Source organism: Micrasema longulum, unplaced genomic scaffold, assembly GCF_059751315.1.
Source record: "Micrasema longulum isolate JH-2025_06_02 unplaced genomic scaffold, ASM5975131v1 h1tg001531l, whole genome shotgun sequence".
Taxonomy (NCBI): Eukaryota; Metazoa; Arthropoda; class Insecta; order Trichoptera; family Brachycentridae; genus Micrasema; species Micrasema longulum.
Genome location: NW_028278714.1, coordinates 430,893 through 499,033, shown reverse-complemented (window position 1 = coordinate 499,033; position 68,141 = coordinate 430,893). Strand labels below are relative to the sequence as shown.

Sequence of the window (68,141 nt, the reverse complement as noted above, 5' to 3'; positions counted from 1 at the left end):
TCTATATCCACAATAAATTAATGTGAAATCTGTAATTGGTCTTACTTTTTAAAATTGTTTTCTTGTACCTTGAGTTTGTTAAGGACTGTACGATTTCCATAATAAATAAATAAATAACAGTTTTAGGCAAAATAATTAAGTAATCAATAGGTATTATTTAAGAGAAGGGAAGTAAAATGCAAAAAGTCGGTGATTTTTACAGCATTTGAATACTTTTGGAGTGCCAACGAAGTTCCCTATGCAGCACTGGGCGCAAATATGAAAATTATAATGATAATCATAAAATCCTGTTTGGTAGTCTTTGAATGGAAAATAAATATCAACAGACGAACATTATATTATTATGATAATGACAGTTAAACTAATGTGTTGACATAAATTCTATAATTCGCCAAGCATTGCAAAAAGATCTTGCAATAAAGAGAATTTTAAATGAAGATGCATTATGTGCTCAATAATTCTGGGACAAAAAAGAACAAGAAAACCTTTGCAAATTTTTAAGAACTTAGTCATATCACTTAGATTTATATATTTTTTCATAATTTTAAAAAGGCATTAGGGTTTTATAAACAAACTAGATTTTACTCTCGGCATCGCTGACACGGTATTAGAAAGAAATTAGTTAGGTAATTAAAAAATAGAGATTAGTCAGGCGTCGTGGTGCAGTTGGTTAGACGGCCAACTGCAGAGTAGAACTGGGTTCGATTCTGCCAGTTGCATGAAAAAATCCAAGAAAGATTTATTTCTCAATTGGCCTGGGTGTTGTGGTGTATTTTTCATTACCTCCTTTCGTCCCTCTATCCCACCTGCTGACAAGCCTCGAATAGGGGCTGAGCGGGTTATTAGAATTATTAGGGCAATAAGAATTTTCCTGATGGAATGATATATTTTTTCGATTGCCGCTCTCCTCCATTTAAAAATCAGCCTATGGCGACATCGCATCGTTATTCTGTTCACAAATCGAAAATCCTACTGCAAAAAGTTCCACAAATTTCCAAAATTCCACACAGGTCACGGTCAAAATAGCTTTGTCTTCAGAGGTGTCAAAAATTACAATAATCTCCCTAAATAACTAAAAAGTATTAAAACTAATATATCAATAAATAAATTCAAAGTAAATTTAAGTATTTTTTTTAAATCCATGTAAAAAGAGTGTTCTATTTCAATTAGTATTACTGTATTATTAGTTTCTTTTTATATAAATTAATTTTTATATATTTTTATACCATATGGTATGTATTTTTTTTCTCGTGTACTCGTATATTTGAAATTATATAAATTCTAAAAAATAAATAACTATAACAGTGTCACTCCCGAAGTACAAGAGTTTAATAAAATAAAAAACAAAACAAAAAGCAAACTGAACTAACCATAGATCAAGCAAGTCAGTTTTAGAAATTTAGAGAATTAATTTCAAATTGATTCTTTTTGACATCCCATCTTACCGCCTACTCATCTTCAAATAATGTCTCTCCGGTATAATTTTTCAAATGATAAGGCAAGTCATGGTAGTGTTTAACTCTCCCCGTACACATTGCATCTATTATATTATTCTTTCAGTCAGAGGCCCCGATTTTGTCGAAATATTACAAAAATAAAGCAAAAGGTCCATGATTTGTATGATCTCCAGTATCTTCAAGCATTATTTTTCATTTTGCGATGCAGGCCCTTTTGCTGTCCCGGTAATTTTACCCGCGTACGCTTAAACTGCAGGAACGGATAGTAAAATAAACTTTTTAATCAGAAGGTCTAATACCTGAATTGAATAAGTCCTAACTAAAATCAACGTTTGGCTGTTCCGTTGCCCGCACCCCAAAACTGAACCATTAGCTCATTTTTTTTAAGAGTATAAGAATGAAATTTTCTGGGTCGGTAGCTTTTCCGTTTTTCAAAATTGTTATATTTGTATAACGTACGTCCGAAGACGGCAGATAAAACTGGACGCTTTTTTGGGGTTTCGGATGGTCCTAGCTCCCGTAAAAAAATTATCAGGAAAGCAAAGCGATACACACGCCGATGGTAAATATCTAGGGTGTTAAAAAATAATTACTTTAATGCCATAATCCAGGGAGAAAATACAGGAATATGTTTGTTTCGCAACATCAAAATAAAACTTCAAAAATTTGGATAAAACATTTTATTTCAAACCATGAGTTATAATTTCACAATTATCATCATTACACGAACATTTACTTAGTCCAAATTTTCTAGAAGGCAAATGGACCCTACGACATAATTTGCGAACATTTGTAATGGAAAATCATTGTGAAGTTTACAAAAAAAATAATCACAAAATAAAACATTATAATATTACCAACATTGTTACAAAATCCTACCTAAGCTTATTCATTAAGGAATTGTTTTTCGTCACTCGCACAAGTAAGATGTGATGACTCAAATTTAGGCTGAAATTGAGGAGCCGGGCATAAAAGAGACACGTCACTCTCTAGCGAATTTGAATATAGGAATAGTTCCGAGTGTGGAAAAGAACCAGAGCCCTGGACGAGCATTTCCGACTAGATAGCTACTCCCGGTTAAAATTACACCGCAATACGATGGCACTAGAACGCAAGTCCGATCACCGTACCTTTCTGCAACACGTGATCGAGATGCGTCGCGTGTGCTTTACCGATGTATCATCCGGTGCGGATTAAGATTCGATTATGATAACCACGTGCAGCCTGGCTATATTGCCATCAGCTGGAAGGGGAGTGGCGCGCCTGAACATTTAATGAAATGCAAGACCGGCCAACTGAGGGCGCTGTCAAAACATTATAAAACAAAAACACAAGAGAGATGGCTCCCGACTCTCAACTGTGAAAAATAAATCTCATGTAAGTAATCTTCATCGCATATCATTTAATAATCCTGACCTACAAAATTCTAAATAACTTTAATTAACTATAGTCCTTAAAATTTAGCTTGATTAAAATGACAGCTGCCAAACTAATGGCAATAGTGATGGGAAATTAATGAGCACTGATCATGCACCGATCAAATCGATTATATCAGTTTTTTTATGCAAACATGAAAGTCTGTTTCCGAAAATTTATATAAAAACGCAAAAACAAGCCTATTTTTGTGTGTTTGACACAATTATTCACCAAAAAGTAAGACATTTATACTTTTTTCATGAACAACATCAAATGAATTATTTTTTTATTCGATCGATTTACATTGATCAATTTGTTTCATCTGTAACATTTTTGGAAAATGATGTAGCCTTGTAAGAACGTCATTGATAATTAGTTTTAAAGCTGATTTTATATATTTGTGCGTCAAGCACTGTATTAAAAAAAAAATAACTCCTTCGACGTTAGTACAAAGTTATGTCGTCACTTTTTCTGACAAATGTCATTCTAATCAAGCTATATTTTAAGGACTATAATATCAGATCGGAATAACAATTTCTTGAGTTGTAAATAACTTGTGCTGCAAAAACGGACATTAAATTGTGAAGAGTGGGATTTGAACCTTGGACTTTTGACCCGTGAGTCCACAACACTACCATGGGATCACGGCTCAGTCGGAATTTGTTGATTATTTAATGATATTTAAATAAAGCTAAATATATTTGTTCCTAAGCTTTGACTACTCTTATTTACCCAGCTCCCCAATTTAACATAACCAAATATTTTGTAGAAATCACCAACGATTTTTGGTTCAAGGCAAATAAATGTAGATTTTTACGGCTTTCTTTATACTGGTAGTGATTTTCTGGGCTATGCTGTCCAGTGGCGTGAGCCAAGTGTTGTCTTTCCTCACTAAAAACTCATACTACAAAAAGCTTTAATATAAAAAATATATCAACGTAAAAACTTGTCTATTCCTTTATCCAAAATACAGTTTTTTGCAACACACGGGCGATGCACATCTTCAATCTATCAATTTAGTCGCAGTCCTTCGGACAACACGTGCTGCAAGCAAAAAAACATCTTTATTTTAATGTGCGTAAGGTTGAGTTTGGAGTACAATAATATCGGTTAGGCTATAAGTAAAAGAGCCTCAAACAACAACACAGTGTGACCTTGGGGAAATGTTTTGACCGTCATTCATTCAAGCAGTGAGTTCTTAGTGAGTCTGATTTTTTTTTTAATAAAGGAATATTCGTATTACTGTTTTTTTTTAAATTTAATACGCAATCAAAATTGATTGTCAAAGTAAAGCAGTATTTGAGTAAAAATATATCGAAGCCTCACTAGAAATTTAGTACCAAAACTGCCACTGATGCTGTCCGTTAGAAGTGTTTCGACACACGGCATAACAGCCCAGAAAACAATACCAGATTACCGAGCGAGTAATTTATAAAGTCTTTATAATATTCGAGAACTTGATTGGAATTCGTAAAGTATATTTTTACATGTGGAAGAAAAATACAACAGATAAACAGAATTGCTTACGATTAAATGAATTACATTTTGTACTTAAAAACCTAGGAATAAAAAGATACGTACAATTATAGACGTGTATCATACGAATAAATAAAAAAATAATATCGTCAATATTAGTTACTGTACTGGTAAAAATTTACGACAAATACGAGGACTTTAACACGCGAGTTTGTTTAACGTGATTTGTCGCGAGTAATCTTTTTAAGTAAAATAACATTTTTTCTCCAACAACCTTACATGAAGAATGCAGTTATGAGTGAGTGAAATAAAACCAGGGCCACGATTACGAACGCTATCTTCATCGGAACATATCGAGACGGTATAAACTAACATCGATATTTATCTACGATAGTGAGAACATATTCTGTTTTTCATACAGAAAACTCAATTCCATCTACATCAGTATAAATAACGATCAAACTCGCATTGTCTTAAAGAAAGAGTTCTGTGAAAAATTCCCCGTTAATCGCAAAATTCCGTTTATCGCGGCCATGTCCAGAACGCATCCCCCGCGATCAAGGGGGATTACCTGTATACACATGTGTCTCTGTAAATGCAATAAATTTTCACTCGCACAGTAACACAATTAATTTTTAATAAACTAAAAATTTAATTTATATAAAAAAAATGGATGGATAAATTCATAATATCAATTAAGTCATGCGAATATAATAAAAATATACAAAAAATCACAAAAATGTAAAAATATTTTAGTCTCGTGAGAAATATTTAAAAATAGATGTTTTTTATACATTATTGAAAACGTTTTATTCATTTCATAAATATATGAATGTCAAATGGTGAATATTGTAATACCAAATTACGAGATTTTTCAGTTGCTTATTTGATTAGTTTAATATTAGTCGTTTAATAAATTCAACAACCACAGTATTTGGAATGGGTATTATTTTACGATATAAAGATACAAAATTTACATCTAAATTGTCGCCACTTCCAAGACAACTGGGCAAAAAAAATTGCGCAGAAAACAGTCAAACATATTACGTTGCCGCGCCAACATTTATTTAAAGTGATATAAAAGCGATGCGGCGCAACTGCGGGCCGCTTTGTACGTGCTCGTTTTTACCCAAAATAAAAATGAGTCAAATTGATCCAATTTGATGAAATTAATTCATTCGAATGAATTTCTCAAATTTTTCACCTAATGAATACATTCCATGACCGTTTGATCATTGAAATCAATACATTTGATTAATTACATCTTTACATATATTTTAAACATTCAAATGTTACTAGATAGTGCCTACGGCTCGTGAAAAGTGCAGTTGGTAATACGAAATTGAGAACACGCTAAAAATTCATTCTTGTTTTTACTTATTAATGCGATGTGTTTTTTTTACTTGTACATTTACGGATACGCTCCGTTTGGTGAACGCAGTACTGCGGTTCCCCGTGCACAGAATCTGACCGAGTCAAAGTCTAACTACAGTCTGTTCATTATTACAAGAATTTCCAAGTAAACAAACCAGCCGCATGATACCCGACGGAGAATAGCCTATTTCAGACATATCATCTTAATCTAAACGGCACGGTCAAATTATAGTGGATTGACATTTATTAGATTAGTTTGTACCTATTTAAATTTGATAATATTCATATTTTTCTTTTTAATGATTTTAACCGTTTCCACGCGTTCAAAATTGAGGTATTTTAATTATTAGTTCAAAAACTTATTTGACATATTTTATAAATTTGTTTGAATACGTATTTTGATAGTTACTATGAATATATAGACTCTTGACTCGTTTAATACTTAAGCTACGAAATCTGTGGGTAATAAATTACTCACATATGCTTTGAGCGCCGCGTAGTAGTGCTGTCATAGGCGCTCACGGACGTATGTGAGCATCGCGGTGAATGAGTCAATAAAAATATCAACGAAAACGTCTCGGTTGGTATACATTTTCTAATAAAAAATATTAGTGTTTTTAAATTTAACCAATTATTTTAATTTTCGTGACCACTTTCGACGAGATGTAAATAACTCACTATTAGAAAATGGAAATCAAATTGGGAGAGTGGGGTCCGAACCTCGGATCTCTGATCCGTGAGCCCGCAAAACTACCCATTGAACCACAACCCGATTCAAATAATTTAGTAAAACTTAACAAAAGAGATTTCAATGATAATTTTATCAAAATCATTATTTAAATTTAGCGAGTACTCTCAGGTAAAAATCCTGCAAAGGGAAATTGACCGGAGATTAGTCGGTCTCATGGTGTAATGGTTATTGCGTTTGCGAGACGTTAAATAAATAAATAATTGTAAAACAATAAATATCGATCCACCATATTGTATTCTATCATGCCGTGTAGATTTTTGCCGTGGTGTGAAATGGGCCAATCATGCGACATCACGCAGTGGGTTCGTGGTTTGCACGTGCACAGCGGTCCAGTCTCCGCGAATGTACGGTAGGGTTCTGATCTTTATAAAACAGCGAGTCTTTGTAATCGGCACGTTCTCAATCGTTACAAAAGATTATAATCAGACGCTTAAAATTAATACATTTCTTAAACATATGACCGATATCACATACACATATTGAATTACATATGGCAGAAAACCTTTGTCAAATTCGAAAATACGAGGCGAGTTTTTTAAGTAAGTACACTGTTTTGAAATACCGCCACGGTCGGTGACAAGCCGCGGATGCCATTGCGGCATCATTCGATCGTGTTTACATTTGCTTTTGCGTATTTAAAATGCCTTCGCCGATAGAGTCCCGCCGACTGTGTAATACGCGCAGAAATACGTTTTCTTAGTGCTAAAGTCGTGAAAGCAATTGACATTCACCGTCAAATTTGTGAAGTGTACAGACATGACATTATGAGTGACGGAATGATGCGCAAATGGGTCAGAGCTTTCAAAGATGGCCGAACAAATGTTCATGATGAGGAACGGAGCGGCGAACCTCGGTGATCACCGACGATTGGGTGCAGGAGTCGACGAAAAAGTGAAAGAGATTAAATAAATAAAAATAATGATTAGAATAAAAAAATCCATGATAATTGCCCATCATGTGAAAAAGTAAATCAAACTGTGGCCTTTCATGTAAAAATAAAATTGTTACAAAGAGTTTACTGGTTTTTTTTTAAATATCAAAATGGTACTTACTTAAAAATTACGCTTAGTATGTCAATTAAATATTTCACGATGCAAGTGATTGTTTTATACTAATTAACCAATAAAAAAAAACTATACATTATTTTAAAGGAGTTATTTGTCTAGACACACTTGACTAGACAAATGCATATAAAAATTAAAATATGTAAAATGATGAAAGTAGAATTAACAGCAGAAACAATATTTTGAAAAGAAAAATTAAATCACGTAACAGCTTATTATATTCTCATATCTCATCATTCCCTTTCCGGATATAATGATGCATAGGGCACCGCATTGGTACGCCAATCGCGATGTATCATTCCAGTCCAGGGACTATGAAATATTCCAGTGTAAAAACACTTGTTTAAATAAATATTTCACGTCGGGAATCGAACCCGAGACCTCTTGCGCGGCAGGCAGACGAGCTGACCGCTACACCACGAGGCTGACTTATACTCGAGAGTAAATTCTCATATAATTTAAAAGAAATAATACTGATGTTTTTTGTTGATATTTCTTGATAAAACTCCATAGTTAATGATTATGATAAAATTATAAATAAACTTATCAATGAAACTGAAATGAAACATTTTTATTATTAGACTTGAACTTCAAGACTGAAGATGTCTACTTAGGCGAAAGCGCTCGTTGGTCAAAATAATTAAGAGTAAAACTAACCGACTAGTACTAGAAGAAGACCATTAAGGTCATCCCTTAAAAAAAGTTAAAGTCGGGTGATGTTCTGTGAACTAATTATATTCAAACGAATAAATGTCTTTTGCAATATTGTTTCGATTGTCAATTCAATGATTTAAAAAAAAAAGATATTCATATTTAAATAACGTAGCAGTTTTGAAATGCTTAGCATAATTTTCGTGTCGAGGTATAAAAATATTTGTCTACGAGTGTTTCTAATGGAAATGGTCAACATTCGAGGTGCGCTTATAATGCGGTGAAGATTCTGTGATAAAGGTGCGCTAGAGATGTGATTGCGGCTAACACGGTGATATGTACGCAGGTGGACGTAGAAGCCGAGCCGAAGTAAGAGTAGTAGACTTCCGGATCCCACCTCAGTCCGGGGAAGTTTATATCCGCCATCTCAATTTCTAGAACATGGAAAAAAAGACATAATTAATCAAACGAAAAAACAGAAAAAATAGCAGGTCAGTACTAAAAGTAAATTTAGATTTAAATGAACTTTTTTTTGTCTTCAGGTTGGTAGCTCTTTCTTTAAACACCAAGCCTGTTTAAAGCGCGATCTGTCACTCGGTGTGTTTACGGCAGCTGTTAGCAATAGTGTGCTCGGCGAATTTTACAAATAGTGGAAAAACCTCAGCGAAATAATGCGTAACCTAGAGAGAAGCCCTACCACTATGTTTCATAGAACGCAAGCGATGTTGATTTGTTGGTTAGCAACCAATTGGTGGCCATTTTGTTTTGTTTGACAACATAAACATAACGGTTCGATCGGATGCTTTTATCGCTGTCCTTGGCTTTTTTTGTAAATAACTTGGATATTTACGTTATAATAAATAAAAATCCACAATGGTGAATTGCAGTATGTTTGGTTGCAGCAGTAGGAGCGTCAAAGCTGTTAAAGGAGGCAGTTTTCACTGGTAATTGATCTCAAATATTTTCCCATGATTTACATTGATTTATGGCATTTATTGTCCCGACACGTGTATTATGTTGCTTGAAAACTTTCCTTATAACAAAATATTTACTTCAGATACTATTTTTTCTCAATTTAGGGGATAAATTTGTGAATTGAAGTATGTTTACTGTTGATTATGGGCAATATGTCGGGGCCGCACTAGGCATCCATATAAAGTTTGATTTTTATAGAGTAGAGATCGATTCAAATTTTACTCAAAAATAGCAACGTTAACCTTGAAATCGCATCTAAAATGAGGTGTTCAAATTTCAGGCCGCTACGACTCGCCGTTTCGGAGATGTGACGGACAAACAAACAAACTCAACACAGGACTTTGGTTCTACGGAGTTGGGATTTAAGTCTCAATAAATGTAACATAATTATATTGAGAATAAAATAAATAAAAAATAAACACACATGTATTTTCACAAATCGCACTCGATGGAGCCTACTTTGAAAGGGACAAAATAAATTTTAATGAATAAATAACAATTTATGTGTTATTTTACAATTTCCGGGTACTTTTTGTACATATCGGTTGCGCCACAATTACTATGTTATTAATTTATTATATAAATAAAACACGAGTGATACTTTAATACACAAATTTGGAATATCCAGTGACCGGTTTCATCGCTTTCGCGATTTCCTTTGAATTAAAAAATAATGTAAAAATAATTCATATTGCACCTAAAGGCCATAAACTTGAAAAATTAGAAATTCTCGAAATTAATAGATTAAAAAATAAACCCGACGTAGAATTACTTAATGAACAGATAACACACGTGCCGTGCATTCTCCATTACTTTACCCATTGTAATATAATTTTACTAATTACTTTTTACCCTTTGTTTTTCAGAAATCATTATTTACAAAACCACACTCACGAAGGATGGTACACTAAAAATAAAAAAAAATACTTAAACTCATTAAAATAGCATTATATCAACTCATTAGTTAACCCAAAGAAAATTTGTTGATAATGATCCTTAAGATAAAAATAACTTTATTTAATTTATTTACATATAACTTTGAATTATCTATCCTTACCTCTGTTTTGTATAAATACATTTAACTCTTTAATAAAGATACCAGTCTCGAAGATGTCGCGAAAGCGATGAAACCGGTCACTGGATATTCCAAATTTGTGGATTAAAGTATCACTCGTGTTTTATTTATATAATAAATTACTATGAACTTCCATCAAGAATTTTCACTTACAAACTTAAATGTTTTACTATGTTATTATTCTAATTTACCCCACTGAACTCAGAAAAAAATGTAGCAACATGGTGACGATGCCTTTTCTTCGAGTGCCTTGTTCAACCCAGCATCCCATTGAGCCTAAGAAGGTGGAGAACCCCAGTATACGGTGAGTGATTGCTGTTATTTCGTATTGGAGTTCAAAGCATTGTTAATAACTGGGGAACAACTTCCTTCCGGGAATAATTCCCGTTGAATCCAGTCCTTGTCTACAAAAATTCGGACAAACTAAAAATATTGTCGATGAATCCACCTGGTCCATGAAGAAGTATAAAAATTGAAAAATACAAATTTCAGGCATTGCCTAGTATGTAGGTGCAAATGAATCCCTATTTAAATTTGTTGCAACAGAGAGGGAAAACATTTTTGAGAATCCATTATGGGAGTCTAGGCATTTACAGGGCTTATGACCTGTTATTCGCTGGGTGAATCTCACCAGCATAAATAAAAGTTCCAGCTCTTTAACTTCAAAAACGTCAACAGATGAAAGAATCGAAGGAATATAGATGTTCAAATATGGGCAGAATGGTGAATGTTACAGTGTGTAATATGGCCACTTAAACCAGCCATTGACAGGTCACAAGCCCTGCAGATGAATGTAGTTGAATCCAGTCCTTGTCTACAAAAATTTGGACAAACTCAAAATATTGTCGACTAATTTGCAACATTGTAAACCCACAAACTGTCAATACGCCTATCAATCTTCCGGTAGGTGGCATGATTTAGTTATTAATCTCTTCACAACAGTAAAGGTTTCAGCTCTTTAACTGTACTAAAACCAACAAATGGAAGAATTTAAGAAATATGGATTTTCAAACATGGGCAGAATGGTGAATGTTACACAGTGCGTAAAATGGCCACATAAACCAGCCAATGACAGGTCATAATTCTGTAAATGCCTAGACTTCCATATTCCCTTCTCTAAAATGCTCCCCATCCCTGTTGTAATTTGTTAATCTTAATGACTCCAGTCTTTTGTCTACAAACATTTGGACAAACTCAAAATATTGTACATTTTTATAATTTTAGAGCACATACACAAATAATAACAATGGCAGCCAGTGTCAAGGCTATGGCAATAAGTTGCGCATAAATATGAACTAAGGAACTGCGTATATATTTATATCTCTTCCTCATATTAATAATTCAAATTTTCAGCAGTTGTAAATAACGGAGAATTTGCGGTAGAATGGGATTCGAACCTCGGACAACTGAACTGTGAATTGGTGACACTAGCCGCGAGACATCAGACCGGATTCAATAATTTGACCGTTCTAGGATTTTTTGTTTTCCATACATCTTAAAACTTACCTGATCTGTAAATTGTCAAAATAAAGTTAAAATACATGTATTTTTTCAAAACATAAATACAGGAATACATTATATTATAAAAATACATTTCTAGTATAAATTCTCAAAGCCATGCTTGTGACATTAGCGGCCAAAAAAAGCTATTTAAAATACTAAATAAAACTATTTAATATGCAAAAAAAAACAAAGATAATAGTGCAATAATATTTTTACTAAATAAGTATCTAATAACATAGTATATTTAATAAATAAATAAAATAATTTATAGGGTGCGAATATTATTTTTTTTATTGTGAATATATCAATATATTTTTTTTTATGTTGCAAAATATTGTGTTTCAAAACTTTTTTCTTAAATTATTTTAAAAACACTTCACACTGTCATGGAACACAATACAATAATTTTATATTTACAAAATTGTTAAAATCGTCCCAGCGATGAGAAAATTGCAAATCTGCCATTTTTTTTTAACTGCCCTACCCATTTTAACGTACGTGATACGTCCGCGATATTATCGCTCGAACGCAACAAGCCGTATCCCTTACGTCCAGGTACAAAAAAGTCCTACTCGCCCTACGCACTCGCATACGAATACATTATACGGCAAGTTTAGTATTTCGACTCATTTCGAGGTCAGTCGAAGTTGACAGATGTGTTCGTGTTTTGTTTGTATGAGGAAGGAATCTTGTCTTATAATTTTTAAAATTTAATTTTTTTGTGGTGAATTATAGCATAGAACACCCAGGCTTGAAAAAAAACACATTTAATTAAGTGTTTTCACCGGGAATCGAACCCGGAATCTTTCGTGTGTGAGTCAAGCATCTCCACCACTACACCACGGAGGCCGCTTTATGTTCTTAGGTTAAATCGAGTTGTGGTCTTGTGGCTAGTGTCTCGGACTCACGGACCAATGGTCCGTGGTTCGAATCCCACTCTACCCCAACTTGATTCCCATTTTCTAATAGTGAGTTATTTACAACTCGTTGAAAATGGCCCTAAAAATGAAATATTTGGGTAAATCATAAGAACGCAAATATTTCTTTTTAAAAAAAAAAAAAAATTAGTCAATGAAACAAACAGTCTACGTAAAGTAATTTGATATAATTTTAGTTCATTTCCAATAGGGACCTACGTAATATTATTTTTTTATTTATTATTATAACTAACGACTGTAGCCAATTTGTACAAAATTAAATTTGAATATAAAGTTAAAATTATATATTATAATTAATATATAGGTACATGTCTAAATATATGCCCCCAAAATGAAATTTAAATTTTAAATGAAAAAAGTGTTATAATGTAAAAGCCTATTATAGGAAAAAGTATAATTTTCAAATAAGCATTGTTTTTCTCCCAATAAAATAGACTTAACGAAGATTCGCAACTTTCTCATGAGCCTGACGATATTATATCTAACATGACATATTTCCAGTAAAATATTAAAATAAAAAATATTTTTACTTTATTGCAATATAGTAGATTGATTTGTGGCTTGTGACATATTTACAGAGATTTATTAAACATTAGAATGTGAATCTTCAATTTATGTCTTCTTTTCCACTCACCTTAAAGCGGGGCCGTAGAGACGGTACAACAGACCGAGAGAGATTACTCCCAGTACTATGGTAGTAGAATGTGGAATAACCGAAGCGCTCGCTCCGTACCTCGCCTGACCGCAAGCCGGGGGGCAAACCGGGATGATAGACTCTATTGGGGGGAATCGGGAGCATCGGAGGAGGGAGAAGTGAGACAGGAGTGAAAGGAAGTCAGATATGGAACAATAAATTGAAATAGAAGTGAGGTAGGAGCGAATGAAAGTTAGATGTTTAACAATATGTGTATAATTTTTAGTTGAGAGATGAGTGAGGTTGGTGTGAAAGGCAGTTAGATGTTTTACAGTGTAATATTAAGGAGTATTTGAAATCATGTAAGATATGTGTATTTATATAGTAAATGTAAGAATTGATGAAACATTAATGTGATTTTACGAATAAACAAAACACAATGATTTTGATTGGTCAATGTGTTTTATGTATATACACGTGTTTTTATTTTACAATTAATGTAAAATTATTTAAAAGTGTGTGCAAAATTATGTTCAAGTGTGTGTAATACATGTGAATTATATATTGGATGTAAGCAAGAGTTAAAGAGACAGTTGAATAGGACAGATTTGGGAGTAATCGGATAGAATTGGGAATAATTTAATAATGTTGGAAATACATGTATAATATTGGGAATTGAATGTATAAATTTCGGGATGATTATGATAGATTTGGGAATTAATAAAATAAATTATTTTTAGATTTAGAATTGATGGATAGATTTCGGAGTGAATCGGATAGATTTGGAAATAACGGGGTGGAAAAACATAAAAAAACAAATTAAACAATTACCAATGCAAAAGCACATACAATTCTTAGCACGGCAGTACAATACAAGATGAATGAAATGAGTTTTTGGCATGAAGTACAGTCAAAACTGAAGTAAAAATATTACTATTAAAATCGTCTTATTTCGTCGCGCATAATGGCTGCAGCGTTGCCTTAATTTAGGACCATTTTTTCAAAACACGATATTGGCTTGAAACACAATTTTTTAGGAGAGGGTTTTTTGTGATTCGTGTGAAGTTAATTAAAATTACACCTTACAACGAAACCTGAAGGTAATCCAATTGTGAGTATAGTTGTATTATATATCAATCCTTAATTACAATATAAATTATTGAAATTAGGGATACACGATAAAATATTGTTTTTTTCAGAACATGATATTTTATCATGTAAAACTTTGATATATTTTTATATCGGTTTTCAACATGTTTTGGTGAATTTTTTCAGGTACCGAATGTGTCTCAATACTGGCTTTAAATATTTAAAAAAACGCCTTGTGGGACAAATAAAATATATATTGACAATTCGGTAAATAAGTTAGACATTTGAGATGCTGTACCTTTTTAAACAAATATTTAATGTCAACATTGTCAGGAATCGTACCCGAGATCTCTTGTTAATATGTTAACCATTTGACCAGGAGGCAGAAATAAAAATTATGCACAGATATTCTTTTAAAAAACTGTTATTGTTATTTTCGCAGCTCAATGACAAGAAAGATATTACCTATTAATATAATTTTAATATTGGTAAAGAACATGCCTCAAATATCGACATTCGTATGTATCGCTTATTCTAATTCTGAAAAATGGTGATCAAAGCTAATATAAGCTTTTGACGTCACTGCGACCTGCGTAGATCTGCTGTGATGGGTCCCCGTAAATAAGTTCTCTATGTCCTCCGAGCCCAGATTCTTAAAGCATCGAGCTATTAAGTAAGGGGCGAGCACTCCAACATCCCCAGGTTTGACCAGTGGCCCCCCGAGGATGCAACTATTTTTGTGATATAAAGAATCACCACATAAATACAAAAGCGATTGAGAAAAGAGAAAATCCTTTTTTTGTCAAAACGTACAATGTCCATCTATTTTTTTTCTCTCATTTTAAAATTGTAATAAAATACTTTTTATTAATATTTATAATTCATTTGCAGTAAATTTATGAAGATGATTTCAATAATTATTAGTCTTTTCAGTTTTGAAAGTAGTACAGATGAAAATTTAAATTGTCATACGCTCTATCATAACATAATGAAACGTAAAGGGCTTCTAGCAAACATTTTTAAAAGCTACACTATATTAAAAAAAACATTCAGAAAAATAGATAATGCTAACTTTTTAAGTATATACGTATACAATAATTGTCATATGAAAACATGTACGAATTAAATTTGATAAATACCCGTGTATTCCCACAGAAACCTTCCATATATATTTATATTTATATATATATTTATATTGACCGTGTTCAGGACAAAGGCGGTTTCATTATGGGAAATGTGTTCAGGACAAAGGCGGTTTCATTATGGGAAATGTGTTTTAAACCAATTGCGTATGTCTTGTATATTATATTCTCACAAAAGGATTTGAACTGCAAATGTCTATTGACTTGAATCCCTTTGATAGAATGTGTATAATGTAGGAACTTCAGCCCTATGGGAAATCGTAAACAAAAGGTGATTTCTTGCGCGTGGTAAAAATTAGAGCATTCAATTGTAGGAAAAAGTTTCTTAAAAATGCACAAAAAAATTGAATATTTTAATAAAAACAAACTATTTTGAATGACGTCACTGGTTCATATGAATCGACCGATGATGAGAGAGCTGTGAAAGATATCTGGTTTGCTAACCATAAACGGACCAATCGGGAGAAATGACAGAGAAGAACCTCTGACGTCACACGCGGAGTTATTTCAGAAATACAAAACTTTAAAATGTCATAGTGCCGATAATACGATACATAAAAATTAAATTTTTTTTTTGGCTTAGTTTGATTGTCTATTAACATTTTCCTAACTAAGCATCCAAAAATTACACATGATCCGAACGGGGGGACCAAACGACCCCAGCGCCTACTCGTAGGGAATAAAACGTCGGAAGTGTTTATGATTGTGCAATAATTTATTCATGTTTTCGCTTAGACATATTTTACTCATTCGTGTATTTTATTTTATTAATTTTTGTTAGTTTGCCGAATGCTTATGTACAAAAAGTGAAATTGACCCTTGTATTATTTACGTCTTTTTTTGTTTTAATATTTAAAAAAAAAAAAAACAACTATTTCAAAATTTAAAAACAAAAACAGGAAGATGCTTCTTTCTATTAATTTCACGATTACAAAAAACATACAGCAAATAGCTTCAATAATACTCGAGTTATTGAATTAAGATCGATCTATGGGGGATTCGAATCCCCCCCTTCGGTCCGGCTAAGTTAACAAATAAAAAATTAAAATATTACCGAACTTCGTCATTGGTTAAAAACACATTTCATGTCCCGAGTGTCCTGAACACGTCTTGATTACTGACAATTTGAACTGACAAAAATAAACTTTTATCACATACATAATTTTGCACGCACAGCCACAATGTTAATTTTGCTGTGAAAAATTCAGTAAAATATTTAGGAATTGTGTTTTTGTCTGAGGTGTTACATTTTTTTTATTAAGAGACTGAAAAATGTATAAATCAACAAATGAATTACCACGAGTTGCAAATGTATACATACATTTTATTACCTAATAAATTAATTTCTATGAAAAACAAAAGATGCATCCATTTCACATTCTCAATACGAAAAAACATATCCAAACGTAGTATTGTTTGCATACAAAGTTTAAAAAGATCTAATTGAAAAATGAAATATCCTACGCCTATTTTTTCAAAATAAAACACCTTTCTTAAAAAAACATCAATGAAAAAGTTTAGCGTTTCCGAAAAACCACATTTTCTTCAAACAATATTGATCGTCCAGTTTACCATTTAAATACATCAGTGTCCATCGTCAGGGTTGATGTCGGACATCAAAACACGTGGACATTCAACCCAGGATAACAATAGATCATAAGGCGTGCCCCAAATTGAAATTCCCCTTTCAATAGAAGTTCCCTATCTCAGTACTGTAATAACATACTATAGTCCTTAAAATTTAGCTCGATTAAAATGACAGCTGCCAAACTAATGTCAATAGTGATGGGAAATTAATGAGCACTGATCATGTACCGATCAAATCGATTTTATCAGTTTTTTCACGCAAACACGAAACTGTTTAAAAATTGATATAAAAACGCAAAAACAAGCCTATTATAGTGTTCAAGATAATTATTCACCAAAAAATGAGACATTTATACTTTTTTCGTAAACAAAATCAAATAAATTATTTTTTTATTCGATCAATTTGTCCCATCTCGTTTTTTTCAAAATGATGTAACCTTGTAAGAATATCATTAATAATTAGGTTTGTTTTAGTTTTTTTTTAGTTTAAAAGCTGATTTTATATATTTATGTTGATTTATGTGTCAAGCATTGTATTAAAAAATAAATTAACATGTCTGATACTAATGATTTTTCGTGTGTCAATATTATTCTTAGACGTTACTACAAAGTTCTGTCGTCACTTTTGCTGACAAATGTCATTCTAATCAAGCTATATTTTATGGACTGTAAACTTGTTCATTGATGCCGATAAATAAGAACTTCTAAGCATGCCGATTGGCCATTCAGGGATCATTCAATGTAGCGATCGACCGGGGGCGTTCACTCCACTAAGCGGTGCCTACTGCGATCGTTCGAATACAATTCTCAGGGTGAAATAGAACCAGAACCTTGAAAGAGTATGAATATTAGAATATGTCTCCGTGATCTGGTCTCCCTTTTATGCAGGCGGGATAAATCGTATCGAGTGCAAAATCGTCTGCTAAAAAAAATTGGCACAGATGATCGGCATCGAGAGAGGAGACTACGCTTACGAAGAAATGGAATCAATATTCAAAATCTCAAGACTACAAAAACGTAGAAATAACATTGACTCCATATTTATCATCATCCGCTTTCCACACCTAATGGTGCATAGGGCACTGCATTGGTACACCAATCGCAGCATACCTTGATCGTTTTTGTTTGATGAAGGTAAGATGATCAGTCTTACGCTTCAGGTACCAGTCCAGGGACAATGAAATATTTTTAGTGCAAAAACACCCTTTTCAAGCAGAGCTCAAAAACAAGCAGACTTATCTCTACTCGATTTCCTTATTCAGGATTTTTACCCGAGAGCAGCCATCGAGACGAAAGCACTTGTTCTAAGTTCTGGTTCTATTTCACACGCACAACTGTATTCTGAAGACAGACAGATAAGGCTTTTTGAATACTGCGCAAATCTGTGACGGGGCCCGGGGTCCGCATGGAGTGTACGCCGGTCGGAAGGAAGAAAGGAGATGAGGAGCGAGGAGTTATACTGACCGAATAGTTCCACTTGCGCCTCGTTCTGACCGAGCTTATTGGCCGCCTTGCACGTGTAGAGACCAAACTGCCGCTTCTCGATGGTGATCACTCTGATGGTCGTGTCGGTGAATTCGTCAGCCGTGGCGAAGTGGGAGATTCTAAAAAAATTCAATTTAAGATAAATTAATTCACCATTTCTAAATGAAGTCCTGGAAACACGTTGCAAGCCCGAGGAATATTGATCTCATATACAGGACCTCATATAATGATCTCATATAATGTCGAAATTAGAGCAGAATGCAAGGCTGAGTTAAGCATTATCGACAAAATTAAGAAAGGTCTTTTGCGATGGTTCGGTCATGTGGAGCGAATGAATGATGAAAGAACGGCTAAAAAGATTTATGATGCGAATGTGTCTGGTTGTAGAAGTCGAGGAAGGTCGAGAAAGACATGGCATGATCAAGTACAACAAATTCTTGAAAGTGGTCATGTGAAAAGTCGGAATAATCGACGTGCGTGCATGAGAAGATGTATGAATGTGAAGGAAGCAAAGGAAGTGTGCCAGGACAGAGTGGTGTGGCGTTCTATCCTCTCTGCCTACCCCTCTGGGGAAATGGCGTGATGGTTAGTTAGTTAGTTATACAGGACCTACAAGACCTTTATTGGAGTATGGAATCCCTACTTCATTAAGGACATAGAGCTACTGGAAAAAGTCCAAAGATGTGCTACGAAAACCCACAAATTAGTCAAAAGGATTCCTTGCCACAGTGGATTAAACGCACTAGAACTTACATCCATAGAATTAAGAATAGTCCAGAAGGAGCGTAGAATCATATTAGAATACATCGGACTGTGTCCAAAAATGCCCCCACTACGCCCCACTTTCGCCGCGCGCATTTGTGATATCGTCGCGTAATGTTGAACAATGGGGAAAAATACAATAATAACACAAATGTAAGGTAAAAAAAAAGCAATCTGTTAATTTCTCTAAAATTTTATTGTGTACGCGGAAATATTGATTGACACAACGGAGTAGATAAGTAAAGGGTCATTTAATAAGAGTCATTGAATTAATGAACTCTAAACTTAAAATATAAAACAAATTTTATTTTACATAAATCGGATATTTTTATATCATGTTGAATAATATTTTATGTTTTGAAGATAATGTCGGTCAAATGTCCACCACAGTTGTTTAATCCGAGGTCAAATTTTCATTAGTTCTCTTATTAAATGAGCAAAGTAGGGTAAAAAAATTTACTACCCTGGCAACACTAACGAAATGTTCAATTTGTTTCTTCGACAATCTGACAGATGGAAAAATAATTCAATTTTTAAGTAATGCTTTTGCTACATACGCATTAATTTGCTAATTACACATGAAATGTGATTCCATCCCGTTTCTTTAAGATCCTAGCAGTATTTCTACACTTTAAAAGGACACAACACGGCATAGTTGAATTCAAATCGCGAGTTGCGTACTGAGCGACGTCTACAAAGAAACCAATGAAGGAATGCGAATGCTGATAGATGCGGAAAACGAGGAAGACCGAGAAAGATATGGCATGGAGAAGATGAATGAATGTAGAGGAAGCGAGGGTGGTTGGGCGCAGCGTACCTGTAGTGCTGGTTGTTGGCCAGCTGAACCTCGTCCTTCAGCCACGTGATGGCGGGAGGGGGGTAAGCCTCCACGTGGCACTCCAAGTCCATGTCGTACTGCAGAGCCTGTAACGCGTTCCATACGAGTTGCAGTTGACATTGTTAAACATTTGGGTTAAATACGGATCGTTCTGCGTGCAAAAATGCACACTCTGAATGAAATGTACAATACCGTGGAGAAATATATGTTTTTTTGTACTTGTAAAGAAGCGTAAAAAATATTTCTAAATTAATAATTCAAAATTCCCGCAAAAATGATCCATTCAACAATGTTTGAGTATGTCCAAATGCTTGCAGATCTGTTGCAATAAGTTTAAATATTATCCATTCAATGATGTAATAACTTATATTTACGTATATAGTAGGGCCAATTTAATAGGTCACATTTGACACTTCATCAAAATTCAACAACATAACCTTGTAGGCGGTAATAAAATATTATTTATTTTTTCGACCTTAGAACTGCACAATTGCTTAACTTTTTTCAATTGCGATTACATATTTATTGTAATAACGACAAAAGAAGGTAATTTTACGATTTACTTTCACTAATAAACCATTCTAAACATAATAAACTTTTTCTGTTCTAAACGTCGTTACAATGTTGCATCAGTGAATCCTTTTTCTTTTTAAACACTAGGGATGTTACTCAGAAAAATCGAATGTTGATAATTTTGTTAAATTATGTACTTATCTTATTTTGTTCCTTACGATAGAAAGTAATAATGGGACAGGGATTTGACTTATGGTTTTAAAAATAAAATTACAGTACCTATAAGTACATTTTCATAGTAACTGAATTCAATTCACATATATTATGTTTGAGGTCCGAATCGATTCGTTAACTTTAATCGATGTTTTTAAGCAGGTCACCTCACTATGAAGCTAAAACCGACAAATGTCAAATGTGACCTATTAAATTGGCCCTACTATAAGTTATTAATTAAAAAAAATACTTGGTACACTTCCACTTATTTATTTTGATCTTATGGATAATATTTAGTTTTATTTAAATTATCCTTACACTGTATAATATTCACCAGTCTGAAGATGCCCATTAGAGAGTGAAAGCGCTAATTGGTCAAAATAAATAAGTGGAAGTGTACCAAGTATTTTTAAATGAATAACTTTTATGTAAATATAAGTTATTATATCATTACAATGGAATTCCATCAAGAATTGTCAATAAATAATTTCAATGAAATAATGGTCCATTCATTTCAGTGCCAAAAAAATCAGCGTTTACTGTAAGTAAAGCATAGTATTTTTTTATTTTTTAAAAAATAAATATCTGAGTTCTTATGATTTACTCAAATATTTCATTTTGAGGGCCATTTTCAACGAGTTGTAAATAACCCACTATTAGAAAATGGAATCAAGTTGGGGTAGAGTGGGATTCGAACCACAGACCTTCGGTCCGTGAGCCTGAGACACTAGCCACAGGACCATAACCCGATTAGATTATATTATTGTGGTCTGTTTGCAAAACAGTGAAGAAGGTAAAAAATATACAAATAAGCTAAATTAAAATATAAGCAAACATATTAGGCACTGTCTATTCTCACTAGGTGTAGTAAATACCTGTCCATTGCATTGGCCACGCCACTAATATGTCACAATTCGGTTAAATTTTGAACTTTGTTTGTGACCGTTTAAATTCAAATAGAACGTCGTAACGAATCTTGACGCCACAATTGTCAAGGCCAAACATGTCGCGTTTTGATAGACATATTTTTTAACAATATAACGGGCCGTAGGTACATGCGTTGAGAATTGCAAGCGCAAACCGAAACCGGCCATTACAAGTTTGTTGTTTGAGTAAAAGCTAAACTAAAACTAAACCATAAATTTGGAATGATTTCGTTCGATGCAATAGTGCTTGAGGACTTCTCTAGAGAATTATTACTCTGAGGTCACAATTAACGAAAAATGAGAATGGATTGGTTTAGTCGAACTGTTTCCTTAGAGCTTCTGAACTCGGTAGTAAGCGCTCACCTCTCAAAGGAATAAACAAACTTACATAATTCCCTGTTCTAGAATTACACAGAGTGCAGTAATTTTTAGGTGTCACTATGACATAATCCTCTCTGTCAATGCAATTCGTGTCGTGATTAGATGACACTCGCCGGCGACGGTAAATCTTCAGTGCTATGATGAAATGACACTCATCGCCGGCAATGTTACGCTCGCGAGTCGACGTTTACAGGGGCCGTGCTTAATTTCCCGAGCAACGATTACCTGTCCCAAGCGAGGTCTCGGCACCCGGATGACGGGAGCGAACTCCACTTCCACGGCCACGTTCCTGCGCGCGCCCTTCCCGACTCCGTTCTCGGCCACGCAGTAGTAAGTGCCGCGGTCTTCTTTCTTCACCTTGTCCATCTTCAAGACGTTGCCCCTAGAGACAAAAGTAATAAATAATGATTTTTAAATACTCGTACATACGAGGGGGGACCTAAAAAAAAACGGAATTTTGTCATAACTTTTTTTTACACCAAATTGAGATCACGTTCAGAGTATTCTCCCCTGACCACAACGCACCTCTGCAAACGATCCTTCCATTGCTCAAAACATTTTTAAAATTCACTCATCAGGATGTTCTTTAGGCCTTCCGGCGATTTTTGTTTTACCTCCTCCACAGCGGCAAAATGCTTTCCTCTCATGTCCCTTTTGAGTCTGGGGAACAAAAGAAATCACAGGGGGCTAGATCTGGCGAGTAAGGGGGGGGGTGAACAATTGGTGGCATGCCGTTTTTGGTCAAAAACAGCTTTGCGGATCAGGGCAGATCTTTAGCGCACAAGTGACTGGTTCTTCCACCATGACAACGCGCAGGCCTACATCGCTCTCTTCGTTGCGCTGTGGTCAAGGGAGAATACTTTGAAGGTGATCAAAATTTGGTATAAAAATAAAAAAGTTATGACAAAATTCCCGTTTTTTTGGGTCCCCCTAGTGCAGTAAAACCATTTTACCGAGGAAATATGGAATGAAGTTAATTTTCAAGACTTTATTATAAATATAAATATAAAATAAATAGTAGTATTTCTAGATCACAAAACGTAAGTACGCGACCTAGAACAGGTGGTAATATCTTAATTCCTAAATTAAAAACAACTACTGCACAACATCATTATACTTACTGAGGAATATTTTTCTTTAATGAAATAAACAAAGATAATAAAAAGTACCGTCAGGAATACAATATATTTAAGAAAGAAGTTACATCTATAATTCTTCTTTATGTAACACTGATTGAAAACATCGTTTATATCTTTTTTGTAATGTATTTATGTTATCCTAAAACTATTATTAATTAAAAGAATCTATTGTAAGACGTCACTCCCCATTATGTACACAAGAATTGTTTATTTCTTTTACGTAATGGGAAACGTCAATGTAAATATATGTATTTGATAAATGTAAAAAATTGTATTAAGTTGTAATATTGTATTTTTATTTGTTATTAATAAATAAAAATAAAAAATTTTAAAAAATATTAGCGACGGACCGAAGCTACGGCTTCGGCCGTTGGCCGAAACCTTGGCTCAGCCGAAACCTGCAGTCAGATTACATTCGGCTGTACTCCGGTGCATCTTATGGCTTCTGACTCGGCCGCGCGATCTGTGACCATAACCCTTAAATTTCATTGCGTATTTTTATTGTTTTTTTATTTTAAAATAAATATTTGAGTTATTATGATTTACCCAAATGATTCATTTTGAGGGCCATTTTCAACGAGTTGTAAATAACTCCCTATTAGAAAATGGGAATCAAGTTGGGGTAGAGCGGGATTCGAACCACGGACCTTTGAGCCGCGAGTCCGAGACACTAGCCACGGGACCGCAACCAAATTAAACACTTTATATACATATGCAGTTAACATACTTGCCTTTAAAATTTATAAAGATATTTTTGAAGTCTATCATAAATATGTTCCTCCGAAGTTTCACAGTATGGCCCTGAAAACCGTGTAAATAAATATTTACTAACATTGAACAAAATGTTCGACCACGGAGTTGATGTTTTGAATATGAATAATATTTGACCGGACTTACTTGTGGACGGCGCCCCCGGTGGGCAGGATGGCGTTATTCTCCCTGCGCCAGGTGATACGGGGGTTGGGGAAGCCGCCGGCGTAGCACTCCATCTGAACGCCTGGTGAGACAATTAATATGAAAGCAATGTTTTGAGTATGTCCAAAAGTTTGCAGACATGTAGGGATAGCCCAGATAGATAGGAATAGCAGGCGCGACATTCAACAGTATGCAGGCTGTGTGGAGATCGGATATTTACTCAGTGAAAACCAAATGCCGCCTATATAACGCCTGCATAACACCTATTCTCATTTCACCGGAAATGCAGAACGCCCGATGAAGCAAGCCATCATTTAATATTGAAAAAAATACAACATATTCTGCGAGACTAACAGTATTGCACATAAAACATCCTTCTACATAAGAGCAACGTCCTTTGGTACATTAACTTCGTTCCTATCATGGAGACATGAAGAACAAAGGAATGTGGCCAATAAAGAGACCACGGGGCATAATAATGTCAGTCAGCCCAAGTAGGTCAGCCCTAAGTGTCAGCTCCATCAGCTGAACGCAGTCACTCAGTTACCTTGTGTAGTCCCAGTGCTATCATCACTATTAGTCTCGTGTTCCATAAAAGTTCCGTATATTTATTCGCCATGTAATGAATACACCTCGGAACACTAACATCGTGTCTTCTGTCAATCTCCAACTGGGCTAGGAGCTCCACCAGCCTCAACAACCTAAATCCTACAGACAGGCTAGATTTCCTCCCTAGAGAGTTATTACGATTGAAATTTATTGCAACAGAGAGTGTAACACATTTTTGAGAAGGAAATATGAAAGTCCAGACATTTACAGGGATTATGACTTGTCATTGTGGGTGGTTTAAGTAGCCGGAATTAGCTAGGAGTGGGGTTCAAACCTCAGACTTCTCATCTGTGACAAGATAATAGTAGTAAATTATAATAATGGCAGCCTCCCTGGTGTAGTGGTTAAGACACTTGACTCACGCACATTCCTGGTTTTATTCCCGGTTAAAATACAAAAAAAGTGTTTTTTCTTACGCCTGGGTATTCTGTATTGACTCTTCAAAAAAACTACCTAAAAATAAATTTTCAAATTAAACAAGGCATTACTCACTCTGTCCCTCGCTGACTACGAGCGAGCGCGTGGAGTTGTCGGAGATGATGGGGGGACGGCGGACCTGAAGTTCCACCTCGGCGGAGATCTTGTTGCTGAGGGAGATGAGCACCTGGCACATGTACCAGCCAGCGTCCGTCTCCTGGATGTCTTTAACCTGTAGTCAAAACACCGCGTGTACAACAAACTGGATCACCGTTACCCCACAGTGGCGGGACTTCAGAAAAAGTATATAAATTAGTATAAATGAAAGATATTAGGAGCCGAGAGTTACCTGAAGAGTGTATGTGGAGGACGCGACATCGTAACGGAGAGAGAAGCGAGAGTCTCTCACGATGAGCGTGGACCCAGTGGAGATGGGAAGCAACTCGGTAGACCTGGTCCTGTCTAGCTTCATCTGCAAATACATAAATCTATTTTAGACCTGATGTGGCTAATGGGCAATTATCATGGATTCTTTTATTAGCTAATAAATTAATCTAAAAATTCACAAGCCGATTGGTGCTATCCTTATTAAAATCTGTTAAGAAATAAGGGAGATATAAAGGATTCAATTCTAGTCATTTGAATGGTGTCAAAAACAAACAATTCTCGACGTCATCAAGTATGACGTCTTCGGATGTTTTGTGACGTCATCGGATTTTTTTTCATCAATGTCTATGGGTTTTATAGAGTATTGTACATAGCTTTCTTTATCTATGTGTCGTTTGTTTACATTTACGACGTCCCGTCACTTATCAAACGCTACGAGTTGTGATTTATAATTTTCATGATAAATTAATAATTCAATTTATCATTATCATAATAAATTAATATTTAGAAGAGGTTGAAAACCATAAAATAATAAAAGAAATTCGAGATGTAAGATGTACCCATTTTCACTTTCATCTGTCAGTGCCTGGAGCTGGAGTGTGGAGTGGGTAAGGGGGGGGGGGCTTAAGATAATATGCATAGACAACTCTCCTTATATTAAAATGAATGCATTACCCGTGAACTTCTGTGACAAAATTTATTACCAACTTACGAAACGATCGTTTTCGAAAGACCTTATTTTCGAAACGAAAATAATGAATGAAAATATTCATTATAATGGCTTATATAAACACTAGGAGAATCTTTAAAAAATCTTTTATTTGTAGAGTAGGTTAAATCCGATATTTCGCCTGAGTGATAATACCCGATTGTAATTTATTGCTGCGAGATGGCAACACTTAACAATACGTCATTGACTGCGAGTGTCAATATTATCATCGTTATATTTTTTAGTTAGTATGTAAATTACGACGGGTCAAGAACCCCTCGATACGTTTATCTACGCATTAAAAGTGTAAAAAAAAATTTTTCACAGAGCAATTTTTCCTTTAATCATGATTTGTTAAATTATTTAATCGTTTTGAGGTGAGCACTTTTTTTCTTAAAAGCCTATTAAAAATATGAGAGAGAAATAAGTACATTTTGAAGTCGAATTAAATTCCGACATAACTGTCACTTTAATAAAACTGCTAGGTTCTGTCCTATTAACAAATAAGAGCATCTAGTCGTTAAAAGTTACCACTCTAAAAAAAATATTTAGTTATTATATTTTTTCCATCTGTTTTACTACCTTTCCGAGTGTATGTATCGAGACGTTAAAGGTTTGTGTTTGCCATTTTTTAAATGGACTAAATCCGTCAATAAATGAATAAACAACATGTCACTGACCACAAATATCATTTCATGGTAACGATAAACAATATGTCACTGACTGCGAATGTCATTTCATGGTAACGATAAACAAGAAATCAAATTTATATAAAATAGCAAATGGCGTATTGGACGTCCCGGAATTAACTAGTGTTATCAGCTTAAAAGTACCTGTTCGAAATACTCGGCAGCTAACTTTATTTTTTGAATCTCCTGGCAGTCACAATAATTACAATTCACCAATACCTAGACTACACCGGCCAGCGTCCAGCGGCTAGGTAACGAGTATGGTGAAGTTGATATATTTCGTCTGTCTTTATATAAATATAGATTAAGTATTCAAAAGGTTATAAATTAATTTGTTTAAAATTTCTTAATATTGTTCTTTATTTACTAATTTTTTTTCTCATGTATCTCCATAATAATGTATAAACTTATATGAATGTGTGTATGTTTTTATGTGTAAATTTATTAAATATTTTTCTATGTACCCCATACCTATGTTGGTACATTTCCTGATTTTTACTTATTATTGTATCTTTTAGCTTTTCCTATGTTATCTTTAATTTTAACTAAATTTACATACTCATGTTTCACTGCTGCACTTAAATGTAATTTCTAATACATGTAAAAGCCCGTAGGCGTGTAAATTAATAAATGAATATGCCATTAACTGCCGTGAAATTATTGTTTTAAGTTTTTCAATCTGGCACTAAAACATGGTGAATATATTAGTTACAAATATTTATTTGAGCTTAATGTACATATTTATGTCCACACCAGACAAAAACCATGCTAAATTAAGTTTGTATACGTTAAAAATCGGTTAGTAAAATTCATATTCTAGTCATCAATAAAATACATACTTGCTACATAAAAGTCAAACTGGCACAAATCTTTTTTCAATATATTTTTGCTACAACATTAAAATAACAATTATGAGGTCAAGCAATAAGGTAAGAACATAAATAAAAAACACGAGATGTTTCAAATTGAATGCATTATATTAAATGGGTCATTGTCAAAGCGATAAACAGCTAATGAAAAAATAACCAACATTTATTTTTATGATAAAGAATTGTATTTAAAAATACAAATGTAAAGATCCAAGTAATCAATCAATCGGTCAGTCACTCTAGTCACAAATAACAACAACAACAAACCATCACGCCGTTTCCCCGTAAGGATGGCAGAGAGGATAGAACGCCACATCACTCTATCTTTATTTATTTATTATGGATAACTTATATAGCGCCATTTTCGTAATGAAATACCTCAAGGGCGCTTAACATGGTGATTTTATTGTTAAGTTAATTTAATTGAAGCTTTTAAATTTGTAATTTAATTAAAATAATTTATTTTGTTGTCACGTGCTACGGATTTATTCAAATGATTTAGAGAACAAGTGGGTTTTAAGTTTTTTCCGAAACATCACTTCACTTTCACAGCCTCGCACCTCTGCTGGGAGAGCATTCCATGCCATAGGGCCTGCGACCGCAAATGCGCGTTCACCAAATTTAGTACGCTGTTTGCGTAGAGGTATAATAACTTTTCCTCTCGCCGTAGACGTAGCTGATCTAAGCGTGAGACGCCTGTCAGCTAGTTCATCTGGAATGCATAGTTCCCTTAGATATTCCGGAGCCGAGTTGTGCAGTGACTTGTACATAAGCCAACAGAGTTTGTATTCGACCCTCTGTGGAAAACGTAGCCAGTGTAGTTCCCGAAGTAGTGGAGTGATATGACTGAACTTAGAGATTCATACAGATCTCGCCTCCTCTACATTCATACATCTTCTCACGCACGCGCGCCGATAATTCCGACTTTTGACATGTCCATCTTCAAGCATTTGTTGGATTTGGTCATGCCATATCTTTCTCGGTCTTCCTCTATTTCTGCATCCATCGACATTCGCATTGTAAATATTTTTAGCCGTTCTTTCGCTGTCCATTTGTTCTACATGTCCAAACCAGCGCAGAGCTCGTCTCTTGATTTTGTCGATAATTATTATTTTTTATTATTTATTTTTGCACCACAACAGGCCGTTGGGCCTTATTACAGTGATGAATTACATCACAGAAAACCCAGGCTTGAGAAAAATCACATTTTTTATTTTTTGTGTTCTCACCGGGAATCGAACCCGGAACCTTCCGCATGTGAGTCAAGCGTGTTGACCACTACACCACGGAGGCCGCTCGTCAATGCTCGTCTCAGCCTTACATAATGTACGGATCTCGACATTTGCGCATCTATCGTGCATAGTTTAGCCTGAGAGATGGCATTTCGACAGCATTCAGTCTACTTTCATCCCTGTTTTTCCAAGTCCATACTTCGCTCCCATACATCAGGGTCGGGACCAGGACTCTAGAGAAATAATAAAATAGAATAGATGAAATGTTACAAAGACGACACCCAAAACTCTAATCCTAAAAAGTTTCTTATTATTAATGAAGTTTAAGGGTTAAGATCTAATGATGGGACAGCATAATAATATATATTTTTATTTTATAATAATATTACTTTTACATGGCAAACACAACACAAACACACCTTGCACATGCTACATTAGGTATATAAATAAATTTGTATAATTTAATAATCTAAGAAATCAATCATACGAGGACCGCTTAAGGGAGCTCGGGTCAAGTTCACTGGAAGAGCGGAGGCAGCGTGGTGACTCCATCTTGACGCTGCATGTACTCGCGACCACGTCTACGTCCACGCTAACAACGTCGATGTCTTTAACGTGAGTCTTGTAAATTTTAAATATGTTCCATTTCAAATAGAACTTAATATTCTGTTCATATTGTATTTTATAATATTACGTACCTAGCTGCTTTAAACCTTTAACTGCATTTCTTTGGCTTATTTAAAAAATAAAATTAAACAAATATTATTATTATTTTTAGTTTTTTAAAACCAACTAAACTTCTAAACACAGTTCTATATTTTATTACTTAATATTGTATTTTTTTTTTATTTATGTTGTTAATATACTCATCTTTTTATTTTTATACCAACTATACTTCTTAACACTGTTCCTATATCTTTTGTCTTTATAATGTTTTTTTTTTTTTTAATTTATGTTGTTTATATACTCATCTTTTTTTTATACCAACTTTACTTCTCAACACTGTTCTATATTTTGTTGCTTTATATTGTATTTTTATGCTGTTTAAATACTCATATTTTATATAACTTGGCATGTTTTTATACTTGTTATACTTTTAAACTACTTTTAATTACTTATATTATATATGTTAATAAAATCAATATATTGCTGCTCTTACTATAATGTGTCATTAATTTTGAAGATGTTTTTTAAATTGACCTAAATTTAAATTTACTGTCTTATATTTCACTTAAAGATTCTTCTCATCGTTTCTTTGAATCCCTTAAAATAAATATGTGTTTATGTTTTTCCTTTTTAAAAAAAAAAAAAATGTTATTACTATTTTATTTTATTTTTACATCTGAGTATGTTTTTCATTCTTTATTTCCATTCTTAATTCTTAATTACTCTTACAAGTTTTCTTCATTTTAATATTATTTCCATTTGTAAATACTCACTACAAACTACAAACCTTAGAATATATTTTTTTTCACTTAAATTTAAATTTTTAAACAACTTTCATTTATGTTTTCTTTTTCCTTCTCTTTTTTATACTTTCATAATTAACATTAGATTTAATTGCTTTTTAATATGGAAACTTCACTGGTCCATTAGAATTAAGTCCAATTGTGTAAAATATTAAACTTTGTAACTGTACTGTATGTTTCCTGAATAAAAGAAAATAAAAATAAATAAAAATAAAAATAACTTTCATGTATGTAAAAAAAGCCTTGTGGGTGTAAAAAATTAATAAAATAAACAATAAATAAAATAATGTACCCAAGTTGAAATCAATGTTCACTAAGAATGAAAACCGCCACCTCAGAGGTTGAAACTAAACACTGCCTCCTTCTCAACCGAGTTGTGGAGAAATGGAATGGCCTTCCGGAGAGAGTGATCGGCGCTAGTTCAGTCAATGTCAACTAGATGCACACAGCAATGTATAATGTAACCATGTACAATTGATATACGCGCATCAGCTCAATAGCTGCTAGCGTATCATTAATAATAATATATTAAAACAAAAAATAATAAAAAAGCCAAATCGCTTGCGACTCTCACACACAAAAATGAGAAAGATCAGTGCCTAGGAAAAAAATTGGATATAATATTTTTTTCTTACACGCGGTAAAAATTTAAACATAATTGTACGGCCACGTTTTTTCAAAACGCATTGATAAATATATTATGACAATGCTGGCTTAGTTTGATAGTCTATTGACAAATCATTGTTATTTAATTTTTTTATTAAATTAAATTATAAAAAAGATTTTGTAGCTCTCCGGTAGGCTGTTGCATTCGCTGGACGCTTGAACAGTAGGAACATCAAACCACACCTTGCTGTCCAGATTTCAGTTACATGCAATTTGTGATCGGACGCGTGTTGTACTGATGGACATCAGTAATTTATTTCAAAATAATGCATTCAAAGTGTAACAACCTGTATAAAGATGAGATGAAACTTACCTCTTGCCTCACCAGCTAAGTAAGCATTGAAAAATAATATGTTTAGGAAAATACTCATTCGACAATAACTAAGGACCTCTGTAAAGAAGCAAATTTTATGAATTATTTTTAAACAATATTTTGAGTTTGTCTAAATGCTTGTAGACAACGGCTGTATTCCACTCTGTAGAGAATTATAATAATTTGGGCTGCTTTCGGCAAACTAAAATATATTTTTGAAAATAAAACAAAACAACACCAAACCATCACGCCGTTTCACTGTAGGGGTAGGCAGAGAGGATAGAACGCCATATTATTATATCTTTGCATACAGACCTCGCTTCCTCTACATTCATACATCTTCTCATGCACGCACGCCGATTATGCCTACTTTTGACATGTCCAACTTCAAGTATTTGATGGACTTGATCGTGCCATGTCTTTCTCGGTCTTCCTCGTTTTCTGCATCCATCAACATTCGCATCGTAGATCCTTTTAGCCGTTCTTTCGCTGTCCATTCGCTCTACATGTCCAAACCAACGCAGCACTCGAATCTGTCGGTAATGCATGTCTCAGCCTTACACAGTTCACGGATCTTGACATTTGTGCACCTATCATACATCGTTTTACCACATATTCGCCTGAGGGATCGCATTTCGACAGCATTTAATCGACTTTCATCATCATTTTCCAATTCCATACTTCGCTCCCATACATTAGAGTTGGCTAGTGCTAGTGACGATGAAAGAGGGTGATAGAAAGGAATGAAGGCGTTTGGAAGAGGTGTTTATCCAGCAGTGGAGAGAATAAGGCTGCAGAAGAAGAAGAAGGGAATTATCAAGATTATCTTATGTTAAAGAGATGAAGATAATATGGAAGTCTGGGCATTTACAGAGCTTACGATACAGTTCTGTGGGTGAAATAGAACCCCGGACGAGTGTTTTCGAATCCATTGGCTACTCTCGGGTAAAATTCCTGAACAAGAAAATCGAGTGGAGAAGTCCACCTCGTCGTGCAATGGTTGGCGTGTTCGCCTACCATTCTTGATAGGACTGACACCTTGCCTTCATGTAACCGGTGATCAAAATACGCTGTATTTGGTTTATTTGGGTGCGAAAAGGGGAATGGGTTATCATTGAAAGAAAGAATCAGAAAGAAGAAATTTTTATAAAGGATTAACCCGTCAAGTATGATAGTTTTTAAATAAAATAATGAAAACACAAATGGCACGTGTGGAAACTTACCCAAAGGACGGGGTACTCTTGCGCATATTGTACAGAACAGTCTAATTCCACTGTGCCGCCGATGTCCTTAATTTGTTCTTGCGTTATATGGGAGATGGTCGGCGTCCTCTGACATAGTGCTGTAAAAACATTTAAGTTTATTAATTTTAGTTGTTATTTTTCAATAATACGCAAACACCCAAATGACAAAAACTGAGACGACGGGCTGAAATTAAACTCAACATGGTTTCCGGCACTAGAAAAATGACACATAATGTGCCTGTTACCAACTGCAACACGGTTTACCCTGAAGATGGCTCCTGCAGTGGTAGCCGAAACATCGGAACGAATCCAACTTACACCCAAATCACCCAAAAAAGATACATTATACGGGTTTTCAAATTGCCATTTCTCAAAAGGATGTTTTTTTGGGTTAGTGACTTTTGTCTGATGATGACTATATACACAACCATGTTGTGAGAAACCGTGTTGCAGAAGGGTTTACGCAAAATGTTGAGTGAAATATGGAACTGGCAGAGGAAGGATGAAAGCCGGGTGAACGCGGTTGAAATGCAATCTCTTAAACGAATGTGTGGGAAATCAATGTATTGACAGGGTTACGAATGTATTGAATGTCAGTTAATATTATTTTAGTATTACCAAAAATCCAGTAAAAATTGATAAATGGGAAGAAATTGTAAGAAACCTAAGGAAAGAATCTGATTGGGGTCCATAAAAAGCTAATGCTGTTTGTAAACATTCAAAAACAAACTGTTTTTAAACACAAAAAAACAACATCTTTCCATTTTTTCCATTCTCGTCAAATGCTACCCTGGTAGGTCGATGAAATAGATTTATGCTTCTAACTTAGTTTTACAGATTCAATTGAAATTTTTAATATCTACGAACACGCGCAGCGCAAAGATCTACATGTCACTGAAAACCGAACGTAAATCGGTTAAGCCATTTAGGAGTTCAGTGACATCACACGTACAGAAGAATTATATGATTTTTGATCCCTTTTTCTCTTACATCACTTCACATTACATACATTAATATTGTTCATTTTAATCTAATTTTTCTACTGAAATTTGTATAACTGCTAAAATCGCTTTAACGAAATTTTATCAACTACCTTTGGTTTAAAATCTCCTTATTTTGCTTTTTAAAATTTTAAATATTACTTGACTGAGTTAAGCATTATCGACAAAATTAAGAAAGGTCTTTTGCGATGGTTCGGTCATGTGGAGCGAATGAATGATGAAAGAACGGCTAAAAAGATTTATGATGCGAATGTGACTGGTTGTAGGTGGAATGTGCTGGTTGAGGAAGGCCGAGAAAGACATGGCATGATCAAGTACAACAAATTCTTGAAAGTGGTCATGTGAAAAGTCGGAATAATCGACGTGCGTGCATGAGAAGATGTATGAATGTGAAGGAAGCAAAGGAAGTGTGCCAGGACAGAGTGGTGTGGCGTTCTATCCTCTCTGCCTACCCCTCCGGGGAAATGGCGTGATGGTTAGTTAGTTAGTTAGTAAATATTACTTGCTATACTTGTTATTCTTTCTGTTTTCTCTGCTGCATTAACATGTTTTTATACTTTTAAACTACTTTTAATTACTTATATTGGATATGTATATAAAATCTATATATTGCTGCTCTTACTATAATGTGTCATTCATTTTGAAGATGTTTTTAAATTGACTTAATTGTATTGTCTTATTTAAAGATTCTTCTCGTCACTTCTTTGAATCCCTTAAAATATGTATGAGTATATTTATGTTTTTCCTTTTTAAAAATATTATAATTATTTTATTTTATTTTTACATCTGAGCACGTTTTTCATTCTTTATTTTAATTCTTAACTTTTTTTACTTTAATTTTAATTTTTAAACCACTTTTATTTGTTTTATTTTCCTACTCTTTTTTGTACTTTAATTATTGACCTTAAATATAACTACTTTATATTATGTAAACTTCACTGGTCCATTAGAGTTAAGTTTAACTGTGTAAAATATAAACTATGTACCTGTACTGTATGTTTCCTAAATAAAAGAAAAGAAAATAAAAAAAATAAAAAATATATTACCATAACAACAATTAAACTTCTTAGATTTTCACGGCCGTTAAGATGCACAATAAGTTTTTCTGGGTTATTATGCCGTGTGTCGTTCGTACTCTCTACCGACGTTTCGGATCGCGTTACAGCGTCCATCATCAGGGTTGATGTAGGTCAACATCAACCCTGATGATGGACGCTGTAACGCGATCCGAAACGTCGGCAGAGAGTACGAACGACACACGGCATAATAACCCAGAAAAACTTATTGTGCATAACAACAATATTTTGAGTTTGTCCAAATTTTTGTATACAAGGACTGGATTCAACTCCATAGGGAGCTGTTTATATACACATATTACAACAGAGATGAAGAACATTTAAGAGAAGGTAATATAGAAGTCTAGGCATCTACACGGCTTATGACCTGTCAATGGCTGGTTTAAGTGGCCACTTTACAACTTCACAAACATCAATAGATAAAAGAATTGAAGGAATATAGATGTTCAAATGTGGGCAGAATGGTGAATGTTAGTGTGTAAAGTAGCCACTTAAACCAGCCATTGACAGGTCATAAGCCCTGTAGATGCCTAGACTTCTATATTACCTTCTCTCAAACGGTCTTCATCTCTGTTGTAAACAAACAAACAAACCATCACGCCGTTTCCCCGTAAGGGTAGGCAGAGAGGATAGAACGCCACAACACTCTATCTTTGCATACAGATCTCGCTTCCTCTACATTCATACATCTTCTCATGCACGCGCGCCGATTATTCCGACTTTTGACATGTCCATCTTTAAGTATTTGTTGAATTTGGTCATGCCATGTCTTTCTCGGTCTTCCTCTATTTCTGCATCCATCAACATTCGCATTGTAAATATTCTTAGCCGTTCTCTCGCTGTCCATTCGTTCTACATGTCCAAACCAGCGCAGAGCTCCTTTCTTGATTTTGTCGATAATGCTTGTCTCAGCCTTACATAATGTACGGATCTCAACATTTGTGCATCTATCGTACATAGTTTTACCACACATTCGCCTGAGAGATCGCATTTCGACAGCATTCAGCTTACTTTCATCCCTGTTTTTCCAAGTCCATACTTCGCTCCCATACATCAGGGATCTCTGTTGTAATATGTTAATATTAAGATAAGAAAAAATGTGACATTGTAAGCAATTTTGTAAAAAAATAAAATTTCAATTTCAATTTATTTATTTTATAAACGTTTATGTACATTACAAAAAAGTTCAACGCAAACATAAAACGAAAAATTAATACTAAAATTTAAATATACAAAAATGGTAAAATAAAAATACCCAGCAATTATAGAGAAAGGATGCTATCCTCTTTGAACTTTTTTTCACTAATATGAAAGATGTCGATATCCGAAGAGATACGGTTGAGTTTAGACATCGCTTTTCCTACTGGCATTACCATCGGCGGTTGGTTCTGCAAGCAGGAAGATAAAACAGCTGAAGCTGCCCATGTCTAAGGTAGTCATTAGGAACATAAAGAAAAATACTCTCCATGACTCTAAATGACCCTCTACACGACTCAATTCTACAAACTGTTCCCACAAAACTCTAATGCTGTGGCCAATTAAAACGTTAGAATATATTAATTAAAATCATGAGACAAACATCTTATGATATTATAATCATAGGCTATCTTAGTCATAGAGATAACTTGTCTGTGTTAGCTAACAAAGGGGGTCAAATACTTTAGTGAGAGAAGTCAACTATTGGGTAAACAGAATTTTTAAATTTTTTTAGAACAGCAATATAATCATTTCTTTATTTTTATTTATATTATAATAGAGACTTCAATAAGTTTTCGCTGTTTCTTAGCTTTTTTACATCGGAAAATACTACAACCAACTTCATCGAGAAGCTCATCTTTATGTTTGAAATGACAGTATTCGTGGTTAGTCCGAAAAGTAATGTCAGTGATTTTGCTGTGAAGCGAATACACATCGCAGCGCGCTTAAACCGGTTGAGATCGTGGAGGGGGGAGTCTGCTTATGCACGCGCGGTTGCTTAGTCGTCTCCGACCATCCGGAGAGTAAGGACAGGCATTTTTGTGAAATTCATTTTCGTCTCCCGTGCAAGCCCCGATGCAGCGCTTTGGAGCAAAGAATTGCCATATTTTTTTTTGTGAAACTCGGCAACTCCGCGGTGGAAACTTATCCCACAAAGTCAGCGATGAAGCCAGCGATGGAGAACATCAACGACCAGCGCCGACGAAAACGTGACGCGTGTGACTGAACTCGTGAACTCAGGCCGTCGTTTGAGTTCTCGTTTAATGGTACAGACATTAAACATTACAAAAAGTATCGTTCACAAGCTCATGAAGATTGTAAACTTCAGCATGACGCATGATGAAGTTGCCAACAGCCATTTGCCTCATCTTCAGTTAAAGTAGAATGAATGCATCCAACACTAATTCTCACTTCCTGATCGTTATTGTCTGACATCGTCAGTTTTGGATGTTGAGGGCCTACCAGATCGTGCTTTACTCTCCACTGATAGGTGGCCATCTTTGAAGACGACGAAAAAATGGTAAAACAAGTATATATGGCGAAAATGACGGTAATGTGAGACGAGGACGACCGAGGATAACGTGGCATGATCAGATAAACCAAAATCTTAAGTCTGGTCATGTCAAAAGTAGACTGAACAGAAGGGCATGTATGACAAGATGTATGAATGTGGAAGAGGCTAGAATTGTATGCCAGGATAGACATGTGTGGCAGTCCATTCTCTCTGCCTACCCCTACGGGGAAATGGCGTGATGGTAGTAGTAGTAGCTATCGCCGACTATTAAATGATAGTAAATTCGGCACTTTGGGCCTCATTTAATCAGCCTGCGGGCCTTAGTGAATCTGTCCTAATGGCCTTATTAAATCGGCCTCTGATCCAAAGAGTAATATAATAGGTACTGGAATGAAATCAAAATTGAATTTTAGATAATCAACACCAGTCTGTGGGGGCAAACAAACGTTCGGTGAATCATCCCCCCGATAACAAGTTCATTGTCAGCATCAATCAAATATTCATTGAATTTACTCACATGACTGGCCCATCAATGTGGACTTAAACATATCATTGTTCAATAGTTTATTCACATTCTCATACAATGAGGAACTTCAGCCCTACGGGAAATTGGCTACAATTTTTTTTTCTTAACCGCGGTAAAAATTAGAGCATTTTATACGACTTTAAAATGAACAAAAAATATATTTTAATTTTAAAAAATGCTTTGAACGACATCACTATAGCCCTTAAAATATAGCTTGATATGACAGTTGTCAGCAAAAGTGACGACATGACTTTGTAGTAACGTCTAAGGTGTGATTTATATTGACACATGAAAAATCATTAGAATCTGGCATGTTAATTATTTTTTTTAATACAATGCTTGACATATAAATCAACATAAATATATAAAATCAGCTTTAAAACTAAAATAAACCTAATAACCTAAAGGAATTGAATTGAATAACATCAAATTAATTATTTTTTATTAAATCAATTTACATTGACCAATTTGTCCCATCTCTAACGTTTTTGTAAAATGATGTAACCTTGTAAGAATGTCGTTAATAATTATGTTTATTTTATTTTTTTTAGTTTTAAAGCTGATTTTATATATTTATGTTGATTTATGTCAAACAAAACAAACAAACCATCACGCCGTTTCCCCGTAAGGGTAGGCAGAGAGGATAGAACGCCACAACACTCTATCTTTGCATACAGATCTCGCTTCCTCTACATTCATACATCTTCTCATGCACGCGCGCCGATTATTCCAACTTTTGACATGTCCATCTTTAAGTATTTGTTGGATTTGGTCATGCCATGTCTTTCTCGGTCTTCCTCTATTTCTGCATCCATCGACATTCGCATTGTAAATATTCTTAGCCGTTCTCTCGCTGTCCATTCGTTCTACATGTCCAAACCAGAGCAGAGCTCCTTTCTTGATTTTGTCGATAATGCTTGTCTCAGCCTTACATAATGTACGGATCTCAACATTTGTGCATCTATCGTACATAGTTTTACCACACATTCGCCTGAGAGATCGCATTTCGACAGCATTCAGCCTACTTTGATCCCTGTTTTTCCAAGCCCATACTTCGCTACCACAGGTGACAAAATAATAAATTAAATATAAATGAACTTCATACAGGTGCGAAAGGGACGGAATTGAATTTGGCGAGAGATAAGGAGACAGATATAGGAATTTATTTACGCTGTGATGCATTATTAAAACGGCCTAACCATTACCACCAAAGGTAAAACAAAATGGTAAAGGTTAGGTTAAGTTAGTCATTCACAGAATTTCCCATACATCAGGGACGGTACCAGGACTCCATTGTGAACTGCCAATTTTGCCTCTTGAGACAAGCATTTATTTACCAAAGTCGATTTAAGTGCACCGTTCACTCTGTTCCCGGCACTCACCCTCCTTTTAAGATCTTTCTCAGTCATTCCATCCCTAGTGAACATACTTCCCAGATACACAAATTCCTCTACTTGTTTTAGTATAACTCCATTCACAGTGATTTCACATTTAGTCATACTTTTATTTCTTTCAAAAACCATCACATTCGATTTACAGACATTCATCAGCATCAAGCATTGTATTAAACAAATTAATTGACATGACAGATACTAATGATTTTTCGTGTGTCAATATAAATCACTCCTTAGATGTTACTATAAAGTTATGTCGTCACTTTTTCTGATAACTGTCATTCTAATCAAGCTATATTTTAAGGACTATAAGACATGGTTTCTAGTCCGTATGTCGTCACCGGCAATATACACGATTCATAGACATGTCTTTTTATTTATTTAACACTTTATTTATAAACATATAAGGGCGGGCATATTTATTTATTTAACTTTTTGTACATAACGTTATTTGTACATATTGCCTTAAGGCAATTTCTTCCTACCTACCCAAACCGTTCAGTTTGAGAAAATTACAATTACATGGACATTACGATTACATACAAAATAAAAAACAAAAAGAGAGAAGAGGGGATGGGAGGGAAAGAAGAAAGATAAAGGAACAACTTAAATATTACAACTTATAGATAGTGACATTTTAATCTCGACTTAAATGTAAATAAAGAACAGGCGTCTCTAACATTAGTGGGTAGATTATTCCACAATTGAGCGGCTACTACTGTTAAAGAGGAGGCAAGAAAATTAGAGCGATGAAAGGGTATTAAAAGGGTTCTCTCGATACTAGAACGAAGAGATAGTCCGTGTTGTGATAGAGGTTGGAAGAGCTCTCTCAGATAAATAGGCGAAATGGGATTATTTAAAATATTGTGAAGAAGTGATAAAATGTGAATGTTTCTTCTTTGTCTGATACTGAGCCAGTGTAGCAAGAATACGAATGTTTTTTTATCTGCAATTGAAATTTAGAAAGTGGTATATTTGTAAGCATTTATTATAATTTTCAATGGTGACGATTAGATTTAAAAAAACTTCCTCTGGTATAGCGTGTAATGCTTATAACGAGCAAATTCAGTCAGTCCTGTCTTCCTCGTAATAACCAAGTTCGACTGTATGCTATTTTTTTTATTTTAAAGAAAAGGGAAATAAATAAGAATAGAAATCAAAAAGAGGAGAATTGAGGGGATGGCCATGGCCAGGATGTGATTAATTAATGACTCAAAGGGGTTTTATAATGGTCACGAACCATGTCAAACAATTATATTTACGCAACCAGGTGTGTAATAATGACACTGAGCAAATGAAACAACGCTTTGATCATCAAAAATGTAATTAATTTAAATGCGTCAGTAAATTATTAAAGTAAGTCATCCCTTAAAAAATGCAACGATTTTGAAAAAAAAAGACAAAACAATCAACCGGACAGGTGTAGCGGCGAAAAAGTCGATAATGCATCCATTAAAATTGTATTACTGTACTTAATTTACACAATAAATTGACAATTATAAAAAGGGTTATAATTAATGCAATGTTTTTAAACAAATGATTCGCGGAAAATCCTAAGATGTGTAATAATAAATGGGTGTGACACCTATGTAGGTGATTTCATACAATCAGCATGTAAACAAAATTGTCCTACCAACATCGAGGCGTCTGTTGGATAGAAAACTACAAGACAATAGGACGTGTGAAATTCACTTGCGGCTCATTGTGCTTTAATTTATAAACACTATTTTTAAATATATTTTTTGTACAACTCACCAGAATTAAGAAAAATGCTAAATATCACAGCACTTAAAAGTAACACACGCGCCATTTTTGCGTAAAGAATTGAGACTGTTTTTAATTTTACTAGTTTGTTGGTTCGTTCAGAAAGCGATGCCAGTATTGCCAACTTTAACATTAAAAAGTGGCGAGATATCAAAAGTAGCGAGAATATTACAATGGAATTTTTAAAAAGAGTAAACGCGGTCTGATTTTTCTTCATAGTAATTTATTCCCGAATTTCCTCTCTAGATTATGGAATTAGAGGAATGTTTTTTTATACATTATATATATTTACCATTGGCGTGTCTCCATCGTTTTGCTTTTTTGATAAATTGTTTCATGTAGGAGCTAGGACCATCATTTTTTTTTTAAATAACCCAATTTTATTTGCCATCTTTGCCAGCCGTATCGCCTCCATTTGGTGACAGTGTTTGGTGCATCCGGAGTCTTTTACGTCCGTTCCAAAATACAGTTGCCTTTATTATGAGGCAATATTATTATTAACTCACCGACTAAAATACTACCAAAGTTGTTTTTACTTCACACAACCAGTTTAAGGTAAAATAAAATATCTCATCCATTGAAATAATATAAAGTTAGCAACCATTTTGTCGTCTAATTTACAATCTTTTTCTAATCAAATGTATGTTAAAGTTTATTAAATAATTCTGATTAATGGTCCGGGTGGATAAAGAATCCGGTTCTGAATGTGAAATGGAACCAGTAGAACTCTGAATTAGTGTTTTTGACTCGACGGCTCTTAACAGGTAAAAAAATCCTGAAAAAGTTATCAAGCAAACGCTTCATAGTAAAGTGGTTGTCTCATTCGTCTATAATACTTGAGGTCCAAGGTTTGATACCTGGCATGGTCAATGTGAAATATTTGTTTTTAAAATGTGATTTTACACTACAATATTTCATTGTCATTAGATGCGGATAGGGGTATGATGATTATAATTGATCGCATATACTTAGTTCAGTAAAAAGTAGATTTCGGTTCTAATCAGGTTGGCCACCTCTTTTTTAAGGCGATGAACAATTGAATTAGGTATACTTTGTACCTACTGCACAAATATAAATATTCGGTATTTAAAGATAACATTTTTTAAAATATTGTATTTTGTCAAAAAAACTCCGCGGGAATTAGTTCGTCTCTGATAGCTAAAATTAAAATACTAGTAACATTTTTTTATTTTAACCACTTATTTATTATTTTCGTCGTTGTGGTAGCATGTATTTTATTTTATTTTGACAGCGTTCATTCAGAGAATTTGATTTAAAAAATCACTTTCATAAAAAAAATGCTATTGTTTTCTAGATGATTTTTTTTATGATGATCTTGTTACATGAGTGTTAGTACGAATTAATTTATTGATATGCTTTAATAATAATAACAATAAACACGGTACAGAATGATATCAAATTAAACATGATATATGAACAAAAATTTTAATTGATTAGCTGTAAAAATGTCAAAAATGTAAGTATTTTTAAAAATACAAATTCACGTGAATAGCATGTAAAATGTTTTGTTACTTCAAGAATATTTTATCAAATGTTTGTAGACAAAAACTAAATTTTACCTGTTAGGAAGTTATCAAGTTAAGCCCATCACAAAACAAATATTAAGAACATTTAAGATAATCTTCATCATCGTTCCCTTTCCACACCTAATGGTGTATAGGGCACTGCATTGGTACACCAATAGCAGCGTATATTGATCATTTTTGCTACATGAAGGTAAGATGATCAGTCTTACGCTTCAGGTACCAGTCCAGGGACTGTATTATATTCTCGTGTGAAAACACCCTTTAAATAAATATTTCATATCAACCATGACAGGAATCAAACCCGAGACCTCTTTCGTAGCAGGTTAACGCGCTGACCATTAAACCACGAGGCTGACTAAGATAATATTTTTTTGATATCTGAATATATATAAATATGCTTGCTAGAGACTGCTTTTCTTAATTTATTTATAAATGTTTTAATGATTTTACGATAAAAAACGAACAATAGGTAAAACGAATTGGATGAATTGAAGCTTAAGTGCTTGGAGTTTCATGAACTCAAACAAATATTTAGCTAGATTTTTGTAATCTGTTTAAAATCTGAAATATTTATGTACTGAACTTTTTGTTCATAATTTAAATTGTATATTGGTGGAATCCGACCACTACATTCAATAGTAAAATAACCGGAGATAAAATTTATTATTTGCGACATATTACGAACATAAAAAATATAATACAAATATTAATCTCCAAAACATCAATGAATAATATTCATTTTTGACATGCCATGATTCCGTACTCCGAAATAACATATAATATTTATGAACGCTACTCAGGACGTTCCTAATCACTGACTTTTGAAATGTCAAAATTTGAATCTTTTCTAACCTAAGAATTTTTCATGCTGTATTATTAATTATTATTATTTGCGTAAAAATATCTTTATGATACAACCAATCATGTTTGTGTCGGTAGATTTTTTTCCAACACCTAACAATATTTTGGGCGATTTCACTAACACTTCGTCACTATAATATTGAATCAAGCATAACCTACCTCTCCACAAGTTATTATTGTTTTTTCGCTTGAAAAACAACGTCAAAAAGTTATGTAATGTTTACGCATATCTTTAAGATCCTTTTTGAATATGGGCCAGCAACAAACTTATGTTATTTGATCGTGTGTGTCTTAATATTTACTTTTCATTGTTTTTTTATAGATGTGGCCGTTCATAATGCAGATTCTAAGGTCCAGAGCACCTTTTTTAACTCTTCCCTTTGCCGCGATAGTGGGAATTATCGGATATAATATAGAAAATTTAATATCTGATAAATATACTCCATACAAAGGTATCGATCATCGCTTTTGTCATCTTTCTAACGAATGTTCGTTTTGTTAAGTTTTTTACTATATGTTTTTTGTGCCAATGTATAGGTACAATTGTCAAAATTATTACTTTGCTCGATGTATATAATTTTTAATTTTTGGTAAATTAAAATCATTTTTGCTTGCTAGAATTTCATCCATCCATGCGTTTTGTAGCTGCAAGACGTACGATAATATTGTCTTTAATGTTATGTAAATGAGGAAGTTCATTGGTTATAAAAAAAATAATGTTTTTTTACTATCAGACTAGCCAAATTTTTTTCAATAATATTTTTATGTATTGTATTATCAGCGCTATGATTTTTTAAAGTTTCGTAATTCTGAAATTACTCCGCCTGTGAGATCACGAGTTCTCTTGGTGAGTTCTGCTCATTGGTGAATTTTGAATTATTTTTTATTTTCATATTTTTTTTATTCGCATTTTACAATAGTTATACATAAGTTACAAATACAATAGAAACTATTACGTTCCCACAAAGGCATCCCCTGTGTGTGGGTATACATTTTATTTTCAATTGAAATAAAGTCTACTGGAAGCCATAACTGGTTGATTCGGAAGAATTAGTGACGTCGTTCAAAGTAGTTAGTTTTTATTAAAATCTTTTTTTTTTCATATTTTTTTAACAATCTTCGTCGTACAATTTTATGCTCTAATTTTTACCGCACGTAAGAAAACATTTTTATATCTAATTTCCCATATCACTGAACTTCCTCATTAACTAACTAAATATATTCTAACACAAACTTCAACTACAAATAGGCTCTAGATTTCAAACTGTCTAGAATCTATCACTTTATTTGTAAAATGTAAATGGGGGCTAGATTTCTAACCGTCCGCGTCCGTGCGCTCTCTAGCTGCAAGACGTGTTGGGATGTTTATTGTTCAGTGCCCTTGAGGTACAAAAATGGCGCTGTAGAGGTTATCCAGAATGATAATATAGCTTTTTAAATACGTTATGTATTTTTGTCTACAAAACAACATTTTGAGTATATCAATGAAAAATTTAATTCAAGAAGCATTGAAAAATATCGGCAATATGTAGAATGACCCACACTGTACGATGCAAGGAATATCGCTTTACAGATTCAAAATATTTACAATTCCTTTATTTATTTTGCAGAAGCTGTACAGGAACAAAGGTTAGAACGCTTAACAGATAGCCATTTACTTGAGGATCCAACGAACGTCAAGAAACTAAAATACCAAGAGAACGTTTTAGGAAAAAATCTGTCGCCATCGTTGAAATAAATGCCTCCATCACATTCTTCATAACAGTCTTGTTAATTTTTGCACATCAATTCTGCCTGCGAGCGTGTTCTCACAGTGCCCCTATAAAATATTCAGTGCCGGAACACACTATTTCTCTTTCTTACTGTAGTCAAATATTGAATTTTCGCTGGCCAGCCTAGGACTGTAAATAAGGTAGTTATGTCGCTTTCATCTTTTAAAAGTAACATTGTAAATAATGGCTGGGCCCCGATTACAATGGGAAGTTGACGTTCATCTTCAATTTTATCTACAAAGTAAAATTAAGTTTTCTGTATGAAAAGCAGAATATGCTTACAATTTTTTCTTCTAAACATGCTCAATTATAGGTTACCGACAAAGAAACTTTAAATGTTCATGCAAATATACTCATTTTCGTACACAAATATCGGTTTTTCTTTATAGACAGTCGAAGATCGTCGAAGACAGTCGCGGGATCTCAGGGTTCTACTTGACAATAAGTTATCATTTGAAGCACATGTCAACTCAATTGTAAAAAAATCATATTAAATGTTAGGTTTCCTCTTCCGTATAGGGAGATAATTCAATCATGCACTCTTAGAATTCTTTACTTTACATATATTCCAAGTCATAAAGAATTCACATCTCCCGCTTGGAGCCCTCAATACAAAAAATACATTGACCGAATTGAATCTATACAATCAAAATTTATATCTTATTGCAATTTTAGACGGTTAACGCTGAATACAGGTCCAGATGAATCTACAAACTTACCTAAACTCCAAACTCTCCAAACTCGTAGGAACATGGCTGACGGCATTTCTATGTATAAAACTTTAAATGACATGATAGATTGCCCTAAGATGCTATCACTTATTAATTTTAGAGTCCCAGTAACGCAGACCAAAAACCAATCTCTATCCGAAATTTGTAATATGTGTAATCAGAAGTTGTATTGATATTGATAACATATCTTTAACTTCCTTTAAAAATGAAATTTCCAAAAAAAAATCAAGTTATGATGTTGCGCCTTGAATCCGCAGCCTATATTATGCAGGTTATGTGCAGTTCTGTATGTAGGCACATTATAAATGTACACTGTATGGTCAACTATAGTTGTATTATTTATTATAATGTGCAACTGTGTGACCAATATTCAAAAGTAGATATATTTTTAATTATTTTTATTAATAATACACTAGCAGCTATTAAGCTGATGCGTGTATATCAAGTGTACATGGCTATTAAACATTATACATTGCTGTGTGCATCTAGTTAACATTCACTGAACTAGCACCGATCACTTTTTCGGGAAGGCCATTCCATTTCTCCACGACTCGGTTTGTCAGGAAGTTCTTCCCGGGGTTGGATGAGAAGGAGGTAGTGTTGAGTTTCAATGAATGACCTCTGAGATGGCGGTTTTCATTCATAGTGAACATTGATTTCAACTTAGGTACATTGTATTGCTCAGTTAAGATTTTGAACTTTTCAATCGAGTCACCACGCTGCCTCCGCTCTTCCAGTGAACTTAACCCGAGCTCCCTTAAGCGGTCCTTTAATAATTTGTATTACATTTACCTTTTAGTTGGTTGCGCGAGTGGTTGGTGGGATTGAGTGGTTTGTGGCTGGATGGACCGCCAGTGGATGAAGGTCCACCTATCCTACCCAACCTGTGATCTCCCAACTTTTTTTCTGCTTAAAAAGCTAAAGATATATAAAAATACAAATAAACGTAATTGTTTAAATAACCTTAAATCAATACTATTACTCAATGGGAAAAAGGAAAAAAGAGGAAAGAGGAAAGGAGGAGAGATTAAGGAAGAGAAAGGAGATGTTTCTTCAGACGTGATACAGTAGTAACATCTTTGATGGTGGATGGGAGACAATTCCACAGTCGAGCCGCATAGACACTATATGAGTTAGAGAAGAAAGAGGAATTGTAGATGGGTATTAAGAGAGTGCTTTGATAATTAGAACGAAGAGATAAACCATGAACTGATAAGCGTTGACGATGGTATCTAGGAGCGTTAGGACTACGAAGTACATTGAACAGAAGTGAGAGAGAGTGATAGTCTCTCCGCTGTCTAATTTTGAGCCATTTCAGTTGCCTACGATAATCAGATCATTTAAGGTCAGAGTGAAGAATTCGTCACACAGAGGGATCGGAAACCCCCAAAGCAGCTGCATGTTTGTGCGCCGAATGCCTGGGAGAACGCAAAAATGACTGCCTCACTGCATCAACATTTTCGGGTGTTCTGGCAGTTTGCCGACGTGCTTGTGGGCTCGGTAGCACATTGAAACTCTTCCTAAATCTGTCCTCCCATGAAACAATTGACTGCCGACCGAGAACCCGACCTCCAGGTCGAATATTGAACTGAGTGCGGAATGCACGTTTAGTGGCGATAACGGAGCGGCCGCGGCCGTCTGAAAAGAACACATTGACGGCAAACGCATGCCGCTCACCGGTCCACTACACGGCGGTTACTGGTGAGTCACATTTCAGTTGCCTATGATAATCAGAAATGTGGTCATATTTCCTAATTCTATTCCGGGACGGTTGACAATGCTAATGAAATGGATGAGATTTAGAGGAAGACCAAAGAACTCCTGAATAGCTCGATGCTCCATCCTGCAGAGAATCGGCCTAGATGAAAGTGACACCCTGAACCGAAGAACATACAGTCTCAGGACTCAGAACGGCAAGAGCCGACCCTGACAGCCCCCCTAGGCATGAGTTGGGACAGTGCCGGAAGGAAGAAGATTCTGAATTTACCATTCTCATTTTTTAAACGAATAAGACATTGATGTAAAATTACACATCTCGTAAACAATTCCCGATTGAGGTGTGTCTACACAAATAAAGCTGACTTATTTATATTACATGGTAGTATTTTTTGCATTAAAACATTGTAAGTCACAAAAACATTTATTCCTTCTTGTCATTCTGAACTAAAAAACACATTCTGATTCAAATTTATAAGCATTTTAGTACTGCATGGAACAAAAATCACAGCATTATAATATTTTCATTTAACTTACTCAGATACCAAAAAAATTAAATATATCTAAATTATTACTCTAGAAATCGTGTTGTGGTCCCGTGGCTAGTGTCTCGGACTCACAGACCAAAGTTCCGTGGTTCGAATACCACTCTACCCAACTTGATTCCATTTTCTAATAGTGAGTAAAGCTAGGGTTTCCTAGGACAGCGGTGCCCGTATTTTAACGGCCGTAGTGAACGGTGATGCGGTGGATAACCGTCGTAACGGTGACTAGAGTGTGGTTTCCTAGGAAAACGGTGTTATCAACATTATTTAACACCGTTTTTCTAGGAAACCACTCTCTAGTCGACGTTACGACGGCTGTCTACCGCATCACCGTTCACTACGGCCGTTAAAATACGGGCACCGCTGTCCTAGGAAACCCTAGCTTTATTTACAACTCTTTGAAAATGGCTCTCAAAATTAAATATTTGGGTAAATCATAAGAACGCAAATATTTCTTTTTACAAAAAAAAATTATTGATTGCGTCTGTCCTCTCTCTGTACGGGCTCGCTGGACGTCCGGTCAACGTGGGCAAACAGCCGCAGACCCCCGACCATCCACCACCTCACCCGACCTCCGAGTAACTGGATTACATAAGACGCCACGCTTTCAGTCGACGAGGATGACAAAAATATTGTATGCATGAAACGCCTAGCGATTGAATCCCACACACGTGTATTTAAAAAAAAAAAAATGTTTCAAATGGCAGATAAAATATTTATATAAATTCTGGTAAAGCAATTAATTTTTTTTCATTTCTTTTTTTAAATAAATATTTGTGTTTTTATGATTTACCCAACTATTTATTTATTAGAAAATGAGTGAGCGAAATGGTAGAGCGTAGTGCAATGCTTGGACTATTATATTTAGATTGCTTGTAACAGCAAAAAATAAGTTGTGAGGCTCAAAAGGGTGAAATTTCACAGGGCCCGAGATTCTAGTAATTCAAATGAGGCCCGAAGGGCCGAATTCCCTAGCATGTAACAGTCGGCGATAGCCGTAAGTAAGTCATATCTAGATTCCACAAAAGTCATACTTAAAAGTATATTGTAATGGAAAAAAAACATGTGTCATTTATGTGATGATAAATCAATAACTTTATACATTCATTTCGATAGTCGGATGGCAGAAGGCACCATCTGTAATTCTCAAAAATATTCAGGAGAGCTGAAATAAGACTTAAATCTTCAGACTAAAACACTTGAGTGTTTTGTCCAGTTTTCAATTAAATTAATTACCTTTTTAAATATTGGTTTCGTTTTCTATTGGCAATGTATCCAAAATAAAACACGTTTATTGGATTTTAATTCTACTTTATTTTTGAAAATATACTATTGTGACGCGTTTAGTCTTGTATAGTTTAATTCTACTTTATTAAAAAAATATATACTATTGTGACGCGTTTAGTCTTGTATATTTTTAAAAATATACTATTGTGACGCGTTAAGTCTTGTATAGTTTAAAAAATAAATTAGAATTAAAATCCAATAAACGTATTTTATTTTGGATACATTACCAAATGCAATATGGAATTCCACCAATTGTCTGCATACACAATAAAAAATGTTGCTTTCTATGTTTATTTACTGAAATATTTACTAAAACTGTTGAAAACTAGAAAACTAAAAAAAAAACTACTAGGTATATAAAAAAATAAACATTTAGTATTATATTTATTGCATAATCGTCATCATAAAACCTTTATTTATTTATTTTACATGAACGGCATAAATTGCCTTTAACATACACACATTGAGCTTAAATATAAAGACAAAAATAATGTTCATATATATAAATACATCATAAAAATGGTAGCAAGTAGATGCACACAAGTAACCAAAAATATTTTCTCATAACAACAAAAACAGAGACGCTGTTCTGTGGCCGATGTTTGTGTGATACTAATTCAGTCGGTTTGTCGGTTATTGACCGTTACCGGGACGCACGCATGTGAGATAACCGGCGTATTTATGATTTTTAATTTATTTTGCTGCAGCAGGGCTAAATTATGTGTTTGTGTTTATAAATTATGGAAAAGGAATTATTAAGCAGTATGCCTCTGGTGAATCGTATTAAATTATTTTTTCCAAACTGATAATGTGAGCTAGTGTATTATGCAACCAACAATTTACTGAAGATGTTCTCGGACCAGAGAAAATCTACATGTAATAATACTGACTAACCTGGTTTTGAGTCGTCTTCCTTGTCGGCGATCAGCTCACGCTATCAGAGAAATTGGTGATCAGGTACACTGCAGGTACACAATTTCGTCTGGAGGTGGCGGATGATGATGAACGGCGATGGATGATAAAATGTTTGCGGCGTTGTGCGAATTGATGCGAAGCTATAATAACATTCACGGGAAAAATAGCGAAATACTTTTGTCGATTTAAAAAAGCGTGCGTAACATTTTCAGTCGAAAAAGCGAAGAGAGAGCGCGCGGGAAAAACAGTGTAGCCAAACCAAAAATGTCCCGTCAGACGTGGCGACCTTACGAAACCAAAATTAGCCAGTATATACTTACATATGATTTTTCTGGCTAAAATACATCGAAACAAATTATCGTCTCAACCAGCCTCCGTGTTTTTTTTTGTTTTCAAATGTCTGAACTGTAGAATATTTTGTCTTGCTTGTGGTAATACGATGTTAGATGTTACACCACCGCGCGCAAAGGAGTTATTTACCACAGTCTTTTAAGACTTAAAAACGTTGAAATTTCAAAACGTATTTTAAAATTTGTTGATAATATAAAATAATTTTAGATAAAGTCTGTCATGTTTTGCAACATCCAGTATTTTAGTATAATGAAGAAAAAGAAATACAAGGTTTGAGGTCCTCGCTAAACGCTTAATAAAGCTTTATCAAAGGGAACACAGATGTCAGCAGCTGTCAGGCGCACCAAGCCGGGCGGGTTGATTTATCTCCGCATACAGCTCGTAGCACGGTCTGATGGAAATATTTCACGAAAGAAATTGCTACCGATCTTAGAAAGAATTTCGCATTCGAGTTAGCTTGTGGATCGCCGTATGACTGCGAGCAGATATTTTACTGTACGAGACGTCTTGAGTTTTCGAGAATAATTATTTACGAGCCGAAACTAGCGCGAACTTCGTTTAAAATACAAATAAATGGCATGCGCCGAAGATCAAAATGATGAATGCATATTTGAACATAGTTTTTTTGCGACTCTCTCGCAGAGTCTGCGGCAGACGCATCCCCGATACTGTGCGAAAAAGACATCAGCAATATTTGCACTTCGAACCGATTATGCCTAGCCTACGTTTCAATCAAGTCACCTCGCTGCCTCTGCTCTTCCAGTGAACTCAACCCAAGCTCCCTTAAGCGGTCCTTTCATAATATGTATTACATTTACATTTTTAGTTGGTTGCGCGAGTGGTTGGTGGGATTGAGTGGTTTGTGGCTGGATGGACCGCCAGTGGATGAAGGTCCACCAATCCTACCCGTCCTGTGATCTCCCAACTTTCAATGTTTGTTTATTCTCCTCGTCTCTATGGCCGTGGGTAGCTACGGTTGCTATGATAACAATTTCCCAACCAGCCGATGTACTTACATCGAAACTTGATGTTGGGGGTTCGGTAGTGTATCTTCGTAATCGGTTAGGAGAATTTTATTTTATTATGGAGCTAGGTAGAAGTAAAATGGATTGTCTCATTCGCCCATACCAATATTGCATCAACTGCTCCACAAGTGTATAGCTTATGTTAGGTTTTTGTTATTTTCATTGTGTGTTTTATAATATAAATAATATAGATGTACCTATATAAATACCTTGTTTTTAAAACTGTCTGAATATTTGTTAATTATCCTCGTTTTTTTTTAAGTAAGTCTTCTTTGTTTATTCTCAAATGTAATTTAAAAAAAGGGTATTGTTAAGTGTCCTCGGCACGGAAAACCCCAGTGAGGTCACATTATTTTTACTATAGTTTGTAAGCAAAAAATTTGAATGAATAAATATTATATCGCTGTGTCATTTTAGTTCGTAGATATGTGTACCGTGACGTACGCTTCACATTGTTTCGTATCGATGTACCTACTCAAAACTTGAAGGCTGGGGGTCGGTAGTGTAACTTCGTAATCGCCAGACAGAATTTATCTTCAACTATACCGTCAAGGTGAAGGTATGACGTCTCTATCTTCCCATCACAATCGAGGCCCAGTTAGTGTGATCGACGATGTTCTGAAAATGGACGCGCGCTGTGTGGTCGTTCGCCTTTTATTCGACTGGCATTGCATGATTTTTAGCATCACAAATTACAGCAAACATCCGTCATTGTCTCGAGGATTAAAACGCATTATATTTTTAAGGCGGCTCATTCCTCTCTCCAGCGTGTGCTTCGCGGAGACAGGCGCGCCGGGCGGAAATCATCTCACGCATATTTCAACGTCACATTTACTAATCCACACTCAATGGTCCACAGGGCATTGCAATGTCACTTCAATTGCAGAATATCAGCTATCATTTAAACTGTTATATTTCATTGCTGGAGCAACTTTGAACACGATGCGTGCTGTCCAGAACTGGTAGTCTAAAGGTTTTGTGAGTCAGTACTTGAGGACAATATTAGGCGTAGTTCGATTTTATAACTAGCATTGAAGTCCTAGAACAGACGCAGCAGCCTCCTATAACGCTACCCAATAGATCGTGGATACGATGACCGAAATATGCCTTTAGGGTGGCACGATCAGGTTGACGAAGTTAGTCGTAAACTTTATAGCAGTTTGCACTCATTTAAAGGATTACAGAATTTCTGGCTAATTAATGTTAAGCAAACATTAGTCCAGAGCTTACTTCTTCCACTCCTTGACTATGCAGTTGTATGTTATCCAGATGCTAACTTTGAATTACTTGATAAGGTAGAACGATTGCAGAATGTTTGTATTCGTTTTATCTTTAATCTTCGCAAATTTGACCACATAACCGAGTATCGCACGCAACTACACTGGCTCAGTATCCGGCATAGAAGAAACATTCACATTCTATCACTTCTTCACAATATTTTAAATAATTCCACTTCGCCTGTTTATCTGAGAGAGCTCTTCCAACCTCTTGACAACACGGACTATCTCTTTGTTCTAGTAACGAGAGAACCCTTTTAATACCCTGTCATCGCTCTAATTTTCTTGCCTTATCTTTCACTGTAGTAGCCGCTCGATTGTGGAATAATCTACCCACTAATGTTAGAGACGCCCCTTCTTTATTTTCATTTAAGTCGACATTAAAATGTCACTATCTAAATATTTAAGTTGTTCCTTTATCTTTCTTCTTTCCTTCCCACCCCCTCTCCTCTCATCATAGTATAGTGTTAATTATTTTTTTTAAATATATTAATTTTTGTTAATCTTTGCTTTTAATTTTTGTATAAAATTGTAAGATTCAATATGTCGATGTATTTATAATTTTCTCAAACTGAACGGTTTGGGTAGGTAGGAATAAATTGCTTTAAGGCAATTTCTTCAGAAAAAATCACAGGCCTCTTTTCTTAAAATAAAAAAAAATGAGAAAATTCGTGGTGCAGCTAATTGAAAATATCATTAGTCTTCATGAAGGATAAAATGTGCTGAAGACGATGTATTTTGAGCTTTCATCAGCTCAAATCGATCTTTGTCCTATAGAACAGAATATAGAATCTATTTTTGCCATCGTAATGTCACATACCTTGGCACATTCTCAATTCCTTTCTCCTGTCCGAGCATGATCGTGCTCCTAACAGCACCAGATGGCGCATAGGGCACTACTTTGAAACACCAAAATCAAAAAGTAAATAGTTACCCGAAAACAAGAATCCAGGCAACTTAAAGTCTATTCATTGTAACAAGAATTTCCAAATAAACAAACCAGCCGCGTCATATCTGACGGAGAAATAGCCTATTTCGCAAACATCATCTTACTCTAATCATCATCATCATTCCACGTCCGCTCCCCAGTTGGAGCATATGGTATCCACAAAGAGCCTCCACGCATCTTTATCAGCTGTCAACTCCTTTGCGTCCTCCCAAGTCATGGTCTCGTCCCGAAGTTCTGACATAAACTGCCGACGAACAGTCAGCAGTGAACGTACCAGTCTCTTCGTCAGGTCACTAATGAAACCAAAACGTACAACCCACTATACACTTCCACTGTAGCTGTTGCACAAAAATATAATTATGTTTTATTCATAATTACATTATATTATACTTTTGTGCAACAACTATAGAGACGGTGTATAGTGTGTTTTGCATGTTGGTTTTATTGGAGTCTTGACAAAGAGGTGGGAACGTCTCGAAACCGGTAGACATAGAAAAGTTGGTGTAAAGAAATATTTATTGATTAAATTATTTAGTTATACTACTCAGTTTAATAACAATACATGTGCCAGCCAGGATTTGTAGACGGTACCATCTGTTTCATGTACCAATAAGTAAAACATCGAATGTTCAAAATGCTTTTTTTCGTAGGAATTTTTCAGTGTACAATACAAAATTTAAAGATATAGATTACACAAACATCACTCTGTCAGATTTAAAATTTACACTAAAAATGCATTATGAAACTTAGCAGACATTATAATAATAAATATGTACATCTCCTTCCCTTCCTTATTCTCTCTTCAAGCATCCTTGTCCTAATCCCGCCCAATTTACAATAACTTACTGTTCTTAAAAATAAAATAAAATCTTTGATTATTTAAAAATATTTACGAGTACATGAAAATAACATTTTTAAATGCATAAACTTATATGTATTTTTATAATATGTAATACATTTTCTTTACTAATAATAATAAAAATATTTGGCTGATTTATATAGCGCCATTTTTGTCAAAAATCACCCCAAGGGCGCTTTACAATTGTATACCTACACTTACATTCTAAAAAAACTAAAGTGAAATATTATAATAAAATAAATAGAACAACTTTGTTTTTAACCACTAATTTTACTAACCACAAATATAAACTTATATTTATATGATATATTATATTTCCAGATTTAAAATTGAGGGTACGATAGTCTAAAGAAGTGGGATTTTAGTTGGGATCTGAACTGACTGGGACTGTCGATGATTCGTAAGTTTGAAGGCAATCGGTTCCAGGCAGAGCGGCCGGCGGCGGCAAAAGCACGATCTCCAAATCTAGTGTTTGGGGAGCGCCGGATTTCGACAAATTTTCCTCTTCCTGAATCAAATGCTGGCCTAAGAGTAGATTTTCTTTGACATGTATTTTCCCTAATACAAAGGTCCGATAAGTATTTTGGAGCCATTTCATGAAGGGATTTAAAAACTGTCCAGCAAAGCTTGTATTTTATTATCTCTGGGCTTTTTAACCAGTGTATATAGTATACTTTGTGGAAATCTGTTATTCTTGCCGGGCACTCGCAAGTTAATTAGTTTTAACAGTTCGGAACAGTCAAATATTGAATTTAATATTTCAAATAAAAATAACAAATCATTTAATTTTCTTCTAGTTTCTAATGTGTGTAAATTTAAATATTTATGTGCCAATAAAGGATAATTTTTGATAAAAAACGATACCCAGGTCGCTCACCTCAGAAGTTGAGCCTAATTGCATATTACCCATCAAATAATCAAATAAAATTGGGTATTTATTCTAAAAAATCTCATTATATGCAAAATTTAGCAATAAGCTTCGCCCCTGTATGTATTGAATAACGTTTGTAAATAAGTACGCAATAAAAAAACAAGTAAGCAAAGGCGAAAGTCACTTTGCTAGAATTTATCGATCCTTTTAACAGATTTGAAAGTTAACCATCAAACTTCATTTTATATCTGTGCTTAAGTTAAATTAGACCGTGGTCGAATGAGCAAGGTACGACGCTGCGTAATTTACGGGTTTAGAAGAGGTAGCTGAGTTTTTCTTTTTGGTAAAAAAAAACAGTCACTCCCTCGCAGATGTCTTCCCGAAAACGGTGCAAAATAGACAACTGCTCGTCGGACTGATTATGCCTAGCTAAAATCGACGAAATCTAGGTAGGTATTGTATTCCCGTTTTCCGCATCTCGTATTAAAAAAAGAGAGCATATTACAACAGAAATCAAAAACATTTTAGAGAAGGTAATATATATATATATATAGTTGGATAATTTATATAGCGCCATTTTTGTGAAAATCACCTCAAGGGCGCTGTACAATTAATAAATATCCCAGTACGTCTTGCAGCTACAGAGCGCATGGACGGTTGGGATTCTAGTTCCTCGTTTTCAATTAAGATCAATAAAAAATTATAACAGATAGCAGCTAGATGACAGAACGTCTTGCAGCTACAGAGCGCATAGACAGTTAGAAATTTAGCTCCCATTTACACATTTTAAAAATTGACAAATAAATTTAGTGTATTAATGATACTAAAAAAAATAAAAAATAATATGAATAATAAAAAGGAGTAAGATTACAACACGTCTTGCAGCTACTAAGCGCATAGACGATTGGAATTCTAGACCCCATTTATAAAATTTAGGTATTTTTAAGTTGGTATATGAAAGCTAGATAACCAATCATCGTGCAGCTACAAAGTGCATGGACGAGTGGAATTCTAGCAAAGTTAGAATGATATCAATAAATTTATACAAAATAGAGCATAGTTGTAAGTTTGTCAAGTGTTCATGCCAAGAACTAAGCAATAAAAAACTAAATAAATAAAGCACTGTATCAACTCCATGGTTAACAAAGGGAGATAGATGTCCGAAGAGAATCTTTTGTAGACAGTAGGTAGATATCGTCACCATGTGGTCCACTAGGCTGCTGGAGAATTTCTGGAAACACACGTGTGTAGACTGGGGGATTATGCCTATTGTTCCAACGGTTCCAACTTGGTGTCCATTTTGGTAATGTAGATTGAAAGCGATTTGCTTATGAATGTTGATAAATCGAAAGTGATTTTTCATTCAATTTTATTTATTCATAAATATGTACATTAAAAAATGGAATATCTTAATGCATACATTTATAAATAATTAAAATAATAAGGTAAATCAGGTATATATAAAAAAAAACACAAGTATACATAATATCCAGAGAATAATGTTTTTAAAAAGTAATAGAATCTTGTAACGAAAGACGTGAAAAATGTCAATGTCCAAAGTAATATTGTTCAACATAGAGATAGCCCTTCCAACGGGCATAACCGTTGGCAGGTTGGTCCTGAATATTGGAATGTGAAACAGTCTATGCTGACGCTGTCTAAGGTAATTATCCGGAACATAAAAGCTAATGCTCCGCATAATTACAATTTTTTTTTTTTTTTAAATTTCGAAAGTGATGGGTTTGGAAAGGGTTGAAAATATAACTTAATGTGTGATTAGTGTGAACGGAGATATTCTGAATCAGGTAGAAGAATTTGTGTATCTGGGAAGTATGTTTACGAGGGATGGAAAGGAGGGTGAGTGCCGGGAACAGGCTGAACAGTGCACTGAAATCTACTCTGGCAAACAAATGTTTATCCCAGGAGGCTAAACTAGCAGTTCACAATGGAGTTCTAGTGCCAATTCTAATGTATGGGAGCGAAGTGTGGAATTGGAAAAATGATGATGAAAGTAGGTTAAATGCTGTCGAAATGCGATCCCTCGGGCGAATGTAGTAAAACGATGCGTGATAGACACATGTCGTGATCCGTGAACGGTGTAAGGCTGAGACTTGCATTATCGACAGAATCAAGAAAGGGGTGCTGCGTTGGTTTGGACATGTAGAGCGAATGGACGGCGAAAGAACGGCTAAAAGGATCTACGATGCGAATATTGATGGATGCAGAAAACGAGTAAGACCGAGAAAGACATGGCACGATCAAATCCATTAAATACTTGAAGATCTACGTGTCAAGAGTAGGAATAATCGGCGTGCGTGCATAAGAAGATATTTGAATGTAGAGGAAGCGAGGTCCATATTCAAAGATATAGTGATTTGGCGTTCTATCCTCTCTGCCTACCCCTACGGAGAAATGGCGAGACGGTTTGTTAGTGTTGTTTGTTTGTTTTTTTAAGTAGAAGTCTAAGCATCCACAGGGATTATGACTTTTCGTTGGCTGGTTTGAGTGGCCATTTTACATACTGTGTAACATTCAGCAGTCTGCATATATTTGAACATCTATATTCCTTCTATTCTTCCAACTGTTATGTTTCATTTTTTAATTATTAATGGTATATTTTCATGGTATATTTATGCTTTAATTTATATATGTTTTGAATTTTTCGATATTATTAATATTATTTGAATTTTTTTAAGCATCAGGGTTGTAGTCCCGTGGCTAGTGTCTCGGACTCGCGGCTCAAAGGTCCGTGGTCCGAATCCCACTCTACCCCAACTCAATTCCTTTTTTCTAATAGTGAGTTATTGACAACTCGTTGGCCCTCAAAATGAAATATTTCGGTAAATCATAAGAACCCAAATATTTATCTTTTAAAAATAAATAAATACACGTAAAAAGAAGGTCTTTCCTAAACACACGAATTTCCTAGCTAGTCGGGACCCGAATGAAAGAACCTCTGTACATTTTAAAACTGTGAAATAAATAAATCATATGTTTTTACATGAAATAACAAATGGCCACTATCTAGTAGAGTATAATACTCGTATGATACCTCTGCACATGCTATACGCGTTATAGGCGTAAACAATTTATGAAATTAAATTTAAATTAAACATTGTATACGTCAGACTTGTGAAGCGAGCAGACCTGGGTTTGCAAACCACGGCCGAGACTTCGGCCAGTTCCCATTCATCAGCTGTCTGCAATGAAGACATCAGACTATGGAGAAGATCGCGGAGAGTTTCAGAGTAAAATAATGTAGCTAATTCGCACAAAATAGACGTGCAAAATGGTGCAGACGAGAGACGAGAGACGAAGACGAAAAATGTGCTGGCCGATTGCCAGCCGAGAGGAATGGAGTGTTTAACTGGCCAGGGGTCAGTAACACGAATCGTATTCATATTATTTTATTCAATATATATATTCAATATATATATAATATGTGCGGAAAAACAATGTATGATAGGTGCCCTAATGTCGAAATTAGAGCAGAATGCAAGGCTGAGTTAAGCATTATCGACAAAATTAAGAAAGGTCTTTTGCGATGGTTCGGTCATGTGGAGCGAATGAATGATGAAAGAACGGCTAAAAAGATTTATGATGCGAATGTGTCTGGTTGTAGAAGTCGAGGAAGGCCGAGAAAGACATGGCATGATCAAGTACAACAAATTCTTGAAAGTGGTCATGTGAAAAGTCGGAATAATCGACGTGCGTGCATGAGAAGATGTATGAATGTGAAGGAAGCAAAGGAAGTGTGCCAGGACAGAGTGGTGTGGCGTTCTATCCTCTCTGCCTACCCCTCTGGGGAAATGGCGTGATGGTTAGTTAGTTAGTTAGTTAATATGAAAAACAGGGATGAAGCTGTTCAGAATACGGATGTCTAGACAATAATAAATATAAAAAACCTGCCTCATCATCAGTGTGAACGGAGATATTCTGAATCATGTGGAAGAATTTGTGTATCTGGGAAGCATGTTTGCTAGGGATGGAAAGACTGAGAAAGATATTAAAGAAGGGTGAGTGCCGGGAACAGAGTGCACGGTGCACTGAAATCCTCCTTGGCAAACAAATGTTTGTCGCAGGAGGCAAAACTAGTAGTTCACAATGGAGATCTAGTGACAACCCTAATTTTTTTTTTATTAAAAAAAGAAATATTTGCGTTCTTATGATTTACCCAAAAAAATAAATTTGAGGGCCATTTTTAACGAGTTGTAAATAAACTCCCTATTAGAAAATGGAATCGAGTTGGGGTAGAGAGGGATTCGAACAACGGACCTTCGGTCCGTGAGTCCGAGACCACTAGCCACAGGACCACAACCCGATTTTTAAATATATGTGGGCGAAGTATGGAATTGGAAAAGCAATGATGAAAGTAGGTTGAATTCTGTCGAAATGCGATCTCTCAGACGAATTCGTAGTAAAACGATGTACGATAGATGTGCAAATGTCGAGATCCGTACATTAGGTAAGGTTTAGATAAGCATTATCGACAAAATCAAGAAAGGAGCTCTGCGCTGGTTTGGAAATGCAGAGCGAATGGACAGCGAAAGAACGGCTAAAAATATTTACGGTGTGAATGTTGATTTATGCAGAAATAGAGGAAGACGAAAAAAGACATGGCATGACCAAATCCAACCAATACTTGAAAACGGACATGTTAAAAGTAAACTAAATATTATTTTTATAGTGCCAACATGTTACGCCTAGATGCTCTTACACGTTAATAGGGCAGAATCTAGCCTATCTGTGCATCTAGGCGTTTTTTTTCAAAACTGACAGTTGTGTCAGAATTTAATTCGCCCTCAAATTTTACTTATCTCTCTCTTATATTAAAATAGGCTTTTAAGAAAAAAAGTGCCAACCTCAGAACGATTAAAAATTGAAATAAATTGTAATTAAAATAAATTGAACAAATTTTTTTCACTTTTCATGCGTAGATATGCATATCAAGAGGTACTAGACCCGTCGGTAAAAACCGATAAACTTAGGTACATAACTTAAAGGTGGGGGATCAGTAGTGTATCTTCGCAATCTCTCGGGAGAATTTATCTTCAACTACGACGTCATAATTAAGCTATGTCACTTTAGTGCGTAGATATGTGTACCGTGACGTACGCTGCCCCTCGTTACATATCGATGTACCTATCCAAAACTTGATGGTAGGGGGTCGGTAGTGTATCTCCGTAATCGCTCGAGAGAATTTATCTTCAACTATACCGTCATGTGAAGGTATGACGTTCTCAGCTCCCGTCACAATCGCGGCCCTGGTCGCCAGTAAAGGACAGATGATCTACGCCAGGTGGCCAGTTAAAGGACTGACAGAATGGATGATGAGATGGAGGTGGAATCCAATCCCAGCGTTAAAAACCAGAAGAAGAAAAAACAAAAAATAATTTTAATTTTAAAATGTATGAATCTTTTTACCCCTGGAAAATATCTATTTCATACCGATTAGTACAAAGACTGGAAAATCAAAAGTGAATTTCGCTCAATGCGGCTAAATATAATTATATTCTACAATGTGTATTAGTATATTTTAAATATATTTATTTATTCATTCAAAACTACACTCGTTTAAATATAAATGAACTTATTAGGGCTTTTTAGGCTATGCCCGTGTCAAGCCATAATAATTAACAAAAAAAATACATGATAAAATTAATTAAATCAAATTATTTAAATTTGTTGCAACAGAGAGGGAAAACATTTTTGAGAAGGGAATATGGGAGTCTAGGCATTTACAGTGCTTATGACTTGTCATTGGCTGGTTTAAGTGGCCACTTTAGACACTGTGTAACATTCACCATTTTGCCTATGTTTGAACATCCACATTTCCTCAACTCTTAAATGCCTAAACTCCCATATTCCTTTCACAAAAATGTTTCCCTCTCTGTTGCAACAAATTTAAATATGAACAACTCCTCAGGGAGATAATCCAGCCAGTCTGCAAGCATTTGGACATACTCAAAACGTTGTTGAATTAACTACCCGGCAAAAGAAGAAGTATAAAAAATTGGAAAATTGTTTTCAGGCGTTGCCTAGTAGGTGAATTGGTTCAGCCGGATGAATCTCACCCACATGATAAAAGGTTTCAGCTCTTTTACTTCACAAAAGTCAACAGATATAAGAGTTGAGGAAATGTGGATGTTCAAATATAGGCAAAATGGTGAATGTTCCACAGTGTGTACAGTGGCCACTTAAACCAGCCAATGACTGATCATAAGCCTTGTAAATGCCTAAACGCTCAAAAATGTTTTCCCTCTCAATACAATTCCAAAGAAGACAATGTAAAAAAAAAGTCAGAAATGAATATTAAAATATAAATTATACAAACTTCGATCCCTACATAATAAAATATACAAAGTAATAGTATCATTGAAATCAATAGAAAAAGTGTACATAAATAAAACCAGAATGCTTAAATATCGGCAGAATGCTGAATGTTACACAGTGTGAAAAGTGGCCACTTAAACCTGCCAGTGACAGATCACAAGCCCTGTAATTGCCTAGACTTCCATATTCCCTTCTCTAAAATGTTTTCCATTTTTGTTGCAACAAATTTAGATCTAAATAACTGCCTAGGCAAGAAATCCAGCCAGTCTGCAAATATTTGGACATGCTCATTACATTGTTGAACAATTATTTTATTTATTGTCCCATAAACACGGTTACTACAAAACATTATAGTCAAAAGTCGGGTTGTGGTCCCGTGGCTAGGTGTCTCGGACTCACGGACCAAAGGTCCGTGGTTCGAATCCCACTCTACCCTAACTTGATTCCATTTTCTAATAGTGAGTATGAACAACTCGTTGAAAATGGCCCTCAAAATTAAATATTTGGGTAAATCTTAAGAACGCAAATATTTCTTTTAAAAAGAAAAAATCAAATATAATTGAAAGCTGTGCATAATCGCTTTTTAGACGATTCGCCTCTGGGGAGCGCTGTTTATTTGGAAAGCATGACACAATAGTTTTAATAGAAAGTCGATAAAATAACAACAGATATCACTCGTCACAGGGGCTGTAAGAACTGTTAAAAATTCAGGTATTTTTTAAGTACGTATATGTTTAGAATATTTTTTTGAAAGTGAATGTATTATATTTCAAAGTGTAATACTTTTTTTAATAATTTCATTTTAATTATCGTCTTATCTGTCTGAAAAAAAAAACATAAAATTCTGCGAGGGAGTTTCATGATAAACTCATTATTTAATGCCTCTTAACACTATCAAAATGCCTTTAAACTTAAAATCTTAATAAAAAACGCCGAACAGAACCTGTAGGCGAATTTAATTTATTAACACATCCGTTTTTGACACTATCAAAGTATATTTTCGAGTTAATAAAAAAGGACGATAGCCCGTACGGGTTTTAGGGCCAATTAAAACGGCGTAAAGGTGTCTCGAAGCCCTAATTTATTTTTATGGTATGACTTGATAATCTTTTTGTGGAAACATGTGTCTGATGACTGAACAAATCGATTCAAAATTTCGGAATTATTTTTGCGTGGGTTTTATTTTATTTTATTTGGAAAACCAACAGACATACATATTTATAGTAAACAAACAGATATAGTGTATAAACTCAAAACTAATAATAGATTTCCACATAGTATATAAAGTTAGTAAATAAAATATTTTACATATTAAATAAATACATTTTCATGTCCCCGCAAATATTTTTAATAATCAATTTTTTTTAAGAACAGTAAGTTATTGTAAATTGAGCGGGATTAGGACAAGGATGCTTGAAGAGAGGATTAGGAGGGGAAGGGAGATGTACATATTTATTATTATAATGTCTACTAAATTACATAATGCATTTTTAGTGTAAATTTTAAATCTGACACAGAGATGTTTGTGTAATCTATGTCTTTAAATTTTGTAGTGTACACTGAAAAAGTCCTACGAAAAAAAACATTTTTAACATACGATGTTTTACTTATTGGTACATGAAACAGGTGGTACCATCTATAAATACTGGCTGGCACATGTATTGTTATTTAACTTAATAGTTCTGTACGGTCAACTAGTCCTGTCATATTTTGTGAAGCAGTAGTTGGTCCGCACACACTCTGCGGTATTGTAGAGAAGTGATTCCATTTAAAAGAAAAAAATATTACACTCATTTTATAATACTGTCATCATCACCATTCTCTTATCCGATGGTGCATAGGGCAGTGCATCGATATAACAAACGCCGTTCGGACCAATGCTCAACTTATCTATACCCACCAGGGCCGCGATTATGAACGGCTATCTTCATCGGTATATACTGAGACGGTATAAACTAATATCAATATTTATGTAAGAAAGTATGTATATTCGTCTGAAAATTCACTGCATCTTCGTCGGTAACTAGTCGGTAACTTTAGGAAAAAAAAAATTGCAAACATATTCTATTTTTTCGTACAGAAAGCTAAATTTTACTTTGTAGATAAAATTTAAGGTAAATGTCAACTTCCCATTGTTATCGGGGCCCTAGGTACGTATTCTGATTACCGAAACGGGATTCTTAAAGATTCTATCAGATATAACTCTAGCAAATGAGTGCTGCATTTGACACAATTGACCATAGTTTTCTTATTGAAAGATTAGAAGTCACTTTTGGAATTTCTGGGCTCACTAAGGCATGGATCCAATCTTATCTTTCGGAGCGAACGCAATCAGTTCAAGTTGCGGGTAAAAAGTCTTCATTTACCCTTCTTAAATCTGGCGTCCCACAAGGTTCCGTGCTTGGTCCAATGCTCTTCACACTGTTCATTAACGATGTGTCCAAAATTATTCACTCATTCGGATTACTTTCTCACTGTTATGCGGATGACCAACAAATCTATTTTTACTGCTCTCCTCAAGATATAAACAATTTTAAAAATCGTGTGTCTCAATGCATCCAAACCGTCAGCAACTGGATGTCATCAAACAGACTCAAACTCAATCCATCTAAAACTGAGCTTCTATTGACAGCGACAAAAAAGCGACAACACCTTTTAGACCAATCTCCAATTTCAATCGCAGGTTGTGATCTTACCCCTAGTACAAATGTTAAACTACTGGGTGTTCATTTAGATTCAGATCTTTCTCTTCATTCTCAGGTCAATAAAACGGTAAGTGCTGGTTTCTTCCATCTCCGACAGATCAAATCCGTGCGGAGAAATATTCTCATAGACGCAACTAAAGCTCTTGTAAATGCTTGTGTCGTTTCGCGTCTAGATTACTGTCATGGAATATACGCAAATCTCCCAAAATATCAAACTAATAAACTTCAATCTGTTTTCAATGCAGCAGCGAGGCTTATTACGGGAGTAAAAAAATATTCTCACATCTCACCACATCTTCGAGATTTGCACTGGTTAAAAAGCCAGGAGATAATAAAATACGAGCTTTGCTGGACAGTATTCAAATCCCTTCATGAAATGGCTCCAAAATACCTATAGGACCTTTGTATTAGGGAAAATACATATCAAAGAAAATCTACTCTTAGGTCAGCATTTGATTCAGGAAGAGGAAAACTTGTTGAAATCCGGCGCTCCCCAAACACTAGATTTGGAGATCGTTCTTTTGCCGCCGCCGGTCCCTCTGCCTGGAACCAATTGCCTTCAAACATCGGCGTAAAATGAACACAAATAAAATGGAAGATAAGGTCAGGTTCCGTGTCGAAATTCTAAGAACAATCTAACATGTTTATTTAATACATGTCCTATATTTATTCCAAATATATTCCATATATTTTTATTTTTTTTCATTGATACCGAGACTGCATAGGTTAGGTAACACTTATGGAACGGCTGCAGACATTCTGTCCAATTCTTTACCATCTTATAAGTCCACAATATCAAGTTTATTTGTAGCTGCTCGTCAAACTATTATTGACAATTCAATTCAATAAATTTTAAAAAAAATACTTACTTGTTAATTTTTATTACCTTATACTTGTTTTTTATTTTTTACCATTATATCAAATTGCACTGTAGTATTGGCAAATACGCCTTTCATAGATACATATTTTTATTTCTTATTTTTTCGTGATAATATATGCTCGCTTGTTTATTCATTTAACTTAAACATGTCTTTCTTGCTTACCGTAACACTTTATTTATTGTTTGCTTTACAGAATTTATTTCATAAGCTTATATCTTTGCATTTTTTGTTTATATGCTTACTTTTTTTCTTGCATACCTTTATTATTACTTTTTATCATATCCTTTTTAACTAATTTCACTTTTTTTTTCTGTATATTCTGTTTATTATTTAGTATGTTAGCGTGTATTTTATTTTTATTTTTTGTAAATGCCTTTTGGGCGTTAATTAACAAAATAAATCAATAAATAAAAAACAAATCATAAAGAGAAAAAGAACATTTAAAAGAAGGTAATATAGAAGTCTAGGCATCTACAGGGCTTATGGCCTGTCAATGGCTGGTTTAAGTGGCCATTTTACACACTGTGTAACATTCACCATTCTGCCCATATTTGAACATCTATATTCCTTCAATGCTTTCCTCTGTTGATGTTTGTGAAGTAAAAGAGCTGAAACTCTTATTTATGAGGGTGAGATTCATTTAATCGAACTTTTTCATCTATATACTAGGTAACGCCTGAAAATGTTATTTTTTCAATTTCTATACTTCTTCTTGGACTAGGTGGATTTATCAACAATATTTTTATGTTGTCCAAATTTTTGTAGACAAGTATATAAATTGAAAAAATAACATTTTCAGGCGTTGCCTAGTACGTAGGTGAAACAATTCAATCAGATGAATCTCACCCGCATAAATAAAGGTTTCAGCTCTTTAACTTAACAAACATCAACATATGAAAGAATTGAAGAAATACAGATGTTCAAATATGGGCAGAATGGTGAATGTTACACAGTGAGTAAAGTGGCCACTTATTATTATTATTTTTTTATTATTTTCTTTTATTCAGGAAACATACAGTACAGTTACAAAGTTTAATATTTAATAATTCTAATGGACCAGTGAAGTTTCCATATTATAAAGCAATTATATGTAAGGTTAATTATGAACGTAGAAAAAAGAGAAGGAAAAAGAAAAACATAAATTAAAGTTCTTTAAAAATTAAAATTTAAGTGAAAAAAAGAAATTTTAAAGTTTGTAGTTTGTAGTGACTATTTACAAATGGAAACTTAAACCAGCCATTGACAGGTCATAAGCCCTGTAGATGGCTAGACTTCGATATTACCTTATCTTAAATGTTCTTCATCTCTGTTGTAATATGTTAATATAAACTGCTCCCCAGGGAGTTGAATCCGGTTCTTGTCTACAAAAATTTGGACAAACTCAAAATATTGTTCATTATTCTGCCTATGTTTTAGCATCCACATTTACTCAACTCTTCCATCCGTTCATTTTTGTGAAGTAAACGAGGTAAAAGCTTTATCATGTGGGTGAGAGTCATCCGGGTGAACTGATTCACTCCCTCGGTGTGATTTTGACAAAAATAGCGCTAAATAAATCAGCCAACTATTTTTTATTGATATAATTATTAAAACCATTATTTTAAATTATTTTGTTTTTTCGTTTTCACTTTCACATTTGTCGTCCTGACAGTGTGTTTCTATTTTACTTTTAATTTTCTCGTATCCTTGAGGGAAGTCCTCCGTAAATCTCGATTATCCGAAACAACGTGTCCTTACAAACATAAATTTTCTATCACACTCGATCCTGGGTGGTCCTCTTTAGGCCCATTTCTGGGTATCGGCTTGGCGAAATAAAAGACGCATTTTACTTAAGATGAACATTTTGAAAAAATTATAAAAAATTTACCAGAAGAATTTTCAATTCAACAAAATTACTGGGACAAGGAAATCACACGATTTTGCCATTTTAAAACACCGTTCAATCAAAATCGTGCCATTCACTCTTAAAACGCTGTGCTACAAAATTCTTTTACACGCGGTGATGTGACACCGCGTTACCTCAAACAAAAGACAGACTAAACGTAGAGACATACTGTTAATTCCTTTTCCATAATTTAGAAAATATATTATATAATTTGATCTGTCATAGCAAAATAAATAAAAAATCATAAATACGCCGGTTATACATGATATTCTTAATGGACGTCTTGATAGTCCTGTTCTAGTTTCTGAGTTGCCCCTCAACGTTCCTGGCTACCGCACCCGTCACACGAATCTATCTCTGTTCCATGTACCTACAGTTCGCACCAACTATGCACAGAACTCTCCTCTGATTGGCTTGGCGCGTAATTATAATGTATTTTTCAATAGCATAGATATATTTTACTGCAGTAAA

The 68,141-nt window shown here is 34.6% G+C and overlaps 2 protein-coding genes across 2 annotated transcripts; one reads left to right on the top strand and one right to left on the bottom strand.

Annotated features, from left to right (window-relative positions):
• Positions 1 to 7,819: 7,819 nt before the first annotated feature.
• Lac (septate junction protein lachesin) lies at positions 7,820 to 41,246 on the bottom strand. The gene is made up of 10 exons (XM_088236281.1): positions 41,152 to 41,246; positions 32,888 to 33,006; positions 25,680 to 25,802; positions 25,406 to 25,562; positions 24,287 to 24,386; positions 22,476 to 22,632; positions 20,197 to 20,303; positions 18,597 to 18,736; positions 13,315 to 13,456; positions 7,820 to 8,623 (listed from the first exon to the last, which is right to left on the bottom strand). Exons 1-10 carry the CDS (start codon positions 41,204 to 41,206, stop codon positions 8,617 to 8,619), a joined length of 1,107 nt encoding a protein of 368 aa, XP_088092407.1. The 5' UTR covers positions 41,207 to 41,246; the 3' UTR covers positions 7,820 to 8,616.
• Positions 41,247 to 43,508: 2,262 nt separating this feature from the next.
• LOC148275005 (small integral membrane protein 12) lies at positions 43,509 to 45,710 on the top strand. Its single transcript, XM_088236280.1, has 3 exons — positions 43,509 to 43,777; positions 43,891 to 44,020; positions 45,179 to 45,710. Exons 2-3 carry the CDS (start codon positions 43,891 to 43,893, stop codon positions 45,304 to 45,306), a joined length of 258 nt encoding a protein of 85 aa, XP_088092406.1. The 5' UTR covers positions 43,509 to 43,777; the 3' UTR covers positions 45,307 to 45,710.
• The last annotated feature ends 22,431 nt before the right edge of the window (positions 45,711 to 68,141 follow it).

What these genes read in the sequence shown, in the direction of transcription:
- Lac (XM_088236281.1), bottom strand. Translation starts at nt 41,206, where the DNA reads ATGGCGCGTGTGTTACTTTTAAGTGCTGTGATATTTAGCATTTTTCTT. An exon ending in CCTCCACATACACTCTTCAG is followed by an intron (nt 25,563 to 25,679) that starts GTAACTCTCGGC and finishes TTTTGACTACAG; the next exon opens with GTTAAAGACATCCAGGAGAC. An exon ending in ACCGGGGGCGCCGTCCACAA is followed by an intron (nt 22,633 to 24,286) that starts GTAAGTCCGGTC and finishes TTTTGTCTCTAG; the next exon opens with GGGCAACGTCTTGAAGATGG.
- LOC148275005 (XM_088236280.1), top strand. Translation starts at nt 43,891, where the DNA reads ATGTGGCCGTTCATAATGCAGATTCTAAGGTCCAGAGCACCTTTTTTA. An exon ending in TAAATATACTCCATACAAAG is followed by an intron (nt 44,021 to 45,178) that starts GTATCGATCATC and finishes TTTATTTTGCAG; the next exon opens with AAGCTGTACAGGAACAAAGG.